We start from the raw sequence: 72,089 nt of genomic DNA on the forward strand, positions 1-72,089 counted from the left end.
AATATTGTGTGTTGCAAAGTAGAATTTTAAAATCTGTTCATACAGTTCATGAAAACGTAATGAGACTGGGGTTATCAAACTTCCTTCATGGTTAGAACTTGGCTTTCTGAACTAGAGACAAGCTATGAAGCCTGAAGTTGTGTATAGTAAATCACATACAAGTAAGTAAAAAACATTGAAGTTCTGTGAGTTTGGGCAGGATATAAGGACTTGGACATGGCAGTCTCTGAGTGTTTTGGCCTTATGTAGTAGGCCTATAGCTTTTAAAAATTCTATTTAAGGAAGCTTATAAAACATGCATCTTTACTTCCCATGTGGAACCAACTTTGCCAGCCTCTATGAAGCTCAAATGTAGAAATATGGATTTGTTTGAGTAAACACAGTTATATCCAGTTGAAAATGAGTTGCTACTAAGATTTTTATCTTTATGGTAATCATCTTAACATTACTTTAATAAACACACCAGCAAAATCCAGTTTTCACTGTAGAGATCTTTGATTTTCTTGGTTAGGTTTATTTCTAGCTATAGTTTGTGTATGTGTGTGTGTGTGTGTGTGTGTGTGTGTGTGTGTGTGTGTGTGTGTGTGTGTGTGGTATGTGCGCCTGTGTGTGTGTTTGTGTATCTCAGTGTGTGTGTATGTGTGTGTCTCTGCGTGTCCCAGGTGTGTGTGTGTGCGTGTGTGTGGTATGTGCGCCTGTGTGTGTGTTTGTGTGTCTCAGTGTGTGTGTATGTGTGTGTGTCTCTGTGTGTCACTGTGTGTCTCAGGTGTGTGTGTATGTGTGTGTGTGTGTGTGTGTGTGTGGTATGTGCGCCTGTTTGTGTGTGTTTGTGTATCTCAGTGTGTGTGTATGTGTGTGTCTCTGTGTGTCCCAGGTGTGTGTGTGTGTGCGTGTGTGTGGTATGTCCACCTGTGTGTGTGTGTTTGTGTGTCTCAGTGTGTGTGTATGTGTGTGTGTCTCTGTGTGTCTCAGGTGTGTGTGTATGTGTGTGTGTGTGTGTGTGTGTGTGTTGTATTGTGAGTGGGATATTTCTTTCCTTTTACAGCATGTTTGTCATTGGTATACAACAGAGCTACTGACTGTTTGATTTTGTATTCAGACACATTGATAAAGGTGTTTACAAGCACAAAGAAGATTCAAGTGTTTGGTATCTATTATGTGTAAAATCATGTCATTTGAAATTGGAATATTTTGACCTTTGTTTTCAGATTTGTATTCTTTCTATGGTGTTACTTATCTAGGTAAGACTTCAAGCACAGTACTGAACAGGACTGGAAGTCGTGGACATCTTTCTCCTGTTCCAATCTTAGTAGGAATGTTTTGAGATTTTATCCATTTAGGATGATCTTGGCTATAGGTTATCATATGTAGAACTTACTGAGATGTGCTGCCTCTATCTTTAGTCCCTCTCCCTGACTTTATCATAAAGGGCTGTTAAATTTTGTCAAGGGTCTTCTCTGCATCTAATGAGACGATCATGTGATTTTTTGTCTTTAAGTCCATTATGATGGATTACATTTATAGATTTACATATGTTGTTCTTGCTCCTTCATGTCTGGAATGGACCAATGTGGTCATGATGAATGGACGTTATGATATCATCTTGAATTCAGTTTGCAAGTATTTTGTTGAAAAGTTTTACCCTTATGTTTATTGGCAGGGTTGATCTATATTCTTGTGTGTGTGTGTGTGTGTGTGTGTGTGTGTGATATTGGTGTTAGGGTGATAAAGGCTTAATAAAGTTAACTTAGAAGTTTTCCTTCCTCTTCTATTTCATAGAATTATTTCAGTAGTATAAGTGTTAGGTTTTCTTTGAAGTATTCATAAAATTCTACAGTGAAGCTATTTTCTGTTATTTATTTTTAAGTTGTGAGATTTTTTTAATTACTACTTCAATCTCATTGATGGTTTAACATCTGCTCCAATTATTGATTTCATCTTGTTTCAATGTTGGTTTTTCAGAAGCATTTGGAAATTCATCCATTTCTTTTAGGTTTTCCAGTTTTGCAATTTACAGAAGTGATAGCCTTATACTTTCCTGAAATTCTTTGATAGCTGATAGAGTATCACACTTTTCGGTTCCAGTCATATTAATTTTGGATTTTTATTTTGTTAATTTTATTATGCTGATGTTTTGAAAGAACTAACTTCCTACTTCAGTGGTTTCCCTTTGTGTTTTTCTCTGGTCTGCATATTTCTTTTCTCTTCTTTACCCTTCCTTTCTTTCTTTTCTTCTTTCCTTTCTCTCTTTCTTCCTTCCTTTCTTTCTTTCTTTCTTTCTTTCTTTCTTTCTTTCTTTCTTCCTTCCTTCCCTTTCTCCCTCCCTCCCTCCCACCCTCCTTTCTTTCTTTCTTTCTTTCTTTCTTTCTCTCTCTCTCTCTCTCTCTCTTTCTTTCTTTCTTCCTTCCTTCCTTCCCTTTCTCCCTCCCTCCCTCCCTCCCACCCTCCTTTCCTTCTTTCTTTCTTTCTTTCTTTCTTTCTTTCTTTCTTTCTTTCTTTCTTTCTGTCTTTCTCTCTCTCTCTCTCTCTCTCTCTTTCTTTCTTTCTTTCTTTTTTGGAATAGTATCAGAAGTTGGGTCTCAAGTTTTGGCAGTCATTGGTTGGCTGTTCCCTCAGTCTCTGCTCCATTTCTTTATTGGATATTTTCTTTATTTACATTTCAAATGTTATCCCCTTTCCAATTTTCCCCCTCTGGAAACCCCTTATCCCATACCCCTCCTGCTGCTTCTATGAGAGTGCTCCCCCACCCAACCACCCACCCACACCCTCCCACCTTCTTGCCTTGGCATTGCCCTACACTTGGGAATGGAGATTTCACAGAACCAAGGGTCTCTCCTCCCATTGGTGCCCAACAAGGCCATCCTCTGCTACATATGCTGCCAGATTGGTGGATTGTTCCATGTGTACTCTTTCATTGGTGTTTTAGTCCCTGGAAGCTCTGGGGTGTCTGGTTTGTTAATATTGTTGTTCTTCCTATGGGGCTGCAAACCCCTTCTGCTCTTTCAGTCCTTTATCTGACTCCTCCATTGGGGACCCTGTTCTCAGTCCAATGATTGGCTGCGAGCATCTGCCTCTCTATTTGTCAGGCTCTGGCAGAGCTTCTCAGGAGACAGCTCTATCAGGCTCCTGTCAGTATGCACTTTTTGGCATCCACAATAGTGTCTGGGTTTGGTGACTGTATGTGGGATGGATCCCCAGGTGTGGCAGATCTTCAAAGAAGACCTAATACCAATACTCTTCAAACTATTCCACAAAATAGAATCAGAAGGAACACTACCCAATTCATTCATTGAAGCCACAATTACGTTTATTCCTAACCACACAAAGACCCTTGATGAAAGAGAACTTCAGACCAATTTCCTTTATGAACATAAATGCAAAAATACTCAATAAAATTCTTGCAAACTGAATCCAAGAACACTTCAAAACGATCATTCACCATGATCAAGTAGGCTTCATCCCAGGGATGCAGTGATGGTTCAATATACAGAAATCTATTAATGTAATCCACCATATAAACAAATTCAAAGAAAGAAACCACAGGATCATCTCATTAGATTAGAGAAAGCATTTGACAAAATTCTTCAATCCTTCATGTTAAATGTCTTGGAAAGATCAGGAATTCAAGGACCATACCTAAACATAGTAAAGGCAATTTAAAGCAAACAAGCAGCCAACATCACACTTAATGGAAAGAAACTTGAAGCAATACCACTAAAATCAGGGACTAGGGAAGGCTGCCCACTCTCTTCTTACCTATTCAATATAGTACTTAAAGTCCTAGCCAGAGCAGTTAGACAATAAAAAGAGGTCAAAGGTATACAAATTGGAAATGAAGAAGCCAAAATGTCACTTTTGCAGATGATATGAGAGTATACTTAACTGACCCCCAAAATTCCACCAGAGAACTCCTAAACCTGATAAACAACTTCAGCAAAGAGGCTGGGTATAAAATTAACTCAGATAAATCAGTAGCCTTCCTCTACTCAAAGGTCTGCATCTTTCACGGTGAGTTGTTAAACTCTCTAAGTCTGGGTAGTTTCTCTAGGTCAGCTTCCAACTCTTTTGTGGTATATTAATTTCATTAAACATAAGAGAACATGAGAAGAAAGACTTGCCTAAGTAAGTTTTAAAATCAGTTATTATTAATTCAACAATTACTATCTTATGCTTACTACTAACGAACACCCAGTGAAGGAACAAATTGCTTACACTGGTTCTCTCAACTGGTTGGGTTTGAAGACAGTGAATATCCAACTTGTTTAGAGTAAGTCTTTGGATTCTAAACGGGTTAAATTCTTGTTTATGGTTGCCTGGAATGACATATACACATTAATGCTGGGACTTTAAATACAAAGTAAAAGATTTAATGATTAAAAGAGACAGGTTGGATCCTTTACATTCTACTGGAAAACTGAGAGAAGTTTCAGGATATCACTGCACTGGCTGGTTTTGTGTGACAACTTAACACAAATTAGAGTCATAAGAGAGGAAGGAGCCCCAGCTGTGAAAATGTTTTCATGAGATCATCTTAAAGGCATTCTCTCAATTATTGATCATTGGGAGAGTTCCCAGCACAGGGTAGGTGGTGGCATCACTGGTCATGCATTCTATAATAAAGCAGGCTAAGCAAGCCAATAATCAGCATCCCTCCACGGCTTCTGCATCAGCTCCTGCCTTCAGGATCCTTCCCTGTTTGAGTTCCTGTTCTGACTTCCTTCAATCATGAAGAAAAATAGTGAAGTGTTAGTCAAAGAAACCTTTTCTCCTCAACTTGCTCTTTGGTCATGGTGCTAAATCACAGCAATAGAATTCCTCACTATGACAATCACTTACTCACTCTTGTCTCAAGTCAGAGGACCTGAAAGGTTTTTAATTTTTTATGACTATGATAATGAGATCTCATCACTTTTCTGTAGTAATACTGGTGTCAATGATCAACTAAAGCCAAAGTTGAGATCTCAAAGGTGGCTAAATTACAATGCTAATAGAAATTCAAATCTTGCGTTATTTCTAACATTGATGTTGGGACAATGATCAAGAACAGGCTTCATCCCTTTCCTATTACATATTTATCTCCAGGAAGAGATAAGGACTAAGAAAACTGAAGCGGCAATAACTGTATTTTGAACAACTACTCATTCTCAAATCATACTTCTTTAAATTTATGTCATCCTGAAAAGCTAGTCATGTTCAATATGGAGGATTCCCACCATTATAATACGTGGAAGGCCATGCTTTATTGCTCTTTGACATGTGCCAATGACTTCTTTGAATTCTCTTACATTTTATAGTCTTTTACTCCACAGAGACCTGAAAATAACAGAAACTAGGTGTATGCTTCTGAATGAATTCTACAAAAGCCTTATATCACACTGTGTATTTCCTTAAAAAGCAAAAGTAGCATAACTTAATTTTTCCTTAATTGACACACATTCAGCAATGGCAATCAAAGGTATTGTGTAGTGAATTTTATTTTCTAAGGAATTACGCAGGGTTTCTGGGCTACTGAAGAAAAACTGCACCAGGATTGTCGTAAAGGTCCTTGAGCAATTGTACAGCATCTGTCTTCAGGTTCCTAATTAAAGAGAGTGAGCGTCAGTGGGGCCATTGGAGGATGACAGTTCAAAGGGTCAGGAGATGTATTAGTATAGTTGCATCACAGTTTGACAAATTCAAAGACAGCAGAAATGAGATTTTTAGATTAAGTGATAATAAAATGTAGAGTATATGTTTGGCTGGATAAACATCTTGGAAAGGCATAGTATTGTTCCTTACATTGGTGTGGCTTTGTTCTGAGTAAAATCTCTCTTTTTTAGTAATTTAATTAATTTATTTGTTTTTATTTACTCACTGTACATTCACTGACCCCTCCTGGTCACCCCTCCCAAAACACTTCTCCATACCTCCTCCCCTTCCCCTATGAGTGGGTGGAGGCTCCCAGGTTCTCCTGCTCCCCCCTACACTTCAAGTATCTGCAGGGCTAGGCACTTCCTCTCTCACTGAGGCCAGATGAGTCAGTTCAGGTACTAGAACATATCCCACAGAAAGGTAACAACTTTTAGGAAAGCCCCTGCTCCAGGTGTTCAGGACCCACATGAAGGTCAAGCTGAGTAAAATCTCTTATTCTCTCATGGGTTATGCACTTTTTTGTCTGTGAATAAGTTAAAATACTTCAAGTCCACAGAACAACATCTTGTTACCTCATACAATCTGTATTCTCTGCTCTAGGACATCTTTATAAATCCCTGTATATAATTAATCACACTTTTATTGGCAAGGGTATTTCTACATTTTCATTGAGATGTAATTTATGAAAAATCTCTATATATGTACATTTTGATGAGTTTGTACATATGTTAGTATGTATATACCAAAATGAGGAACATGTGTATATGTTTATACATATATGTATGTATATATCTATATGATATCACTATATAAATGTGTGTATATGTACTTTTATGTGTATATCTACATATATGATATAACACCAAATTAAAGAACATATGTATGTGTATGAGTTGATTTATACGTACATATATACATATATTCACATATACATATTTATACACATATGATGTTTTTATGTATATATGTGGGTGGGTGTATATGATAAAAACATTGACACAGGAACTGTACTTTTTACATGATTTAAGCATATAACATTACAATGCCTTCCTGATGCATATAGGTGCTTTGTCCTTTAGAAGACCCATAGCACATATTCACTCTAGAAAGCTTAAACTTTATGCTCATTGAACAGAAATTCCCCCTTTCTTTCTATTTCCTAGTTTCTGACAACTACTATTTTTACTCTCTGTTGCTATGAGTAATCATGAAGTGTTTAGTTCTCTAAGTTTTGGCAGCTAAGAATTACTCTCCAGATAGTAGATGGCAAAGTGTACTTTTGAGATCTGATGTGTTCAGACAGAAAGATTTATTTTTTGCAATCATCATGGTCGAGAAGCCATGGTGGATCTGCTCAGTTCATGGCACCTGAAATGTGGGATAGACACTGCACATATTAATGAAGTGAGAAGCTGAAAATGAGGAAGAACCCAAGCAGGACAAAGTATTCAAAAGCCTACCTCTAGTGATCTATATTCTCCTTTTAGGTATACAGTCTCAAAATAACTCCAACAGTCAGTGAATAAACTTTTAAAACAAAAGCCTGTTGAGTAATATTTCAGAAGCAAACCATAGCACAATGGAAACGGAACCATCATCTCACCTTATGGAGAGTGTCTGAGCCAACAAGCCCCAGTCACTTCAATGGTCTAATGATCTCAGGTAAGTCCATTTCTTCCTATGAGTAAACACAGGATCAGACAGAAATATCAGTGCCAAATGAAACACATCCTAAATTAACTGAAAAAATAGACACAAGATAATAATGTCAAGCAAAAGAAGCCTAAAATTTAGAAAATAATGTTATTAAACCCATAGAAATCTAAGAAAATGTGATAAACAAACATACAAAAACCCAGCCCAGATAAATATAAGAATGAGAAATATCAAGGATAAAAATGAACATTTAGAGATTATAATTTTCAATTGTAATGAAAATCTCCATTGAATCTTTAGAGAATAATATGAGAATATTGCACAGTAAGCAAAGGGGCTAGAATAAAAGAGCTGGAACCAAAGAGAATGATAACAGTAAACATGCAGACGAGATAGGAAGAGAAATAGTCAAGAGGTCTAAATCCAAACAAACAAGGTGTATAAAATACAGTTTTCTGTACATGAAAGATGCTATGATCATGAATTCCCAAAAACCATGTCTCTCTGTATCATACCAAGACTTCAGCACAGATGGGAGAAGGTGTCACAAGGTTTTATTCCTAGCTGAAGAGCTACAGACCGTGAATGGATTCTGAGGGAGGGTTAGTTAGTTTTGCTGAGAGGCAATCTCCAGGCTATCTTGTCCTTGTGCAAGAGTCTATACCCCTGTGCATATGGCCAACACTAATTGGACTGTAATTAAATTGTCTGGAACTATTGCTAAATCCAAGTGTCCTAACTTCTGGGTAACTCAGTTATTTTATCGCTATGTATTATTTTGTTATGCTTATTGTAGACTGGGGCATACAGAGTGTTTACTGTTCTTATTGTTTTCCATAGTATTTCTATTATTGAGGTTACAACATTTGAACCGACATATAATGGGAGGAGGACCCATGAGCTTCCAGGTAGGTGATCTCAACTCTAAAATTGGCTTTTGAGGTGTCTAAAGATTAGGGTATGCAAGGACCTTAATATCCTCATCTACCCCAATGTTAAGGAGTTTCTATTACCAAATTTACAATGTCATGACTGCGTATTTATTAGTCAGCAGCACAGGATGATATTGATATGAGTATTTGGTGATAGGTAGATGGACCAAGTAGTTACCATGTCTCCTCATTCGGTAGCGGATATGGAGACAGAACTAGAAGATGAAGCACGATGTAGATTTCCCATACCTGTATAGACTCAAAAGAGAAGTCTTGTATTCAGGCTGTAGTGTTACTTGTTTAGGGTGCTGTGGAGAACTGCTGTGACCCTAGTCACCTTCTTTCCGAGCATTTTCTCAGTATTGCACAATGATTAAACTGCAGAGAGGGAAGAGCGTGAAAGAGGAATTTGTAACTTCTTTGGCCTCAAATAGTCTTTTACTTCAGGAAAAACTGCACCAAGGCTAATGATATTTTACATCAGATGTTTCTCTTATGATCTGGGGGCCTTTCCAAGCTGTAATGAACAATTGTGAGCAACAAAGGAAGCAATTATGGTTCCCACCCTGTCGGATACATTTAAGGAGTGATTTATTGCTGTCGGAAGTCTGCTTAGCTCTGTCTTCTATCCACAAGCAGGTGCCATAAGCATTTCTTAGCCATTCGTCCTCCTGCCAGGTTTTATGTCAGAGCATCATTCATTTTTGGTTCATGTCTGGCACCTGTCCTAAAAGGATTAGGTTGGCCAACTGCAACAAGAACAACGGTTCTAAAAATAACATCATAAACAGATTCAATACCATGAAAGAAAAATTGTGCTTAAGTTGAATACTTCCTTTGTGCAGTTCTCTATGCTTAGTATATTACAAACACCAACTAGTATATTTCTCACACCATCCATAGGATAAATAATATGAATCCCATAGGATGTATACATACTCTAAGCTACAAAGCAACATTTTAACTGATTCATATTTACATAGCTTAAATTTAACCACAAATTAACCATTAACTGTTTTTTAACATGACCATATACTTTTGATCATTTGCTGGAATACTCACTAGAATTGTGTAAAGATTAAACCCTGTTTATTTCTCAGTATTTTTGGCTGTTTTGTCTAACCTCACTGTATATAATGGGGATTAGGAAAGTTTTAATAAATGTAAGATACAGGGCATTGTGACTAGAGAGGCATCTGAATTGTTAAAAGAAGGTACTAGTACTTTTTGGAGAGGATACATGCTTTCATCCCTGCATCCATGGTGGGTGGCTCATAACCATCAGTAATTCCAACTTCTGATATCTGACATCTTTTTCTGCCTCTCATGTGCACCTGTATTGACATACATGTACCAAAAGGCATACATTAATGTATAATTTAAAAATAATAAAAATATATCTTTAAAAGAGATACAGGAATACATATACAGCCACCCAATTAGACAAGATGGATGAAGCAAAGAAGTGCAGACCGACAGGAGCCGGATGTAGATCGCTCCTGAGAGACACAGCCAGAATACAGCAAATACAGAGGCGAATGCCAGCAGCAAACCACTGAACTGAGAATAGGTCCCCTATTGAAGGAATCAGAGAAAGAACTGGAAGAGCTTGAAGGGGCTCGAGACCCCAAAAGTACAACAATGCCAAGCAACCAGAGCTTCCAGGGACTAAGCCACTACCTAAAGACTATACATGGACTGACCCTGGACTCTGACCCCATAGGTAGCAATGAATATCCTAGTAAGAGCACCAGTGGAAGGGGAAGCCCTGGGTCCTGCTAAGACTGAACCCCCAGTGAACTAGTCTATGGGGGGAGGGCGGCAATGGGGGGAGGGTTGGGAGGGGAACACCCATAAGGAAGGGGAGGGGGGAGGGGGATGTTTGCCCGGAAACCGGGAAAGGGAATAACACTCGAAATGTATATAAGAAATACTCAAGTTAATAAAAAAAAAATAAATGAGATGGGAAAAAAACCACCAAAAAAAAAAAAAAGAGAGATACAGGAGGCACAAGAATACTCTTGAGTCTCTGTCTTATGTTTCCCCTCTTCCCTCCTTCTTGTCTTATATTAGTGTGAATAGAGCACTCAATTCACACAAGGCATAAATGTCTATATCTTTATCTATGTCTATATATCTATATCTATATGTCTATCCATCTCTATCTCTATTTATCTATCTATCATATATATATATATGTATATATAGTGTATATAGTGACCAGTGACTACTTGCTCTCCTGAGAAGTCTGTTTCAGGACTTGCAGTAGGGCAGAGAAGTTTTTGTTTGCTATAAACTTGAGCGAATTAGCTTCTTTTTCTTCCTGGAAAGAAAGGACTGCATGCGCCAAAAAGAATACCATTTAAAAAATAGCAGTAGAATATTATGATGTTTGTTCAATCAGCCCTGTTACATAGCACTTTGCTGAACAGGGTGATCTATATTTCCTGAAAACAAATCTGTTGCATACCTTGGATAATATTAGAGGCAGAATTAACATTCAGTATATTAACACATTCTCAAGGAGAAAGCAAATGGAGAAAAAAGTCATTTAAATTAAATTATTCACCTATATTGATGCTCTAAACTTAATCTCAATTATACAATGAGCACATAAGCAGAGTGCTGGGAGTTCATCAAAATTTCAGTAATAAAACATGTGCTTCATGTTGAAACAGTTATTGGTTAGTAGATGAAATTGAGTAAGTAATCTCAAGTAATCTCAAGTAACATCATTAATAGATTTATACAACTACATATATAATAACTACTGTACTGTACTTACTGTGCTGTGCTCTTCAGGAAGTGCTGGCTGTGGGGGTAGCCTACTCTTTCTGAAAAGAAGTCAACTGATCTATGATGTTATGGCTTGTTTCCTGGCCTCAAAAAACCTTCACACTGTAATGTAGTAGATTGCAGTTTCCATCACAGGAGAGCATACTGTGATATAATAAGGGGAAGGCCAATAGCATGAGGGAAACTGCGTGCCTCAGAAATCCAAGGTGTTTCAGCAAAGGGGATGGGGTTGAAGGTAATAATGAGGTCATCCAGCAGGAAGAGACATGAGCTCACTTCCCGTTAGTACAAACCAAGAGGAAGTGACCCAAAGATAACTACTTGTTATGTTGTATTCCTTGCCTCACCTCCATTCCAACAGCAGGAAAATAAACATGTTACTCTTATTGAGTGGTATTCAGGATTAATAAAGAATCTCTTCCATTTCCCCATAAAACCTTCATTTGCCTTATTGGTGGCCTTGATACCTGAAGTACTGTTCACAGAGATGCTGCTTCCTTATAACTTATGCAATAATGTAATCCCCAACCCAGGTATTTATATTTATGGACTATTCTCCTTGCAAACCCATTTTTCAAAAATTTTGCCTTAGGTAGCTGATTTCTTCCATTATTGTGAATTATGTTTATACTATTAAGTTTTAAGTTTAAAGGACAACCTGGGATTCTCTAATACCTGTATGAATACCACACATCATTCTCCCTAAGCCCTACCCCTAAATTTCTAGGTCATGTAACTTTCAATGATATTCATTTAAGTAAAGATTCTCTGAGCTGACTGATGCACAGAATTGTGTTTTGTGAGCTGTCTTCCCACTGTGATCCAGTCTGGCTGTCATTTTCTTTTATATTGCTAATTATGTTATCAAACTATCCACTGAATAATAGAACTTGGCTCCTCTTGAGTTGTTGGACAGAGATAAGGTTTGACATTAGTCTGTTTTCATTTCCCTCTCTAATGTCCTAATTTTTGACTTTTGAAGATCAAATATAGTGCTGCCTGTAAAAGCATGAGATGATCACTAATGAACAAAGTGATTTGCCACATTGCATGCACTGATCATATAAAAAGACTTCAATAGCATCCCTGGTCCCCATCAGGAAATGCAGACTCTATTATTTAAGTCTGATAGTATATCCTGTAACTATGTGTTTCATTTACCAGGCAACCTATTTAGAGTTAAAATCCCTTGAACTTGAACTCTTTCCTCAATTCAACCTGATCACATTTAGACACTTTTTAAGGTGGGTCCCTGGGAGCCACACATCTCACTTGGTGATCCAGAAGAGCAACAGTCACTTACATTTATTTCAGAAGGAAGAAACATTTGTCACTAAAGGATACTATATCAGCCATGACAAAGTTTAGCTTCACATCTGCTTCTTTCATTCAGAACTAAGACTGTGCTGGGTCATAAAAGCAAAGGTTCAAAATAATTTACCTTAAATCCTTAGCACTGGGTCGGCTTTACCGCTCCTTTATGGGTAAAGACAGTTGTGCCATATATCTCAGACACCAGGAACAGCACTCCTCCATCAAACACACAGATAGCCTTGACAGAGTTCATGAATATTTATGAGTGTGATTAATAAAGATTATAAGGAGCCTCCTGCCAAGTGGGATTACGTGTTGCTTCTTAATGGGGTATAGGTCAGTTTAAATTGTCCTATTAACTAGTATTTCCAGAAGCCTTTGTGTTTCTCATAGGAATCCAGATGCATTGGGACTGTATTAGCATTATTGTTGCGATGGATGCTACCTGTTCATTGGCAAATACTTTAGAGACCCACGTTATTCCACGTTATTGCCTCATGAACTGCTGCTGCAGTGCTTTTATTGATAGAACTGTTAAGAATCAAAGAGTGTGAATAAATTCCTCATACTCAAACTAATAGGCATAGCTGCTAAGATTTAAAATCTTGACTGTGATTTCAAAGCTCCTCGCTCCACCATACTTACTAATTCATATTTCTGAGACTTTTGATTTTTAGAGGGTTTTTTCCCCCTAGGGTGGCACATTTTCCTAAGACAAGGCCCAGTTTTTTCAAACGAAAATGTTCCCCATAGGCTATGTGTCTGGATGCTTGGTCCTCAGTTGGTGGCACTGTGGAGGAGGAATTTTCAGAGCCTTTAGGAGGTTGAACCTTGTACCATTTCCTGCTTGCTCTTTCCTTCCTATGTGCAGATAAAAGGTAAACAGTCACCTTTGGCTCCTGTTGCCATGTTCTTATCATCAAGGACTGTATTCTGTTAGCACTAACAACTGAAATATACTCTTCCTTAAGCTACTTATAGCCATGATATGTTCTCTTTCCATTGGAAAAATAATACACACGGGGGAATTGTATGTCTCTTTTTTGATCAACAAAATGAGATAGATTCTTATACAAAGTCCTTATGGAACAATATACACAAGCATGTCAAGATTACAACTCAAAATCTGATAATAAAATCTTGCTTAACCGATTCAGTATCTGTACAAACTATGGAATCTGAGAGGATGCCCTGCTGTGTTTTAAATTCTTGTCTTGTCTACCATTCTGGACACCGATTTATTCAACAATCACGCAACACATGCCAGGTATCATTTGAGATACTGATGGCAGAGCAGACAAAATTCAGGTCTTCATGAAATTACTAGTCTATTGTGAAGATGAGGATAATAATTAAAATGATTACATACCTGAATGACTCCATCATCAGATATTAAATGTGAAACATTAAACTAGAACAGAGCATGGGCATGATTAAAGGCTTTCCATCTTCAATTATTATTCTTAGCAAACATCAGTTATAAAGAGGAAGAAGAATCCTGGAGGAGATAGTAAAGGGATAAGTTTTCCATGGTGTGGCATTGAAAGAAAGCCACTAGACTGAAGAGAATGAGAAGAAAAGTGCCTGAGACAGAAGAATGAAGACTGTAGCACAGAACTATAGAATGTGAAGAAAATGCTTCTAGTCTAAAATAGAAGGCATTAGGATATGTTGAATAAAAATGGGCTTCATGTGTTAAAAATGTTCAAAAATGGGATCATAATTAGCAAAGAAGAATAAGGTACCTCATCCAGGCCTACCTCTAGCTTTTATCTCCCAGTAGATAAGGCATAGAGGGAACTGTCTGGAAGTCTGTGTCTTGAGAAACTTTTGAGATTAGGCAAAGCCAAAGCAGTAGAAGAGGATCAAGCTTAGGACATCACTTAGTCTAGCTCACAGTGTTCACAGCTGAATAACTAATGAGTATTCTCCCCCTAAAGCCCTTTTCTGTATGATGGCATATGACCAGCCAGCCAGAAACTTCTTGGTCAATAGTGGCTTGATTTCCTCATGTTCTGTGAGAAGCAAAGTGATTTTATCAATTTCTAGTGGACAACCAAGAACAATAATAGCAAATGCATATATTACTATGGAATTGCTTTTGGAATCTCTGAGGTACTCCCAATTAACAAGTTGATGGGAGGTATCCTATACCTGATACTGGAAATTTAGTGTGTAACGTGATTTCTGGGAGGGATATTATTTCCTGCTTATAGTAACTCAAATTAAATTCTCTCTCTCTCTCTCTCTCTCTCTCTCTCTCTCTCTCTCTCTCTCTCTCTGTGTGTGTGTGTGTGTGTGTGTGTAGACCATGAAATGATAATTTTCCATTAGGATTTTTTCAAATACTTTTAGTGTCAATTATCCCTATTCTTACCCTCTCAAGGTATACCCTCCCAGTCTCTTCCCCACTTAAACATATCACCCCTTAATTCTTGTTCTTAAGAAATTATTATTTTCCTTAATACTATTCAGCTATCAAAAATGATGACTTTATGAAATTCATAGGCAAATGGATGGAACTGGAAAATATCCTGAGTGAGGTAATCCAATCACAGAAAAACACACATGGTATGCACTCATCGATAAGTGGATATTAGCCCAAATGCCAGAATTACCCAAGATGCACAGAACACATGAAAATCAAGAAGGAAGACCAAAATGCGGATGCTTCACTCCTTCTTCTTCTTCTTCTTCTTCTTCTTCTTCTTCTTCTTCTTCTTCTTCTTCTTCTTCTTCTTCTTCTTCTTCTTCTTCTTCTTCTTCTTCTTCTTTTTGTTGCTGAAGTGTGTTTTTTGTATGCAGCAAAATGATGGATCTTGTTTACCTATACATTCTTTTTTTCATCTTTATTAACTTAAATATTTCTTATTTACATTTTGATTGTTATTCCCCTTCCCTGTTTCCGGCCAACATCCCCCTAACCCCTCCCCCTCCCCTTCTATATGGGTGTTCCCTTCCCATCCTCCCCCCATTACTACCCTCCCCCCAACAATCCCGTTAGCTGGGAGTTCAGTCTTGGCAGGACCAAGGGCTTCCCCTTCCACTGATGCTCTTACTAGGCTATTCATTGCCACCTATGAGGTTGGAGCCCAGGGTCAGTCCATGTATAGTCTTTGGGTAGTGGCTTAGTCCTGGAACTCTGGTTGGTTGGCATTGCTGTTCATATGGGGTCTCAAATCCCTTCAAGCTCTTTCAGTCCTTTCTAAGATTCCTTCAACGGGGGTGCCGTTCTCAGGTCAGTGGTTTGCTGCTGGCATTTCCCTGTGTATTTGCCATATTCTTGCTGTGTCTTTCAGGAGAGATCTACATGCAGTTCTATCGGCCTGCACTTTGCTTCATCCATCTTATCTAATTGGGTGGCTGTATATGTATGGGTCACATGTGTGGCAGGCTCTGAAAGGGCGTTCCTTCTGCCTCTGTTCTAAACTTTGCATCCTTCTTAAACAGGGGAACAAGAATACCCTTAGCAGGGGATAGGGAGGCAAAGTTTAGAACAGAGGCTGAAGGAATCCAAGAAAGGACTGAAAGAGCTGAAGGGGCTTGAGACCCCATATGAACAACAATGCCAACGAACCAGAGCTTCCAGGGACTAAGCCACTATCCAAAGACTATACATAGTCTGACCCTGGGCTCCATATTCATAGGTAGCAATAAATAGCCTAGTAAGAGCACCAGTGGAAGGGAAGCCCATGGTCCTGCCAAGACTGGACCCCCAGTGAGCGCGATTGTTGGGGGAGGTTGGTAATGGGGAGAGGATGGAGAGGGGAACCCACATATAGAAAGGGAGGGGAGGGGTTAGGGGGATGTTGGCCTGGAAACCTGGACAGGGAATAACATTTGAAATGTAAATAAGAAATACCCAATTTAATGAAGATGGGAAAAAAGAAATTATTATTTTCCTTAAGGTAGTCCCATGGGAACAATAGTGGCATGACTTCTATGAGGTCAAACAACTTCTTTTCTGATTGGGTTTAAGGCCTGCTTCACAGAAGGAACTACCCGCCTGGTACCGTAAAGATGAGTAAGAAAAACCCATGATGGAGCAGTTCATAAGTATGAAGGATGAAGTTGATACTATTAGATTATATTAAATGGAAACAGTATCAAACTTTCCTCTGAAGATGTATATCTTTGTCCACATATTTCTGTAGCTATCAGTTCTCATCAGAATGATGTTTTTGTGTAATTGAGGAACGTTTTTTTTGTTTTGTTTTTTGTTTTCTGTTTTTTTTTCAGAAGTCCACACCCATGTTCAGGGGTGTGCCTTTATTTCTTCCTGAACACCTTTTTTTTTTTTCAATATTTTACTCTTACCTTTTTTTCCCTCCATTTTTATTAACTTGGGTATTTCTTTTTTTTCATCTGTATTAACTTGGGTTATTTCTTATTTACATTTCTTTTTTTATTATTAACTTGACTATTTCTTATGTACATTTCAAGTGTTATTCCCTTTCCAGGTTTCCGGGCAAACATCCCCCTAATCCCTCCCCCTCCCCTTCCTTATGGGTGTTCCCCTCCCCATCCTTCCCCCATTGCTGCCCTCCCCTCAACAATCTAGTTCACTGGGGGTTCAGTCTTAGCTGGACCCAGGGCTTCCTCTTCCACTGGTGCTCTTACTAGGATATTCATTGCTACCTATGAGGTCAGAGTCCAGGGTCAGTCCATGTATAGTCTTTAGGTAGTGGCTTAGTCCCTGGAAGCTCTGGTTGCTTGGCATTGTTGTACATATGGGGTCTCAAGCCCCTTCAAGCTCTTCCAGTTCTTTCTCTGATTCCTTCAACGGGGGTCCTATTCTCAGTTCAGTGGTTTGCTGCTGGCATTCGCCTCTGTATTTGCTGTATTCTAGCTGTGTCTCTCAGGAGCGATCTACATCCGGCTCCTGTCGGCCTGCACTTCTTTGCTTAATCCATCTTGTCTAATTAGATGGCTGTATATGTATGGGCCACATGTGGGGCAGGCTCTGAATGGGTGTTCCTTCTGTGTCTGTTTTAATCTTTGCCTCTCTATTCCCTGCCACGGGTATTCTTATTCCCCTTTTAAAGAAGGAGTGAAGCATTCACATTTGATCATCCATCTTGAGTTTCATTTGTTTTAGGCATCTAGGGTAATTCAAGCATTTGGGCTAATAGCCACTTATCAGTGAGTGCATACCATGTGTGTTTTTCTGTGATTGGGTTACCTCACTTAGGATGATATTTTCCAGTTCCAACCACACGAATTTAATAAAGTCATTGTTTTTGATAGTTGAGTAATATTCCATTGTGTAGATGTACCACATTTTCTGTATCCATTCCTCTGTTGAAGGGCATCTGGGTTCTTTCCAGCTTCTGGCTATTATAAATAAGGCTGCGATGAACATAGTGGAGCACGTGTCTTTTTTATATGTTGGGGCATCTTGTGGGTATATGCCCAAGAGAGGTATAGCTGGATCCTCAGGCAGTTCAATGTCCAATTTTCTGAGGAACCTCCAGACTGATTTCCAGAATGGTTGTACCAGTCTGCAATCCCACCAACAATGGAGGAGTGTTATTGAGGAACGTTTTATAGAGAAAGTCACAGATGGTCCAAGTTCAGAGAATGAATGACCATGTTCATGCTCAGTCAAAAATGGAACACCTATATCACACTCTTCTCTCTAGCCTCAGAGGATATCAAGAAAGTGGGGGAGGGTAGCAAGAGTATAAGAACCTGAGGTTGTTGAGAACTAAAGGAAAATAAAGCAATATCTATGGGACATGATATGGTTAGTATACTCATGAAATCACAACAGCTGTGGTTACCTGTTTAAGATAAAGCCCATGAACATTCCAGCAGGGAGAGTGATGTGGATGATTGATAGGTGCTTTCCATAGCTAAGAAAATCATGACAGTTGGTTGCTGTTAGAAAAGAAGTCAATCTTCTATAAGGGTGTGGCCTCTGGTAACTGGAGCATACTGCGGTGCATAGTTCCAGTCCACCAAAGTTGGGGATGGTTTAGAAATAGGAGGAGTAGATCTTAGATGACTTAAGGGAGCTAGGGGGTGGAAAACAAATGGTATTTATTGTATACACATATTAAACTATCAAAGAACAACATTTTATTTATTTATAGGGAAATTACTCAGAATCTGTACCCCAAGTCCTTGTACATAGGAACTCACCTTGTTGTCCACATAACTTCTCCGAGTTGGATGTGAATGATAAAGGACTGCGCAATGAAAAACAATCACTAGTAATGATGGAAACAATTATTTGCCACATTCATTTAGTGAAAGCTCAGGTGTATCTGTGTGAGCTAGAATGTCTTAAATGACCTACAGCAAAGACAATGCTACATCCATGAATTACTAATATGAAGCAAATAGGATAATAAAGACCAACACAGGTCATGAGGTACCAAATGCATCAAGTCTCTCAGTGTGTTACCAGAGCCAAGACGGCTATATTGACCCTTCTTAGATATGACCTGATAATTGTATAGATTTCTGGAGCTACTGGACCTATGGCGTGTGTGTTAGCTAACATTCTTTAGAGAAACAGGACCTACAGGTCATATGTGGAAATAAAGAGAGAATTTATTCAAGGAAGAAGAAGCTCATTTGTTCAATTTAGCCATTGGTTCTTTGAAAGTTGGAATCACATAAAGATCTGTACATCTACAATCTAAATGTAAAGGATAGAAGTCATAGAGAGCCCACAGTGTAAGTACCAACAAGAATATGAAGAACTTACATGAGGTGGCGAAAGTTCTGGGATTAGGAAAGATCCATGTTCTGTTCAATAATCGAAAGCACATCTACCCCTCATGCAGTTTTATTGTAGTTTAGCACTTAGTGGGTTGACAGATGTTCATCTGCATTTGGGATGTTAATGTTTACCAGATCTACTCATCACAATGTGCATCTCCTCTGTAGACTCAGCAATCATCAACAATCTGAAATACCCCTTGTCCCAGTTGAATGAACATAATTAATTAGTCCTTACACTAACTTCCCCATGCTATTTGAGTCTTGATTCTATTATGTTCCAGGGAAATCACTATCTTTGGTATTTTTAAATAGGATATAATAGTGCACTTCATGTAAATCCCATGAGCTACATTCCTGTTTCTCACTGAATGTAATTACTATTATCGATGTGAGCGATTCATCCCAGAAATGTGTTCATTACATGAACAGTAATTACATGAGGACTCCTCCACCCCGTTTTTTGTAAATCTTGGCTAAAACCCTTAAAGCCTAAAGAATGTTACTTTAAATTCTTGTCTTAATACAGCATTATAAATGATTTGACCATGAATATTCACATTTTTATTGTTTCATCCCTGAAAAGCTTAGCTTTCCAATATGTTTAGAAAAAAATTTACTTTCCAGATGGGCTGATCCCTAAGGATCAGACATAAGCTATCTTGTTCTATTAAGGAAGAGACAAAGATGCTTTCTGAGGATCTGTGGCATGTAACAAGGTTCATCCACGTTTCTGCATTTATATTGAACTGCAATATGAAGCATTCCTCAGGCTGTTTCTGAAAAGGGCAACATACAGAAGGCCATACACTTTCTTAATCATGTTATAGTAGCTTCAGGTGAGCTCCAGAGTTTAGATGGTAAAATGGAATTCTGGACATGAATTGCTCAGGATTCTGTTGCTTCCTGGCATGTGAGTCAATCAAATTTCCCATCTGTAGAGTCAGAATGAAAGTACTTACTCAGATAGTTCTGAGGACTAAATTATAATAAATTAGGAATATATGAAGTGGAGTTCTGAAATAGATGGAATTTTGTTCCAAGATGTTATTCTTAAATTAGTTGTGAAAATGCAGACTATTCAGAAGTATTAGAACAAATAGTGAAACATCTAAAATTCCAGATTGGATCAGCAATTCTTATTTCAGACTGGTATAAAATTAGAAGAGGGGCGGAGAGATGCATCAGCACTTAAGAGCATGTACTACTCTTGAAGAGGACCCACGTTCACATCTCAACTACTTTGTTGGTGTCTCACAACATGCTGTAAATCCAGTTTCATGGAAACTTCTGGCCTCAGTGGAGGCCTGCACTCTTTTACACAAACATACACACACACACACACACACACACACACACACACACACACGCACACACACATTTAAAGACATACATTTTTTAAAATATAAAACATTAGAGATTTAAATATTCAAATAAAATCATTAATTATTAGAATTATCTTTTTATTCATTCAACCAATGTTTAATAAATGCATAACATACGTCAGGTAATTGTATGTACTAGAAGTAAAATTGTAATCAGACAAAACAGCTATATTTCTTTCAAATGTTGTGTAGTAGCAAAGTCAGATGATAATTAATAAAGACATATACACTTAATAAAATACAAATAAGTAAGAAAGATAAAGGATTTTAAATGAAGCAGAAAAATACAATATTGAGTGTTTCAGGGTCAAGATCACTCTTGTTTATTTATTTTATGCTTGTGTGTGTGTGTTTGTGTGTGTGTGTGTTTGTGTGTGTGTGTGTTTGTGTGTGTGTGTATATGTGTGTGCATTTAACCTTAGCTATTCTGATGGTTATAAGATAGAATCTCAGAGTCATTTTGATTTCCATTTCTCTGATGACTAAGGATGTTGAACATTTCTATAAGTGCTTCTTGGCCATTAGAGATTCCTCTGTTGAGAATTCTCTGTCTAGATCTGTAACTCATTTTTAAAATTGAGTTATTTGGTTTGTTGATATCTAGTTTCTTGAGTTCTTCATATATTTTGGATATGAGCCCTTTGTCAGATGCAGAGTTGGTGAAAAATTTTTTGCCATTCTGTAGGCTGCTATTTTGTCTTTTTGGTGGTGTCCTTTGCCTTACAGAAGCTTTACAGTTTTGTGAGGTCTCACTTATTAATTGTTGATCTTAGTTCCTGAGCCATTGGTATTCTGTCAGGAAGTTGTCTCCCATGCCAGTGTGTTCATGGTTATTATCCACTTTCTCTTCTATCAGATTTAGTGTAGCCGACTTAATGTATTTATGTTAAGGCCTTTGATCCACTGGGAGTAGAATTTTGTGCTGGGAGGTAGATATGGGTCTATTTGCATTCTTCTACATGCAGACATCCAGTTAGAACAACTCTATTTATTAAAGATGTTCTTTTCCCACTGTATAGTTTGGACTTCTTGGTCAAAAATTGAGCCGAGTGGATGCACTTCTTGTTCTGTAATTTGCTTCTGTTGATCTACCTGTCTGTTTTCATGAAACGACCATGCTGTTTTTATTACTATTGCTGTATTATTGTATTGCTGAAATAGGGCTCGGAATACCTCCAGAAGATCTTTAATTTTTCAGGATTGTTTTAGCTGTCCTGGGTTTTTTGTTTTTTCCATGTGAACATGAGTATTATTCTTTCGATATTTGTAAAGAATTGTGTTGGAATTTTTTTGGGAATTGCGTTAAATCCATAGGGTTCTTTTTTTTTTTTTTGTGGAATGACCATTTTTACAATGTTATTCCTTCTGATCCATGAGCATGGGAGATCATTTCATTTTCTTGTATCTTTTTCAATCTTTTTCTTCAAAGATTTGAATTTCTTTTCATACCGATCTTTTTTATTTTCTTGATTAGAATTACACCAGGATATTTTATATGCATTCTGGCTATTGTGAAGAGTTTGTTTTTCTAATTTCTTTCTCGACCTGTTTATCATTTATATATATAGGATAAATACTGAATTTTTTATTTTGTTTCCAGCTCCTTTGTTTAGGGTGTTTTTTAGCTGTTCAAGTTTCCTAGTAGAAGTTTTAGTGTCACTTATGTGTATTATCATATCATCTACAAAGAGAGATACTTTGAGTTCTTCCTTTTCAATTTGTATCCCAGTTGATCTCCTTTAGTTGCCTTCTTGCTCTAGGTAAAACTTCAAGCACTTTTTTAATAGATATGGAGAAAGTGTACAGCCTTGTGTTGTCCCTGAGTTTGGTGACTATTGACTTGCTGCACATTGCTGCTATTGTATTTAGGTATGTTTTATGTATCTCTGATCTCTCCAAGACTTTTACCAATAAGTAGTGTTTGATTTTTTTCAAAGTGTTTTTTAGTATCTAATGAGATGATCATTTTTTCTTTTACTTTGTTCATATGGTAGATTGTGTTGATGAATTTTTATATATTGAACTATCCCTGTCTCTCTGGGATGAAGCCTACTTGATCATGGTAGATGTTGTTTTTCAAATGTCCTTGGATTTGGTTTGAGAGTATTTTATTGAATATTTTTTGGCATCGAAGTCAATAGAGAGATTGGTCTGAAATTCTCTTTCTTGGTTAAGTCTCAGTGTGGTTTAGCTATCAGTGTGACTGTGCCCTCATAAAACAAGTTTTGCAGTGTTCCTTCTGCTTTTAGCTTATGTAATAATTTGGGGAGTATTCGTAATAGCTCTTCCTTGAAAGTCTGTTAGGATTCAGCACTAAAACCTTCTGACCCTGGACTTTTTCTGCTTTTTTGGTGCGGAGACTCTTAATGATTGCATGTACTTCCTTAGGTGTTATAGGTCTATTTAGAGTCTTTACCTGGTCTTAATTTAGCTTTGGTAAGTGATATCTATCAAGACAATCATCCATTTTATTTAGATTTTCCAAATTTTGTCATGTACATGATTTTGAAGTAAGACCTAATGAATCTTTGGATTTCCCCAGTGTCTGTTGTTATGTCCCCTTTTCATTTCTGATTTTGTTAATTTGGATTTTCTCTCTCTGGCTTTTAGTTAGTTTGGCTAAGGGTTTGTCTATCTTGCTGGCTTTTCTCAAAGTTCCAAAATCTCTATTTCACTAATTCTTTGTATGTTCTCTTGATTTCTGATTTATTGATCTCAGCCCTGAGTTTGATTATTTCCTGCCATCTACTCCTCTTTGGTATGTTTGATTGTTTTTGCTCTAGAGCTTTTAGGTGTGCTGTCAAGTCAATAGCATGAGATTTCACTAATTATTTTATGACTCAAAGAGACCTAACAGACAACTACAGAACATTTCATCCAGACACCAAAGAGTATACCTTCTTCTCAGTACCATGTGGAATCTTCTCCAAAATTGACCATATACTCTATTCAGTCACAAAGCAAGTCTCGACACATACTGGAAACCAGAAATAACACAACCTCATACTAGATTATCAGACAACCATGTATTAAAGTTGGACTTCAAAAACAACAGAAACAACAAAGTGCTTACAAACTTATGGAAACTGAACAGTTTTGTTCTTATGACCACTGTGTCAGGGAAGAGATAAAGAAAGAAATTAGTGACTTTCTAGAATTCAAAGAAAATGAGTCCATACCATACCCAAACTTATAGGACACAGGAAAGCAGGGATAAGAGGAAAGTTCATAGCACTAAGTGCCTTTGTAACAGCACATTTCTCTATATAAAGCACAGTTGGAGAAGCATTGCATTCTGCCTTCTTTCACTGATTTTTTAACAAACTTAATAGATCACTAATTAAACTATATGATTAACTTTAAAGTTCAGCATTCAATTCATATCTGCTATTATAATTATTAATATTAAAATTGATATTAATATTAGATATATCGAGTTCCAGTCTAGCTAGCTGCTTGAAGTGCAGTAAGCCTTCCTCATTATAGAAAACAATCCCATTGCATGAAATTTTAATTTTGAGCACACTTCCTCCTTTAATATCATAGTGACTAAAAACAAACGAACATTTAAAAAGCACTGTGGCTGGAGCTGTGACTCCCCATAAGCAACCATAGTAGCAGTGAGAACAATTTTTTTCTATCTGTTTCTGGAATGAAGAACTGGTTCTGCAAAGAGTTTAACTATTTTCCTCATAGCCACAGTAGAGTAGGGACTAGGGTATGTTTGCCTCCTCTTAGTGACTCCAAGGGCCTTCATGTTCCTTTGACTTCAGAGATATGTCCCATCTTCTACAATGCTAACTAAGCTATGAGCCCACGATAAATACCCTGGTGTAAGATTGTTTCTGTCTTTGTCCTGCTCCAAATAGAAGGCTGAGAGTCAGCCAGCAAGAATTAGAACTGTCATAGCTCTGTGTCACACTACTGCTCATGCCAATTTATTGGTCTTGTCAACCAAGATAGCAGTTTTCATACTTAACAGGGATAGTGTAGAGATTTAGTTTGCCTTCATGAATTAAATGCCACCTGTTGATCTATGTCTTAACTCTGGGCATCATCCTGAATTGGCCAAATGTTTATCAGATCCCTTAGGTCATCCTTCAAATTTTGTTTATGAAACTAAAGTAAATTTTCTTGAAATTTTAACCATGACAACTAGCATCCATGGTAGCATTTTCAAGACTTGGATAGACTAGATGAAATATTAATTTTCAGAGGTAATGGGGAAAATATAATAAAGGAATGAGAAATATAGCTGACCTTGGGGAAATGATGTCAGGGCTAAAAAGAGGTGGAGTGTTTATATATATTTTGTTTGAAGGAGCACATAGAACATGATGAAGGATGTAAGCAGAAGTCAGGGGCAGAAAATTTGGAAAGAGATTAGAAATAAAACAACAAGAGAACCTGATCATTCCATCAGCTTTCTTGATTTTGAACATAGGTTGTATATTGAATGTGATGATATATTATGATTAGCACTGAAGCCTACATCCAAATGTGTTTTTCCTCTAGGTTTGACAATTTCCAATTCACTATTATTAGCTTAAATGTTGATGTCTTATAATGAAGTTTACATAGGTAATAAAAACAAAGGAAGGAAAATCCAAAGGAGTATTCCAGGATATTTGATATCATTGTGAACCCCATATTTGTGTTGTTTACTGGAAAATCCTGTTTCTAATTGTGTTATAACTCAGTCCTTATCACACACCTTTAATCCATCTGGCTGGAATACAGGCACTCCCTTAAATCCCAAACAATTAAGGTAATGTCAGTTTGTAGAAGGAAGTACCCATGGTTGAGAGTGATGTGTAATTAAGAGGCAAAGTAAGAAATCAGAATATGCCCAACTCTCAAAAGAACAATGAGGAAAGAAAGCTGACTTAAGAGAAAACAGAAAAGAAAGGAGAGTGGCAGTTTTACTGGGAAAGTTTTACAGAGATAGGTTGAAGACCAAACAAGTTAGACATAGGTGAAGACAGAATGAATGAGAGACTGAAAAGGAGGCAGATGATTAGAACATATTTTCATAGTTAGTATGGGAAAAAGCAGATCAATTCAGTCACAGGATAAAACAACCAGTTTGAATCAGTCAGTGTGATAAGGAGTTTGAATCAGAACAGCTGAGTTGAATCAGCAAGCCAGAATTCAGAAAGAACTAGAAAGGGTGAACTTTTTTTAGCAGCATGTCTCAGAAGCCTAGATTAGATTGCTTGAAGGCTAGATACTTCCAAGACTAGGCCTAGATAAGCAGACAGAGGAAGTAAACCTCAGAGAGGACAATTACTTCAGGGGACTAAAAGTTACTTTTACAAAGGAGTCATATAAATCTATACATGAGAGTTGAAAGCTATAGAAAATATCACCAGAATGCATGGTAGAGTCCAATACTGAGTGCCACGCTTCCCAGTCCTCTGACTGCACTGTGAGTCAAGGCTTATATTACAATCGGGCTCAAAGCTGTAATGCCAAGGCCAGTTTTCCAACCCTGGAAAGCAGTCCAGTCTACAAGGACAGAACCCAGTAGATAGATATTCATATTCATAGGTGACTTCATATTATATGGCTCATGAATACAGTTGAGGTCAGTTGCCAAATTCATTGTTAGCAGCAAAAGCTTAAGGTGAGGAAATGATCCTACATTAATTTAAGCCTCCATTTCACTTGATTCTCTTCAGGTAGTATTCTAGGCTTTCCTATCTACACAGCCATACCATCAGCTAGCTGCGGCTTCTATCTTTGTTGTCTCCAGTTTCTTTTATGTGCTTCTCTTCCGCTATATGAACATATCCTCCTCATTTGGCCTCATATTGTACTTTTTATACCCAATAATGTTTTTATTCATCTGAGGTTCTGGAAACTGTTATGGTAAGCAGGACAATATCAGCAGTCCTATGGTCAGGGAGAGTGTCCAGTGTCTCTCCTAACTTGCGTGATTACTGATGTTTACATAGTCAAATGGGGTATTGATCTTTTAAAAATCTTCCCAGACTTACAGTATACCTAAAATATAGGTTTTCACTATTTTTCACCCCGTGCTCTTCTCTAAAGCTTCGTTATATTTATAAAGATCTTGAAACTTGTATCACAGAGCAAGCACATAAAAGTCTGAGTTACCACCAGCATCTTATCCTATATCTATCAGTCATAAAGGTTTTATCAGCTTCACTTTAAAAATGTTCACCAAATAAAACAATAGTATAAACTAAAAATAATAAATAATACTAATTAAAAATACATATTAACCTGACATATTTTCTGATTTCAGATTCTTTTACTTCATGATATTCACCTTACTCTGTCTGGAAAGCTGTACTGCCAGACATACACATACAACCCTCCATAATTCTATCCACATTCCTCTCCACCTTTATGCCTAACCAATCTCTTTATTGCTTACAGCATTACAGAGCCACACACCTTGTATCACTCCCTGGAAACAGCATGTGAGCTTTTGGTATTCTTCTTTTGCTTATAATTTTCAGTTATGGATTCAGATACATTAGGCACTGTTTCACTGCTAGGAAACCACTTGATGGTGAGTCCCCCAGGTTGGACTGAGCTCACCTCCAGTGTTTCCCTAAAATAGTGTTATTCTTTGGTTTTTTTTTCATAACTTATTAATGCTCTTTACTCCAAGACCAGGTCTTGTGCTGACAGTGAGGGAATTCACAGGGTTGATCCCTGTGTGTGGTATTTAGTACACATGACACATCCATGGAGGAGACACAAAGACTTAGGCAGGATCTGCAGGTTCAGACTCTCTAGAGCTTTGTTGGACAGAAGAGTAGGTGGTAAGGATTCAAACGCACAGAATTCCTATGGAGGCCCTGACACAGATGGATTCTGCAAGACTCCTCTCTCTTTATGTCATATGTCACAGCAGGTATGTCACCCTTATAGCCAGAACACAGGCAAGGGGGGTGGTCTTAGAGGGCTCAGCTAGTAGCTGGCTGAGCTGGCATTCAAGACTATTGCATCTGATGTCTTTGTTACAGCAAATCTGCTACAATTCTACAACTCAGTAGCCTCGACTTTGTCCTGTTTTCTTTGGCTTTCTTGACCTCCTGGCCTTTACCAAGGCTCTTGCTTCTGGTTATTTCTTTTTAATGTAACAAAGTTGTAATTCACATTGTTTTTCAGATGCAAGGTCTTTGGAGTCCCAAATCTCCAGAAACTTGGGTGGACTCTTGTGGCTTGTACTATACTTATGGTTTCTCTAATGGCTGATAGAACTCAGGAGGTGTATTGTGTTAGATGGAGAGGTAGACTCAGGTATTTAAGTGTGGACTAGAAATGTCCTCCTACTTCTATTACATGTCTGGACAAGACCTGTTTTCTTTTTTTTTTTAAAGCAGTTCCCTCTTTCAGAATCAGACACAGGCAGAGCGAGCATTCCTGGAGCTTAAATGACACCTTAATTGTGATGGGCAATTTAGATCCACTTAGAAGTGACATCACCTCTGTGTTCCACCATGGCTGGGAGGAAAGTGCCATTTATCAAAATGGCTTCCAAACAGCTCTGTTTTGTGTAAGCACCCTGTCAGGTGCTCATCACAGTCCTGCCTGAGTGCACCTCGGAATGTTTTTGAGAGTGGCTGCCGGGGAAAGCATTTGCTTGGCTTTCATCTGAAGCCTTGAAACAATTTTTCTGGTGGTGAATGGAGGCCCTTACGTGCTGTGATCCTCTGGGGCTGAGACTTTTTAATCTCAGCCTCAAGAATGCTTTAGAAACCAACGATTAATTTCCTGATTGCTGTGGGGTAGCATTAGGATGCTTTTGCCTCCCATTTTAATTTTAGTTTAAAACCAGAGAGCTGCAAGCCTCCGTAAACAACGTCATCGATCAGCGGCTATCAGCAATTCTTGTGAGAGGGCAGAATAATTTGATGGATTCTGGACAATAGAAAAAATAGAGCAAGCAAGTTGAATAAATTAATGAATATTATTATCAATGGAAATGGAGTGTCCCTCTGCTGCATTTGCAGGCGCATGCTTGTTCTTACTTCCAGGTTATGGCAGCGAGTGGGCCGGCAGCAACGTGCACCGCTTTCTCATTTCTAGCCTGAAGTTAGCCTCCGTACCTTTCTGCATTGTAATTAGACTTTTTTGCTGGATTACAGGTGGAAGGGATTTCAAAGGGATTCTTGGTATTTTTAATTTTTGCCAATCACCAGAATACTACAGCTGCAAGCAGAGTTTGCCAACTTCTTCCCTTTTCTCTTTGAGGGTTCAGGACTCTGGATCTAAGAGAGGAGGAACGACTGACATCAAGGGAGAGTTACTTGTCGTGGAATCCAGGCTTATGTTCTGGCTTTCGACTCGGACTCAATACTCTTTCTCCTCTACTGTACCGTAGTATGTCGTCTCTGAATACTGCTACATGAGCTTCATAGGACTCCCCTTCTCCTTTATATGTTCTTCTTTTCAGATAGACTCCTGTGCTTTACATTTTTTTCAGTTAAAAATAAAGGTAGCATTTATTTTCAAATGTGATTGTGTTATTACCACATTCACAAAAAGAGCAAGAGATAAATGACCAGATTCCAGGGCATGGAATTCCAAGAACATCTTGCCTTGTGGGAACAATTAACTCTTACTTTAATTCCATCAAATGCTGTATCTTTCCCTAAGGAACACGAGACCCCTAAGGTAGTGTGAAATGTTTGTTATTTGTCAATTGTTCACTATTCAAAATATTTCCAGTCTTCACAATTCCCAGATTTCCTATAGGCTTGCGGCATGCTGGTTTTCTAGTATTCATTGTCTATTTTCTGCACTCTACTCTAAACATTTCCCTCCTATCTAGGTTCATGTTTGTATCTTACTCTTCACATAAGTCTTTAATACCCCTACCCACATTTACTAAAATTCTATCTATTCTGTGAGATGCATATTAGACAATGTTATTTAATAAAGCCATTCTTCAGACCTCTAGCTATGCTATGTGGTTTCTCTTGCTTGTTGGTCTCTGAATGACTTTGAAATCTACACAAAAAAGGTTGTGTGAGCTGAAAGATGAAAACAGGCTAAGTCAGTAGAGCATCGCCTGGAGGAGTGTTTCCTTTTCCAGAAAATACTTTGGAACATATATAAGAAATAGAATTATCCTTTAGCAGTCTCAAGATTTTAGGATTTGTCTTAACCAATATTAAACAATAACAAGTAAGAGATTATAGATATTTCTTTTATTTAAAACAAGAATCTTTAACTATGCTACCCAATCTACATTTGGTTCATCACCATTTTTTAAAATAAAGTTTTATTAAACTACAGCCACCCTCATTTATTTATACATGACTTCTGGATGTTTGTATAATACAGTGCAGAGTAGAGAAGCTGCAGCAGACACAGAATGGGCCCCACAAATCTGAAACAGTTTTGTATTTCTCCCTGTACAGAGAAGCCAAGAAAACCCCTGGTTCGGGGTGCTCTGTCTGTGCAAAAGGACACTAGAAGTAAAGATTGATACTATAAGTATTAGGACCAATTATGGTGATTTGAAAGAGAATGGCCTTCATAAACTTGTATGATTGAATATTTGGTACCCAGTTGGTGAAAAGTGGTACATTACTGACTTTGAGTTTTCAAAAGACTCATACAATTTTTAGTCTCTCTCTCTCTCTCTCTCTCTCTCTCTCTCTCTCTTTCTCTCTCTCTCTCTCAGATCAAGATGTGAGCTGCCAACTACAGGTCTAGTGCAATGCTTCCTTGCCTGTTGCCATGTCATAGATGTAATCCCTCTGAAACTAAAAACCCCCAATAAAGTCTTTCTTCTATAATTTGCTTTGATTATGGTGTCTTCTTTAAGGAACAGAAAAATAACTAAGGCAGAATTTAGTGCCAGGAACTGTGGCTGTTGCCAAGGCAGGTCTCATCTTGCTATGTTTTGAGGGAAGTGGAAGACTTTGAGATGTGGGTGTAGGAAAGTGGTTGAATGAATGAGGTAGGCATCGCTTAGTGAGTCATCCCATTAGGAGTTTAGAAGACAGTGCTGGGAGCAATGTGGATTCTGGAAGCCCCACTCAAAATGTTTTAGAGGGGAACAATAACCGAGATACAGATGGCTCATGATATTTTGACAAAGAAAATGTCTGCTTTCTGGCCTTGTCCTAAGAATTCGCCTGAGGCTAAATTAAAATGTATTGGACTAATTCCTCTGATGGAACAGATTTCAAGACAGTCTAATATTGACTCTGTCACATGGTTATTAGCAACCGTTCTTATGCAGGTCTACAGCAAGAAAGAATAAGTGGAGCCAAGCAAAATGCAAAATGTACAGTTTGAGGAGAAAAAAAGAGTGCCTGGATATGTATTGTGATAGCCATAGCTTGGGTTGATAGGAATTAAAAATTATTTTTCCAAAGAAAGACCTGGGCCACAATGGAACAAAGTGAGAAGTACACTCACGGAAAACATATCAGCTAACTTCTAACTCTTTAAGAAGGGGAGAGGGTAGCATGAGGAATTTTCTGTCCCTAAAAAGCATCAACAGAGGTATGCTTCTGCAAATGTGATGATTTACAGGGAACCAAGCTCCACCCTTAGCAGGTAATCAAACTTCTCAATGCTAACAAATGGTTATGAGTTTAGAGTCATGAAGGTTACATGAGTAGAAAGGTTATGGAATCTTGCTCCACAATTAAGGAGAGCTGCTGAAGCCAGGTGTATGGCAGGGGAGTACTTGAGTTTCACTGCATGATGCTCTGAAAGGGAAACCTGGATTGCACTGGAGACCCAAAATTTTGGAGATGCCAGCGCCCTGAACTATCTGCCAAGGACAGCTGCACGCAAGGATTGGAAGCAGTCTAGGAGACAGAACTATGTTGCAGTTGGTTAAGCTGAATGGGTGGGACCACCTAAGTCCTTTGACATCAGACACAGAGCTACAGGATTAGGATCTGCCCTGTTGGATTTCTGCCTCCCTTGGGTTTAATGTATTTATACTAAATCCCATTTCTCTCTTTGGGGATGATAACGCACATTCTGTGTTATTGTATGTTGAAAGTATGTAATTTATTTTAAAATTTTATAGAGGATTATAATCAAGAACTGCTGTGTGTGTAAGAAGAGATTTTTGGAGTTTTAAATTGTGTTGAGACTGTGAAAGACTGTGATGACTTCTGAAATTAGAAAACTGCATTTTTCATTATGATAAGGGTATGAGCCTAAGGGGGCATATGAATGTTTGAGTGAGAACAGTATCCATATAGTTCATATGTCTGAATAGTAGTAACTAGTTGGTAGGACTGTTTGGGAAGGATTGGGGAGTGTGGCTTTGTTGAAGGATATATGTCATTGGGTGTGGGTTTGAGATTTCAAAATATTTGTGCTATTCTGCTCTCTCTCTCTCTGTGTGTGTGTGTGTGTGTGTGTGTGTCTGTGTGTGTGTGTGTGTCTGTGTGTCTGTGTGTCTGTGTCTGTCTGTCTGTCTCTCTCTTTTTTTGTATATTATGATGTGAGGTCTCAGCAGCTATTGTTCCAGTGTCCCAACTGCCTGTCTGCTGCCATGCTCCCTGCCCTCTCTGTTATGATGGTCGTGGATTCTAACCCTTTGATACCATGAGCTCTAAATATCCTGTCTTCTAAATGTTGTCCTGGTCATAATATTTTGTTTTTTTACTTCAATAGAAAGATAATTAAGAAGCCAATGAAAATAGCAATACCTTCCATTCATGAGGTTTTCTGTGTGTAAGTTAATGCATAGATCATGGTTCAGGTAAGGTCTGTTGTAAGTGTAACTCATGTTGAAACAGAAAGAGGAAAACCAAATAATAGACAGAAGACATGCTCTAAAAATGTAGTCTCTTCAGCTGAGTATTTCGACTAGAGTCTATACAAGGTATGTAGGTATGAAGATGGATGGGGAGGGGGCAGGAGAGGCTGTATATATAGCATTTTAACAACCTATTTATTTCCAAGGTTGTCTCTGAAATTAATTGTTTCCAATCATCTTCTGGATAAACAAACCTAGCTACTCATAATAAAACATTTTGATACTGTCTGGGACATGCTTGACAGCTCTGAGCTCACAGGTTGTTCTCATTACACCTGCATAGCTCTGCTCCCAGGAACAGATTTGATGCTTCTGCAAAGCACTTCTATTTGTGACAGTTCTTGTTGTATTTGTATACTTAATTAATTACTATGCAAATGATAAATGTAAACATGAGGACAAAGAGGGATATTTGTAGGCAAACAAGTGTCAATGCTTCAAGAACCCATGATGAAGCTGAGTGGTTTAAAAATTATGGCTGGATCAGTAAAAGAGATTATCAGAAAAAAAATTATCCACAAGACTGTTTTCCTATAGCTTTCTACGCGTCTTTACATTTTTTACTCTACATTCAAGAACCTCACATAGGAAATCAGAGGCCATACATTATGAGTGTGATTTATGCAAAAAGGACTAGGGGGAATTGTAATCAATCTGAGCTCATCTTCAAACCCAGGCCTTGCCGGCACATCTCAACCTTGGCAAATGAAGACACATTTTTAAATTTTAAGTTAATATAAAATGTTTAAAGTGTAGATGCATCATTTTTATGAACCTCTCTTTAACTGGATCCTTTGATTAATTAACCAACCACAGCAGCCCTATTTTTATCGACTACAAGGATTTGCAGTGAATTTCAAGACTCTTTGAAGCTACAGCTCCACTATGAGTTCTTTCCTAAGCAGGTGTTCTTTCTCTGTGTCCTGATTCCCACCTGGGGACAAATCTAATAGAATTACTCTAACCCCTTTGTCGATACGATCTGAAGACAGGGTGCTATCTTGTAGCTGTGTGTTCCCAATATTCAGTCCTATGTCCAGTGCATTTTAATCTCATCACAGTTGAGGTGTCGAGCTGATGAATCACATACATATGCCTAAAACCTGATCTCCATACAACTCATAATTTAGCTTGTCATAGGTGCAGCTTCCTCAGTCCAAAGATTGGTATCATCCTCAGCTTATATGTTTCTTTTTCCAGTGTTTCAGGTGATGCTGTAAATGCCCCTTTTCTTGGAGAAATTGCTTATTTGGTCACTTCTTGCCACCTAGATGGTATCAAAGTGGTCTGAGACCCCTTTCCTGTCCCATCTGGATCATTTCAATAACCTCCTAACTGTTCCCTCTGCTTTGAGATTTGTCTTTTTATGTCCCTGTTCACAGCATAACTATAAGAATCCTAGTTTTGAAATATAACTTAGATAATATCATCCTTTTCTCAAAGTACTTCATAGCTCCCTAGCTTACAAAGAGCAAGAGTTGCTCAATAAATGTGTTTAAATGAATGAGTGATAGCAACTATTACAACTGTAGCGGTGATTCCCATAGCAATAAGAATAATGGCTACAGTATAGCTACTGTAATTGTCAGAGAAGGTGGCAATGAAGACAATGGGAAAAATCAGATGAGTGGTATGGGTCTGAAATATCTGTGTGATAATCACATATTCACTGGCTGACTAAAAGGGAGCTCTATGTTGTCCTTGTTAGTGTCAAGCACTGTATAGAACAAGAGAAGGGAGAGTCGGCTGGATGAGATCATGTCTGAACACATTATATACAATTTGTGATGTGTGGGTCATATTTTGTGATCCAGTCTGTGGGCTGATAGATGATAAGGATGAGAACCTCACCTGGTGAAGGCCTCTTAGTTATCAGTGAAATCCGGACCCGGTAAGTTGTTTAGATATATGAGTGATTGGATATATGGTCAAAAATGTCATCTGGGCTTGTGATAGGAAGATCCAAGGGTTTGGGTTTGTTTACTGTAGAAGAAAATTTTCTCACCACATTAAGCTCTTAACAATTCATGGAAGAAATAGTTCATTTTGTCTTATAATTTTAGAGGGTGAAAGTCCATTATGGAGGAAGTCTTGGCCGCAAGTGTCAGGCATGGTAGCAAGAGCAGGAAGCTAAAAAGTCACAGGTTCAGGAACAAATACAAAGAGGACAGACTGAGCTGGAAGTGAGGGATGATTGTGGACACTTAAAGCTGCCACCAATGTTATTTGTATTTCAGCAGGGCCGTACCACTTCAGCAAATAGCAATAACTGGGATTACATGTTGAAACACTAAAGCTTGTGTGGAGGATGTTCTCATTCATATTGCCAGGGCCATGGTGCTAGTTTACTTTTGCCCACATAGGCTCTGCTAGATCTTAGCAGGCTTATTTTTATAAATAGGGACATTGAACAGAAAGGACTGAAAATACAGCATGGTTTCATTCGAAAACATGAATTTGGAATTAAATATGTTCAGTTTTCTGTGTACATTTATATCTCTTAGAGAGAGAAAATTCACTGTGTCTCTGTAGAAAGGGTTGTTGTGAGAGTTGCATGGACTATAATAATGTAAATAATTACTAGTGTTAATCATGTGGTAAATGGCTAATGTCGTTACTGTTTTCTAGGTTCACCAAACTAACTTGAGAAGTTTGAGATTTAAAAACAATTTTTATTGTATATTTTCCTTATTTACATTTCAAATATTATCCCCTTTCCCAGTTTCCCCTCTGGAATCCCCTTTCCTATACCCCCAGTCTTGTTTCCTTGAGGGTGCTCCCCCATCCACCTACTCACTCCCTCCCACCCTCATGCCTTGGCATTTCCCTACACTGGGGCATCACCTTCACAGGACCCATGACTCCAGCCACATATGTAGCAAAGGTTGGCCTTGTAGGACATCAATGGGAAGAGAGGCCCTTGGTCCTGTGAAGGCTCGATGCCCCAGTGTAGGGGAATGCCAAGGCAAGGAGGCAGGACGGGGAAGGTGAGTCAGGGAGTACCCTCATAGAAGCAAGAAGAGGGAGGATGGAATAGGGGTTCCCCAGAGAAGAAATTGGGAAAGGGGATAACATTTGAAACGTAAATAAAGAAAATATCCAATAAAAATAAAGAAGAACAATTTTCTCTTTTCAAATTCTGTTTTAGGCTCTGTGATGATGAATATTGTGTGTCAGTTTGAAGATCACTGGAGAACATTGGTGCTTACATCGGTAATCTCCAAGTAAAGCAGGTATTCTGCATAATGTGCATTGGCCTCATCTTACTTGTTAAAGTATGAATAAAGTTAAAGATACTGGTCTCTATGGTGACAGGGGAGTTCTGGAGCAGTCAGACTTCTGACTTCCTTTCCTTTGTGGTGCTTCCAAGTCTCAAGTTTGATAGCCCACAGTGCAGATTTTGGACTTTTCAGCCTTTATAATATATAATATTATATATTATGTCCCTGAATGGTTCTGACCAGTAAGTGTTTTTGTTCCTAATGCTCCACAGATTAAGGTCCCTGGGACTTTTCAAAGTCTTCCAGCCACCAATTTGGCTCGGTCTTTTCTACTACCTATACAGGGCAATCTAAAATCTCCCTAACTAGTTCCTCATTGTTGGCTTTGGAATATTCTCATCCATCTTCTTTTCATGCCAACAAACCAATATTCATTTTTTCGGACCCAACTTTGCTTTTTCTCCATCCCTCCTTCATTCTTATGAACTGATCCTTCTTCCTTTTCCTTCAGTGGTTTCCTATGTGGCACAGGTACCTGTAATTCTTTAAGACTCCTTTCAGCTCTGTTTATCCCATCTGTTAGCATTTCCTCATGGCTCCGCCCACCTGTTACTTAGCAACAGCCAGGTATGAGCCTAGTTTGCTATAAAAAGACTGCTTGGCTCCTTTTTTTTTCTACCTTTCCTCTCTCTTCCTACTCTCCTCCTCTCCCTCTCTTCCCAGGGATCCTCAGCCAACCTCTTCCCTTCTTCCTCTCTTCCTCTCCTTTTCTTTCTGTCCTTCTCTGTCCTCATTCTTTCTCTGCCTCTACTCCCTTCTCCAGGCCCCCTTTCCAGGTCTTAAATCAACTTCCTTTTATACAGGCTTGTCCTGTGGCTGATACCTCAGAGGTATGCTAAGGCACCCCTTCCATTGCTTCAAACACTGTTTTATAAAACACAACACCATCCATGTCTATTCCTATACTGTGAATGCCTAGAGATCAGGGCTGCTCCCATTCACATTCACTGAGCACCAGGCAACTGAATGTGAGGATCTTAATGGCCATAAGAGCTCACGGAACCATGAATAGTAGAAGGACTGTATGGCACATCTGTAAAGGTTACTCTCAGCTGTTGACTTGATGAGATCTAGAATTACTGGGAAATTAAGAATAATTTATGTATGCATGTAGGGGATTAAGTTTCTTACCTTAATAGAGGTGGGGATACCTGCCAACTATGGGCAGATGCAGTTGATGGATAATCCTCTTGGCTCATATGTAAAGGAAGAGGAGACCCGAGCAGCAGAATTCATTGCTCTTTTTGTCCTGACTGAAGTTGCAATGTGCCTAGTGGCCTCTAACTCCTGTTTTCTTGAGTGCTTCCCCATAATGGTCTGTAACCATGAACTGGGAGGTACAATAAAGCCTATCTTCTTTAAGTTGCTTTTGTCAGAGGATTTTTATCACAGCAACAGGAGGAGAAACCATGACTTCATCTCTGTAAACACAGATCATGTGGCTCAGTGATTACTCACCAGCTCTATAGTGCATCCCTAGGCTTCAAATAACAAGCTGCAGATAACATCTTGAGTAATGAACTTCACTCAAAAACATGTTTCTTCTGATAGGAGCGTAATATAGCTGTCTCCTGAGAGGCTCTGCCAGAGCATGACAAATACAAAGGTGAATGTTCATAGCCAACCATTGAACCAAGAATGGGGTCCCCACTGGAGGACTTAGAGAAAGGATTAAAGGAGCTGAAGGGGGTTACAACCCCATAAGAATAACATTACCAACCAACCAGAGCTCCTAGGGACTAAACTGCCATCCAAAGGGGGAAAAATAAAGAATATGGCACCTCATGTACTCAGCTTCTCAGGCCAAAGCATTTCGTGCTTTTCTCTTTGACTGTCACAATCAGCTTGTAGTCTGGAGCAGTAATCTTTTGACTGTATTACCAAATCTATGTCATCTGAAATCTGAGCACATCTTACCAATGTTTTATGTCCTCAAACATGATAGCCTCAGACATGTTCTCTCTATATGATTTGTTTTGTAGTCACTTGGGTCAGTCTAATGACTTTATATAGAAGCCTAACAAGCATGTTCCTTTACCAACTTTTTGCATTCTTTTAAAATATCCCATCAATTTATTTTTAACATTGTTAAATACTTGGTAACTATAAGGTTGTGGGAGAGAGAGAGACATAATACCCAGTGTTACCATAACCAGTATGGTTAGTCCTAAACTCAGGGTAATGGTAACACATAGATGCCCCTAGTTAAATTCTACAGGACATTATACAAAAATAAACTAGTAAATATGGGAAATAATTTGTAAAGAAGAAAAGCTGCAGAGGTGCTAGAAATCTGGATGTATCATATGTACATACATACATATATATCATATATGTATATATATCATATATGTATATATGAAGTTGCAAATGAAAACATTTATTGAAAGTGGAATTCAAATGTTTTATGTTGGTTCAAGAGTTGTCAATTGATCTGTCCTCAGAATTTCTCTATCTCTGGTGCCTTTGCTCCCCATTCCCCAGCATTCTCTAGCTGAACTCCAGCAAGTTCTTCCTCTGGACCATATCCTGTGCTGTTCCTTTGCTTGCCATGGTTTGCTAGTAAGTTTAAACTGGCATGCCACCCCTGCAGCATGGACTTCCATACATCACCCATGCCATAGAAAACTTCCCTTTCCTAATGTACCCTTTAAACTATTAACATTTACCATTAACAGAAACCATTAACCAATAACAAACCATTAACAGCCTTGAACATAATTTGGAATGGGTTACTTACTTGTGGGCCTGTCATTAATTTCAACCCTCCAATCTTTATCATTTTTAGACTGGAAGCTTTATGAGAGTAGAGAGTTAAAAAAATAATAATCCATTCAGTGCCTCGATGAAGCCAAACCCCTAGTAGGCACACAGTGATTATTGGCAGAATGAAGGAATTGGAAAGACAAACAATATTTCTTTGGTTTTAATGTTGTAGATTGAAAGGCTATTTTTTCCTCTGTAAATGTATTCAACATATTCTTGGCCAGAGAACACAGGAGAGTGAATGTAAGTCAGATGATAGATGGGAAAATGAGGAAATAAAATGGAGAAACTGCTGTGGTACTGAATAGTGAACCTTAAGGGGAAACTCTCTTAGTTTCAATATCTTTATTTCCCTGAACAGAAATAGAACATCTTTGATCAGAAGGGAAATCCCAGTGGAACGTGAAAAACATGAAAGAGAAATGTTTTGCCGGGTTTTTTGTAGTTGTAGTTGTTGTTCTTACTGTTGTTGTTTTGTTTTGCCTTGCATATTTCAATGTGTGGAAAGGGTTTTCTGTGCATTTTTAGGAAGTCAATGTTTGCAATAACATTTTCTCAGGACTGTAGGGAGAGAAGAAGGAAGCGTCAGAGAGGGGAACTGAGCACATTAAAGCTCATGATTTTCCAAGCCACCCTACTTAGAGCTTTATAGCAGGAGTGATGGGGCAGACGTGAGTGGGTAATTGATCACTGCTCCGCTACACATGCTCTCTGATGTGCTTGCTTCAATTCTGATGGAATGAAGCTATGTGACCATTACCAACTCATTATTCTACAGATAAGGAAACTGAGGCAAGCAACTTTTCTTTCCCTCCAGCAAGAGCCCTCAAGATGCTGTGTTAGTCATTGCCAATGGGCATGGTCCTCCTGTCTCCTTTCAGGTTCTGTAGTACTTGATCTCTAGCTCCTCCAGTTCTCTTACGACAGTTAACATTCTTCATGTCAGCCCTCATGCTCTCTGATTGCTCAAGACACTCAGCTTTGAGACACATGCCAAGAGTCTCATTTTTGACCTCCCGGTGCCAGTGCAGCACCAAAAGCTTAAGCATCCTGGTTAGTGAAGAACTTTGAGGCACTAAAGGACAAATTTCAGACCATGCACATTCCTATGTTTCTGAAGCTTAACATCAAGACACAAGCATTCTTTAATTAATCTTAATAGTTGCCAAAAATCCTTCCTATATTTCTTGAGGACTTTTGCCTATGACACAAGAGGTCACCCTTAAAAGTGAGCAGTTGATGTGTACTGGGAAGAAAGGTGGCTGTTCTTTCAGCAGGGAGTTTTGTCACTCATAGAAAGGTGATGGTATATCATGTGAGCTTATGTCAGACTACATGCATTCACTTTTGACATTTTTAACCTAATACTTTTGGAGCATTGGTGTGTTACCTGCATGATCTCTGTTTCCCTTATTTCTAAGATGGAGCTAAACAATCACACTTGCTTCACAAGATATTTGTGATTATCCTGTATTATCCCGTGAGTTCATGAACAACAATTAAAAAAATACCTGGAGTGTAATAAACATCCAGTATTAACTAACTTTGTCAAAACTCTTGCAAATATATATATGTATGTGTGTATGGATATGTGTATGTATATATACATGTAAATGATATATCTATATCTGTCATGATATAATAATATACAATGTCCTCAAGACTTGGGGGGTTAAGTACTTGTTCAAGGTCTCACAGTCAAAAAAGGAGAGTCCTGTGTTTGTCCCTGTACCTGTTTGTCTCTACCTCTGTTGTTCTGAGTTGGAAACAGTTTTGTCCCTGAGAAAAACTTTGTGATTTTTAATTTTTATCATTTTATGTTACTTCTAGCATCCAGTATACAGAGATCTACAAGTTTGCCTATCATATATCTTACAAGGCTCAGGACAGTCCTCAGTAATAAATTTTCCACCCAATGTCACTAATGTCCAGTCTAAGAAACCATGCTTGGGACAATGATCAATTGGATTGATTAACTTATATACTATAATTACAAGATAATAATGAATTGACCATTAAGAATGCACCTATGTGAAATACATAAATCCATGGTGACAAGAGATCTATTCTTTCCCAGAAGAATGAACTTTGGTACCATAAGAAACAGTGATCCACTCAAACCAGCTAGGAACAGCACAATCTTTTCCTAGAAAAAGCCACAACCTGTAATATAGTTGGTTCACAACCCATATGTTAATTATGGGTGATTTGTAACAAAACAGCAATTCTTTTGAAATTCTTTTTAGATTAATTTATTTTATGTGTATGAGTATTTTGTTTGCCTGTAGTACATACCCATGGAGGCTAGACAGAGGCTTTGGAACTCTTAGAACTGGAGTTACATGTGTGTGAGCCATCATCTAGGTGCTGAGAATGAAAAATGGGGATCGTCTGTAAGAACAAGTTCTTGTACCAAGTAACCGCCCTGCCAGCCCCATAATTCTGCTTTTAAGTGTTGTAAACTCTGTGCCTACAAGGACACGTGTGCTTATACATTGCTTATCCTTAGCATCTAAGAAGTTGCCTGGATCATGGTATATTGAAAATAAAATCATGCTGTAGATATGCTCAGATGAATAAATAGATAAAGCAAAGTGTCCTGTTAATTCAGAAACATAAACAGTCTAAATCCCAGGAGAATGTAGGGTCTGTAAGTCACACTGCACAATGTTGACTGTTTAAGATAAAGTAATTTAAAATCTAAATTTCATTAATTCAGGTGAAAATGCTTAGACAGATCTGAGCATATAGTCATTGGACTGATTCTAAGTTTTAGATTTGCCACTTCCCAAACACAGTTATCAACCTGATACTCAGATTATAGTATAAAGCAGTATACTAAATTATTATATATTATTATATACTGAATTATACTAATTAATTAATTAATTAATTTTACTTATTCACTTTACATCCCACTCACTGTCCCCTTCTGGTCACCCCCTCCCACAAACCTTCCCCCATATCTTTCTCTTTCTCCTCTGAGTGGGTGTGGTCCCCTCTGGGAATCCCCCCACTCTGGTCCTGGAAGTCTCTATGAAACTAGGTGCATTCTCTCCCACTGAGGCCAAATAAGGCAGCCCAGCTAGAAGAACATACTCCAAAGACCGGCAAGAGCTTTAGGGATAGCTCCTACTTCAGTTGTTCAGGCTCCACATGAAGACCAAGCTGAATATCTGCTACAAATATTCAGGGATGTCTAGGCTTAGCCCCAGTATGCTCTTTGATTGATGGTTCAGTCTCTGAGAGGTTTATGCGTCCAGGTTAGTTGATTCTGTTGGTCTTCCTGTGGAGTTTTTATACCCATAGAGGCCATGATCCTTCCCTGTATTCTTCAATAAAAGTCCCTAAGCTCTAGCCAATGTTTGGCTGTGAATGTCTGCATCAACATGAATCATCTGCTGGGAGGAGCCTCTCAGAAGACAGCCATGTTAGACTCCTGTCTGAAAGCATAACAACACCATTAATAGTGTCAAGATTTTGCTTGCCAATGGGATGAGTCTCAAGTTGGGCTGGTTATTGGTTGGCCATTCCCTCACTCTCGGCTCCATCCCCTGTCCCTGCATTTCTTGTATACAGGATAAATTTGGGTTAAAAGTTTTGTGGGTGAGTTAGTGTCCCTATCACTCCATTGTGGTTCTTGCCTGGATACGGGAGGTGGCCTCTTCTGGTTCCATATCTACAATGCTGAGAGTCACAGCTAAGGCCACCCCCAATGATTCTTTGGCATGTCCCTTATCCCAGGTCTCTGTCTTTTCCTTGAGAGCCCTTAGCTTCCAACTTGTCAGTTACAAGTATTCATTCATTTACATGGCTATCTGGCCCTCTCTTCTGTCCCTCCCCATCCCTGATCCTGAACCCCTCCCCATTCCTCTCCCCATTCTTTCTCCCACCCAGTTCCCTCCATCCATCTGCCTCTTATGACTATTTTATTTCCCCTTCTCAGTGAGATTCAAGCATACCCACAAGTGCCTTCCTTCCTGTTTTGCTTCTTTGGATGTGTAGAGTTTAGCACGGGTATCCTGTATTTTATGGCTAATACCCACTTATAAGTAAGTACATATTATGCATGTCTTTTTGGGACTGGGATATCTCACTCAGAATGATAGTCTCAAGATCCATCAATTTGCATGCAAAATTCATGATGTTTTTAATTCATTTTATTTTTAATAACTGAATACTATCCCATTGGTTAAATGTACCACATATTTACCCATTCTTCAGTTGAGGGACATCTGGGTTATTTCCACTTCCTGGCTATTATGAATAAATCTCCTATGAACATAGTTGATGAGCAGGTGTCTTTGTGAGATGGTGAAACATCTTTAGGGTCTATAGCCAGGAGTGGTACAGTTAGGTCTTGACGTAAAACTATTCCAAGCTTTCTGAGAAACCACCAAATTAATTTCCAAAATGGTTGTACAAGTTTGTATTCCCGCTAGCAATGGAGGACTATTCCCCTTGTTCCACATGTTCACTGGCATAGGCTATCTCTTGAGGTTTGAATGTAGCCTTTCTGATTAATGTAAGATGGGATCTCTAAGTTGTTATGATTTGCATTTCCCTGATGACTAAGGATTTTGAACATTTCTTTAAGTGCTTCTGGGCCATTCAAGATTCCTCTGTTGAGAATTCTCTGTTTTGATCTGTGTTCCATTTTTTAATTGGGTTATATGGGCTGTTGGTGTCTAACTTCTTGAGTTCTTTACAAATTTTGGATATTAGCCCCCTGTCAGATATAGGGTTGGTGAAAATACTTATCCAATTACACTTTAATATTTCACATGATTATCAGTATAGAGAGGGAGACTGAGCAGTGAGTAGAGTAAAGCACTTACTATAAAAGTGTGAGGATCCAATACGGAGGTCAATGCTAGCAGCAAACTACCAAACTGAGAATAGGATCCCTTGGGGGAAATTAGAGGAAGTATTGAATGAGGTGAAGGAGCTTGCAACCCCATAAAAACAACAATACCAACCAACCAGAGCTTCCAGGGTTAAACCACTACCGAAAGACTATACAGGGACTGACCCAGGGCTCCAACTGCATATGTAGCAGAGAATGGCCTTGTTGGGGCACCAGTGGAAGGGGAAGTCCTTGATTCTGCCAAGGTTCAACTCCCCAGTACAGGGGAATATGGGGGGCAATAAGGGCGATGTATAGGGGGAGGGGGAGGAGGAGGGGAGGGAATGGGGGCTTATGGACAGGAAACCTGGAAGGGGAATAACATTTGAAATGTAAGTAAAGAAATATATCTAATAAAAAATTTTAAAAAATCAATAATTATAAAAAATGTGTGAGGACCTGAGTTTGAATCTTGCACACGTTCATAAATGCAGGTAGATGTGTCATCCTACCAGTAGACTCTGGATTTGGGAAGTGGAAACAAATGATCCTTAGAGCAAGCTGGCTAACTAGACAAGCCAAATTGAAGAAGTCTGGATTCAGGAGGAGGCCTTGCTTGCCTCAATATATAAGGTAAAATGCGATCGAAAAATATATTTGTCATTATTAAATATCCTTCATCTGGTATATATACTTGCAGCCACATTCATGAATACCTACAAACATATGTGAATATGAATAAACATATTTCTCCACTCCACAAGCAATGTGCACATGAGTACATGTACTTGTGCAAAAGAAGAGAGAATTATACAGTATGGTACAGTATTTAGATACAGAAAACCATTTAAGACTAGTCAGATATTCAGTGGGTAAAGATGCTTGTTGATAAGCTTGATAATGTGAGACTGATATAGTGGAAGAAGATAACTGACTCCCACAAGTTGTCTTCTGGCTTCTATTTGCATGCCATGGCATCTATGCATGCATAAATACAAAAACAAATAAGTAAGTGTAACAAAAATCCATCTACATGTATGCATAGATGCTAATAGGTTGAATGTTTGTATTATCCAAAATTCATGTAGAAACTTATTCTCATATGAAGCAATATTAGGAGGTGGGGCCTTTAGGAGAAAATCAGAAAACACCTTGAGGTACTCTGCCTTCATGAACTGGTTTCATTCCTTATTAAAGAGTCAGAGTGGTCTGGGGATGTAGCTCAGTGGTACAGTGCTTGTCTGGCATTTATCAGCAGGATCACAGTCATTATAAAATTATTACAGAGGAGGATATGAGTGGGTAAAGCATGTGCTGCAAATTTGTGAAGACATGAGTTTAAATCCCCCATACTTGTGTATAGTGGATGTAACAGGCTCCCCTAATAGTTCTTGCATTTGAGGAGTAAGGACATGATTTCTTGAGCAAGCTAAGAGTAATGCAGAGAGATCTCTAAAATATAAACTAGTGTTAATACCTAAGTTTTAGACATATAATGACATGTGAAAGTCATACAAAAACCATATTCATTTCCATGTTTTACATATATATATGTATATATATGCAAGTAAAAACTTTAAAGTAATTATTATTTATGTTTATGGAAGTGTCCAGTTGTATTTTTAAGATTTTATTTTTAAAATAACTACAAAATGAAAATTAAATGATGTCACATTTTTATAAGAGAAAATATTTTGTAAATGGGTCACCTTAGGTGTCAACTTTTAAGCTTGCCCTACATTCATTCCCACACTCTTTACAAGGGACAGTCCTATGTGTCCTCTTGCCTTGAATCTAGAAAGCTTAAGTGATTTTCAAAATAAACCAAACATGATAGAAGAGAATATACAAAAATTGAAAGGCCACATGGAGCAGAACTGTGGAGCTACTGATATTTTTCTCTGGACACTCACACTTGGAACCATCCTGAGATTATTGTAGAGTTTGAGGAAGAAATAGATATAGATGGAGAGAGAGAGAGAGAGAGAGAGAGAGAGAGAGAGAGAGAGAGAGACAGAGACAGAGACAGAGACAGAGACAGAGAGACAGACAGAGACAGAGAGACAGAGAGACAGAGAGAGACAGAGAGAGACAGAGAGAGACAGAGAGAGACAGAGAGAAGGAGGAGGAGGAGGAAGAAAAGGAGAAGGAGGGAGAGAAGGAGGAGGAGGAGGGAGAGAGAGATGAAGAAAGAAAGAGAGGGGAGGACTGAGGATAGACAAAGAGAGATTTATAACCCATTAAATCTCATATTTGTATACAAAAAAATTACTGCTTTTGGTCAAGGTAGCTGTTGCTGACAAAAGTTGAATAATTCATACACCTATTTCTTGGTCCCAATAATATTCAATGTTTAGATGGAGTTTTTGTATCAGGGATGTTTAAGAATGGCAACAAGAGGTAGTCTGATTTATATGCTGGGGGATATAGCAGACAAGACATTATGGCTACAATACCATAAAGCTCACTAGACAGTGTGCTTTGGGAAGTTAACCAACTAGAAACATTTCATTTAGGGGAAAGATGTTGTAGATCATCAGTCTAGAAGGCTAAATTGAAGTAAAAATTCATGCAAGTATATTTTTGTCATGTTCTGTTAAAAATGACCATTGAATTATGTGTCAAACATGGTGACAATGAAATAGATGCATAAGAAGTCTCGGTGCATCTTGAACAATGCATTTAATACATTGCCATAGAACATCTACAGTCCTGCTTCCAGTTTCCGTCTGTGCCCAGAGCTAGGGCTTCACACAGTGCTCTGGACCCAAAACATGCCCGGGTCTCCCGGGAATGCTTTAACTCCTAAGCCCACAGGTAAAACTCCATGTTCCCTCCACTGACTGTCCAAAGAGATACCCATCAGGAGCACACAAGGAGCAGTAACCACAGAGCACCCTGGGACTGAACCCTTCTGGTCTCCAACAGTACCCAGAGCTGGGACTGTCCCACAACTCTCTGGACTCAATACCTGACCATAGAGAACTGGTCTACCAGGAGTGCTCTCACTCCTAAACCCACAGGTAGGACCCTATTTTCGCTCCATTGACCATCCAAGGAGCGATCTACTAGGAGCACACAGGTATTGGAGCAACGGGAAGGCCTGGGAGAGGAACCTTCTTGTCTCCATTTGTGCCCAGAGCCAAAACCTGCCAGAAGAGAGCTGGTCTTCCAGGAGCGCTTTCACTCCTAAAATCACAGGCCCACAGGAGAAACAAGCACCAGTCAGAAACATCAAGAATAACTAGCATCAGAAATAACAAGATGGTGAGAGGCAAACTCAAAAACCTAAGCAACAGAAGCCAGGACTACCTAGCATCACCAGAACTCAGTTCTCCCACTGCAGCAAGTACTGAGTATCCCAACACACCGGAAAAGTAAGATTTGGATTTAAAATTCGTGTCTCATGATGATGATGGAGGACTTTAAGAAGGTCATAAATAACTCCCTTAAAGACATACAGGAGAAATCAGGTAGACAAGTAGAAGTCCTTAAAGAGGGAACATAAAAACTGTCAATGAATTAAAAGAAAACATAACCAAACAGGTGAAGGACTTGAACAGAACCATCCAGGGTCTAAAAATGGAGATAGAAACAAGAGAGAGAGAGAGAGAGAGAGAGAGAGAGAGAGAGAGAGAGAGAGAGAGAGAGAGAGAGAGAGAACCCTGAAAATAGAAAACATAGGAAAGAGAACAGTATAATAGGTATAAAAGAGAGCAAAGATTCCCGATACCCAACTTAAAGGACCAGTAATACCTTCAACAAAATTATAGAAGAAAACTTCCCTAACCCAAAGAAAGAGATGCCCATGAACATAAAAGAAGCCTACAGATCTCCAAATAGATTGGACCTGAAAAGAAATTCCTCCCAGCACATAATAGTCAAAACACCAAATGTACAAGAGAAAGGAAAGAGAGAAAGAAAGAAAGAAAGAAAGAAAGGAAGAAAGAAAGAAAGAATATTGAAAGCAGTAAGGGAAAAAGGTTAACTAACATAAAGGCAGATGTATCAGAATTATACAAGACTTCTCAACAGAAACTATGAAAGCTACAAGATCCTGGACAGATGTCATACAGACTCTAAGAGAATACAAATAGTCTGGGCTACTATATCCAGCAAAACTCTCAGTTACCATGGGTGGAGAAACCAAGATATTCCATGACAAAACAAAATTTACACAATATATTTCCATAAATCTTGCCCTACAGAGGATAATAGATGGAAAACTCTAACACAAGGATGGAATCACACCCTAGAAAAAGCAAGAAAGTAATCTTCTTGCAACAAACCCAAAAGAAGAGATACACACACACACACACACACACACACACACACACACACACACACACTTCTAACAACACAAATAACAGGAAAAAACAATCATTATTCTTTAATATCTCTTAAAATTAATGGACTCAATTTCCCCATAAAAAGCCATAGACTAACAGACTGGATACTTAAAGTGGACCCAGAATTTTGCTGTACAGGAAACACACCTCAATGACAAAGAAAGACACTATCTCAGAGTAAAAGGATGGGAAAAAATTTCTAAGCAAACGGTCCTAAGAAACAAGCTGGAGTAGCCATTCTAATAGTAAATAAAATGAACTTCCAACCAAAAGTTATCAAAAAAGATAAGGAAGGGCAATTTAATAGTCATCAAAGGAAAAATCTACCAAGACAAACTCTCAGTTCTGAACATTTATACTCCAAATGAACCCACATTCAGAAAAGAAACGTTACAAAGCTTAAAGCATACATTGCACAACACATAATAATAGGGGGAGACTTCAACACCCCATTGTTGTCATCAATGGACAGATCATGGAAACAGAAACTAAACAGAGACACAGTGAAAGTAACAAAAGTTAGGAATAAATATAACATATCTATAAAACATTTCATCCTAAAAACAAAATATATACCTTTTTCTGAGAATCCCATGGTACCTTCTCCAAACTTGACCATATAATAAATCAAAAAACAGGTCTCAATAGATACAAGAAGATTGAAATAATCCCATGCATCCTATCAGATCAGCATGGACTAAGACCGATCTTCACTAACAACAAAAACAACAGAAAACCCACATACACATTTTAAAAGTCTATCAGACTTTCAAAAAAGACCTAATACCAATAATCTTCAAACTATTCCACAAAATTGGAACAGAAGGAACACTACCTAATTTGTTCTTTGAAGCTATGATTATACTTATACCTAAACCACACAAAGACCCAAAAAAGAAAGAGAACTTGAACAATGCTCTCTACTCAATGACAACTTGGTGAAGTAAGAAATAAAGAAAAAAATTAAAGACATTTTAGAATTAAATGAAAATGAAGGCTAAACTCACCCAAATTTATGAGACACAATGAAAGTAGTGCTATGAGGAAGACTCATAGCTTTGAGTGCCTCTAAAAAGAAACTGGAGAGACCATACACTAACAGCTTGAGAGCGCACCTGAAAGCCCTAGAACAAAAAGAAGCAAATACACCCCAAGAAATAAACAGCAGGAAATAATCAAACTCAGAGCTAAAATCAAACCAAGTAGAAACATGAACTCTACAAAGAATCAGTAAAACCGAGAGCTGGTTCTTGGAGAAAATAAGATAGATAAATGCTTAGCCAGACTAACCAGAGGACACAGATACAATATCCAAATTCACCAAATCAGAAGTGAAAAAGTAGACATAACAACAGAAATTGAGGAAATTAAAAAATTTGTGAGATCCTACTACAAATGCCTATACTCAACAAAACTGGAAAATCTGGAGGAAATGGATAGTTTTCTAGACAGATACTAATTACCAAAGTTAAATCAGGATCAGATAAACCATATAAATAGTCCCATAACCCTTAAAGAAATAGAAGCAATCATTAAAATCTCCCAATGGAAAATAAACCCAGGAGCAGATGAGTTTAGTGCAGAATTATATCAGACTTTCAAAAAAGATCTATTACCAATACTGCCCAAACTATTCTACAAAATGGAAACAGAAGGCACTACCCAGTTTGTTCTTTGAAGTCATGATTATGCTTATAACTAAACCATGCAAAGACCCAACAAAGAAAAAGAACTCCGGACCAATTTCCCTCATGAATATCAAAACAAAAATACTCAATAAAATTCTTGCAAACTGAATCCAACAATACATCAAAACAGTCATCCATCATGATCAGGTAGGCTTCCTCCCAGGGAAGCAGGGATGGTTCAATATACAGAAATCTACAAATGTAATCCACTTTATAAACAAACTCAAAGAAAAAAATCACGTGAGCATTTCATTAGATGCTCAGAAAGCATTTTACAAAATCCAATATCCATCATGATAAAGGTCTAAGAAAGATCAAAATTCAAGGCCCATACCTAAACATAGAAAAAGCAACATACAGCCAACCTGGAACCAACATCAAACTAAATGGAGAGATACTTGAAGCAATCCCACTAAAATCAGGGACTAGACAAGGCTGCCCACTCTCTCCCTACCTATTCAATATAGTAGTTGAAGTCCCAGCCAGAGCAATTAGGCAATTAAAAAGAGGTCAAACAGATGCAAATTGGAAAGGAAGAAGTCAAAATATCACTATGTGCAGAGGATGTGATAGTAGACTTAAGTGACCCCAAAGGTTCCACCAGAGAACTCCTAAACCTGATAAACCACTTCTGCAAAGAGGCTGGATATAAAATTAACTCAAAGACATCTGTAGCCTTCCTCTATTCAAGGGATAAAGAAGCTGATAAAAAATAGGGAAGCAACCCCCTTCATAATAGTCACAAATAATATAAAATATTTTGATGTGACTCTAACCAAGCAAGTGAAATGTCTGTCTGACAAGAACTGCAAGTCTCTAAAGAAAGAAATCAAAGCAGATCTCAGAAGATGGAAATATCTCCCATGATCATGGATTGGCAGAATTAATATAGTAAAAATGGCCACACTGCCAAAAGCAATCTACAGATTCAATGCAATCCCCATTGAAATTCCAACTCAATTCTTCATATAGTTAGAAAGAGCAATTTGCAAATTCATTTGGAATAACAAAAAACCCAGGATAGTGAAAACTATTCTCAACAATAAAAGAACTATGGGTATCACCATCGCTGATGTCAAGCTGCATTACAGAGCAATCGTGATAAAAACTGCATGGTGTTAGTACAGAGACAGTCAGGTAGATGAAAGAAATAGAATTGAAGACCCAGAAATTAGCTCACGTACCTATAGTCATTTGATTTTTAACGAAAGAGGTAAAACTATCCAGTGGAAAAAAGACAGCATTTTCAACAAATGGTGCTGTTTCAACTGGAGATCAGCGTGTAGAAGAATGCAAATCGATCCATTCTTATCTCCTTGTACAAAGCTCAAGTTCAAGTGGATCAGCAACCTCCACATAAAACCAGATACACTAAAACTAATAGAAGAGAAATTGGGGAAAAGCATTGAATACATAGGCAAAGGGGAAATTTTTCTGAGCAAAACACCAATGGCTTATGCCCTAAGATCAAGAATCTTAAATGGGACAAATGGGACCTCTTAAAATTGCAAAGCTTTTATAAGGCAAAGGACAATGTCAATAGGACAAAACAGCAACCAACAGATTGGAAAAAGATCTTTACAAATCCTACATTTGATAGAAGGCTAATATCTAATATATACAAATAACTCAAGAAATTAGACTCCAGGGAATCAAATAATATTATTAAAAATGAGGTACATAGCTAGACAAAGAATTCTCAACTGAGGAATATTGAATAGCCAAGAAGCACCTCAAGAAAAGTTCAATATCCTTAGTTGTCAGGGAAATGCAATTCAAAACAAGATTATACCTGCTGAGATTATACCTCACAGCAGTCAGAATGGCTAAGGTAAAAAACTCAGGGGACAGCAGATGATGGCAAGGATGTGGAGAAAGAGGAACACTCCTCCATTGTTAGTGGTACTGGAAGCTGGTACAACCACTCTGGATATCAGTCTGTCAGTTCCGCATAAAACTGGCCTTAGTACTACCTGAGGACCCAGCTATTACACTCCTGGGCATATACCCAAAAGATGTTCCAATATATAACAAGGACACATGCTCCACTATGTTCATAGCAGCCTTATTTATAATAGCCAGAAGCTGGAAGGAACCCAGATGTCCTTCAACAGAGGAATGGATGCAGAAAATGTGGTACATTTTCACAATGGAGTACTACTCATTTATTAAAAACAATGACTACATGACATTTTAGGCAAGTGAATAGAACTAGAAATTATCATCCTGAGTGAGGTAACCCAGTCACAAAAGAACACACATCGTATGCACTCACTGATAAGTGGATATCAGCCCAAAAGTTTGGAATACCCAGGAAACAAATCACTGACCATGTGAAGCTCATGAAGGAGAAAGACAAAAGTGTGGATGCTTCAGTACTTCTTAGAAGGGGGGGAACAAAATGTTCACAAGAGGAAATACAAAGATAAAGTGTCATCCAGAGACTTCCCCACCTGGGGATCCATCCCATATGTGGTCACCAAACCCAGACACTATTGCTGATGCCAGGAAGTGCTTGCTGACAGGAGCCTGATATGGATGTCTCCTGAGAGGATATGCCAGAGCCTTACTGATACAGAGGAGAATGCTTGCAGCTAACCATTGGACTGAACAAGGGGAGCCCAATGGAGGAGTTAGAGAAAGGACTGAAGGAGCTGAAGACATTTGTAACTCCACGGGAAGAACAATATCAACCAACCAGACACCCCCTCCCCCAGAGTTCCCAAGGACTAACCACCGACCAATGTGTACACATGGAGGGACCCATGGCTCCAGCTGCATATGTAGCTGAGGATGGCATTGTCTGGAATCAATAAGAGGAGAAGGCGTGTTTCCCCCGTGTAGTGGAATGCCAGGGTATTGAGTGGGTATGTGGGAGCATCTCCATAGAAACAGATAGAGGGGGTGGGAGTAATTTGGAGAGAGGGGAAAGGGGATAACATTTGATCTGTAAATAAATAAATTATTTAACAACAATAAAAAATAAAAAAGAAAGTTACAGAGAGAAGGCAAAAAGAGAGACAATCTACAGTCCTAAACCTTATAAGGTTGGGAGCATCAATATATAATCTGTGTTGAATGAAGCTGATTGGATGTAGAAAATTGTGCATGTGTGATCGCTCTTTTTTTTAATTATTTAGGATATAGAATATAATTGAAATACCGCTCTTGCTCTTCACATTATCTTCCTCGTGAAAGTTATAAAATGTAATCTGATAACATTCAGACATCCACTCTTTATAAACCACAAGACAGCTATTTTTATCAATGTCCAATGATTAGTTCCCTAAGAAAATGGAAGTGGTTATACATCTCCTCTCTTACAAAAGAAAAATAAGTCAATATTCGAAGCCAAAAATTATCTTCCTAAGGCTGTGATCTTCCCCATAGCAACCAAGTGTTTGGTAGCATATCAGATATCGGGGATAACATTGTTTTCCACATCAGTAAAACAATCTTTTCCCTGGCCATTTGACATTTGGCTCTACCTTCTGACCTTTGTTTAATGATGCTGTGTGCTCTGATGTCATCCACTATTGAGGGTGCTTATTTTTACTTATGACTTACAGTAAAGAAAACGGTATTTCTTGTGTAGACTGTCTGCTCCTGCCTGAAAAGGGAGCAATTGAAACTTTGTGATGACAGTGGGTTAAAGCACTGATTACAGAACACACAATGATTCACAAAACAGCAGATGCTCAGCTTATCCAGATTGAATTATGATGGCAAATTTGGTTCAAGGCTGGTAATGCTTGCTGCTGCGGTGGCTTTTTGATGAATCACTTAGAGAGAGGTACATGGGAGTCATATCTCCATCTTGCTGACAATTTTTAGAGATAAAAGGGAGGATCCTTGTCTCCCATAAACCCTTGGGGTATAAGGTATTTTGCTAATGAACATATGAGAACATATGAAAAATCTACTTATTTGTTCCATCACTCCCTTGGTGTGAATTGAGGCTAGAAGGGGGTTTTTGAATGGAAGATAGAACTGGGCTTCAAACTCAACTGTCTCTGAGGGTTAATGTTACTTGATGGGGAACTTTGGACTTCTTTTGAAAAATGTAATTAGTGAACTATGTGAATATGAAATTGTGTCTGACATACAGACTGATTACAGATGATTATTATTACTAACAATATAATGAGGCACAATAACAAACATGAACTGTGTAATTGCACCTTTGTCCTTAAAGTCATCAATATTCTTCTTCCTGGATTTCTTTTTTATTGTTTATTTTATTTATTTACATTTCAAATGTGGTTCCCCTTCTCTGTCTCCTCTCCACAAATCCCCTATCCCATTTTCCCTCCTCTTTTCCTCTAAGAGGATGCTCCTCCATCCACCCACCCACTCCTGCCTCACCCCTCTAACATTCCCCTATGCTGGGGCAACAAGTCTCAACAGGACCACAGGCTTCCCCTCACACTGATGCCAGATAAAGCAGTCCTCTGCTACATATGTACTTGGAGTCATGGACCCATTCATGTATACTTTTTGGTTGGTGGTTTAGTCCCTGGGAGCTCTGGGAAGGTGTGTGTGCATGTGTGTGTGTGTGTGTGTGTGTGTGTGTGTGTGTGTGTGTGTGTGCATCCATTCCCGCACTATGGATGAGTTCAAAAACCATGCATGCCCTTGTAGTAAACTGCCATGGGGATCCCTACTTGTCTGTCTCCTCATCTTCACAGAGCTGCTCAAAAACCTATAATTTTGGTTATCAGTTCAATAATTGCCTTTGTCACTGGGGTTTGCAATTTTAACATCAGGGCAGTATGGTTTACTTATGTTCCTAGCCTAACTTCACCAGTGCTCTCAGAAAGTAATAAATTTTCCACAAAAGGTTTACAGATGTCATGCAAGGAAGCACCATGGTCTCTGGTAACCTTAATTAGAGCTCTATACCTACCAACTATCTCTAATTGAATCAGAAAGAAAAAGCTGAAAGATGGAGAGAATTCCTCTGAAATGTCACTTGGATGTGTCCTGACTGTTGAAATCATGGACACACAGCAGCAGTGGCTACTGCATACACAGACAAAGATACAGAGATAGGAGGGCAGGCAGAAAGTGTTAGCTGAGGTATAAGAGAGAGCGGGAGTGAACGTGAGCAAAATACATTCTCTGCATGGTTGTAATTGTCAAAACTAATTTTAAAAGAGCAATTTCTCCATAATCCAAAACAAGTGAGAGATGAATGTGATGAATCGTTAAGGTGATAAATTCCATGCTATATGTGTTCTCACAGTTAAAGAATAAAAAAGGCAGGCAAGATCACTTTGCCAAAAGAAATGAACGTATGTGGCAAGGAACCTTACGGATGGATGCCCTTTGAGTACAGGCATATGAACTGCCCAGTGGCTAAGCATGGTGTTGGTTTGCCTCTTCACTTAACTGGCCATCTAATTACTTTCCAATGGTCTGTAGATACGAGGCTCTTGTGTTTTTCCTTCCATCAAGTCAACAACCCCTTTGCTAGTGACATGATTCGTCACTTCTTGTGTCTTAAAAGACCCTTCTCGGATCCTCTTATGATCTTTTCATTTTTATGCTCTGGATTTTTCTAAGGATTTGAAATTAGAAGAGCCATATGTTGGGAACTACACTGTTAAAATCATTATCAATCATCATGTCCTATAAATTCATATCTAAATTCTTTATACCAGAAACAAATACAATAAATAAAGAGGGGCGACTTTGATATATGGATACGTTACCTTCTGTATGTAAACAAAACATCACTCACTTGCAATAGTAAAAATTTTGGAGGCTTTTACATTGGAAAATAGAGTTAACTTAATATAGTCCCAATTTTGAAGAAACAGCATTTTATTCATTTCTTAGGAAACATTTCAAAATGGGATGTGGTAAGCTCAGTGGTCAAGACATCCCTGAGATGTGTGAGGCCCTGGTTGATGACTATAGCCTCTATCCTGTACTTGAATCCAAAACCCTGGCTCAAGAAAATGAACTTACCATCTGTTCCTTTTTTAAAATATTTTTTAAAAATATTATTTGCATGTGTGGGTATGTAGTGGTGAGGGTGAATGTGGGTATCTACAGAGGCCAGAAAGGGGCATCATGTATACTGGAGGTAGAGTTACAGGTGTTTTGAGTCAACCAGTATGGCTGCTCAGAACTGAATTCCAATATTCTGAAGAGCAGGTGTTCTTAACTCCTGAGAAATTTCTCTGGACCTCATCGCCTATCCTAGAAGTCCTTCAGTTTTATATTTTTCTCCTACGTGTGTAGAGGTTTTTAATGGGCACATTGTTATAATATTCATAATGCAATGTGGTCAAGGTGCCATGCTGTTCATCTTTTATAGCTGCGAACTTAACCTCATTCGTCTTTTCATTTGCTCTTTCTGCAGCATAAACTGCATTGTTCCTACCTCTTCATCAGTCATTTTTGCAAACCAAGACTTCTTCTAAAAAGATGTAAGGCTCCAGGCTGGAGAGATGGCTCAATCATTAAAGGCTAGGCTCACAACCAAAAATATAAGACATAGGGCTCTGTATCTGAGGTCTTGCTGCCCAGTGTATGATCTACCCTCAAGTAGGAGAGAGACATGGCAGAGTGCTGGAAGAAATCTCTCCTGGAAACAGCCCCCACCTGACAGTGAGTAGGAGACATTTCCTCCATTTCCATTTTGTCTTTCTCCTGATGGCCTTGCCCATTGATGTACTTTGCACTGCCTTTCCCGTTCTTTCTTTCCTTAGTTGTTCTTCATTCATTCATGGAATCTCAAGGTTCTCCTTTCTCCATATTTAGTTGCAGCGTGTTCTTGCTATGTGCTTCTAGACCATTCCATTGTAGATATCTGTTTCATTCTAGCATTTCTGATCTATGCATATTTTTGAGGACTGGCATATTTGAGTTTTTTGAGCTGAGGTAGGTGAATATCACTGATCTAGTTACCTGTTCCCACCACCAGTATTTGTAAGCATGTTTGTCCAAGCATTGTGACCTTCACTTGTTCATAATGTCCCTCCTCTCCTTTGCAACTATGGCTGATCTTTTTATTTAACTGGAAGATTGTAAACATAATTGAAGTATTACTTGTCATAAACGTGTTAGATCATAAGAGAGAAAGGAGTGTTTCTTGAATATGTACAATGTGTCAGGCATAGTAGCTTGTGTTTGAATTATTAGGGTGGGTACTACTTTGGTTTACAAGTGAATTATCTAAGAGTTGGTGTGCCTCTGTGTTTTCATCTATAAAATGGAATTGATATTGATTTTTTCATTACCATTGTAGTTGTAGGTTCTGAAAACTATTTTTAGAAGTTAGGGTGCCATTAATAAATATCAACCATTTAATTTTTTATCTCCATAAACTAGCTAGCTGATACAGGAGATGGTCAGAAATCCATGATGTTCCTGCTCAGACACAAGCATACTTTATCCTTTATTATAAATATTGTGAAATTCTGAATGTTAAAAGCAGAATATAACTCTCTAAAACAATCAAGCCAGGGAGCACCAAGCTTTATACATATGTTGTTCTAGAGCTGTTTGCTACAGAAGTTCCTTCTATAAAATATAGAAACATTAGTCTTAGAGAATGCTTATAGGTAGTGTGTGTGTGTGTGTGTGTGTGTGTGTGTGTGTGTACAAACATCATAATTACATAATCACAAAACTATACTGTGTGATACAGATAATTGTAAAATAATTTATTATTGTAAGATTTTAATAATAATCTTTTTGCAAAATGAAGTATATAACTATAATAATAATTTAACTATTATACTATAAATACATTATTGTTTAAACCCTTAAAAGTTTTTTTCATGTGTTCACATTCACATTATTTGTATTAGAGGCAAGATGAAACACACAATGGCCTCTATTTGTGCAACATGCTGGCAGAGAGGCTTTTTTAAAGCCTGCCTGCAAACCAGAGCTATATAAGGAATATCCAGGCCGTTGTATGGTTTTGTGTTTTTATTACCAGGAACCATGCATTCTAAAGAAGTCATTTCCTATAGACACAAATATAAATAGGCTTCAGTAGTTCTTAATGTGGTCCTGAGCGATCCTGATACTTATTGCATTTGTGTTCTAAGAGCCTTCTCTATGAAATGACAGGTTTCAGACCATAGAGCCCCACCTGCCTTTCTCAAGAATACCATACAAAATCCGTGTGTCTATCTGTGCTGCGATTAAAGTTGTGTACCATTATACATGGCACAATCTGGCATGGGTTTACTACTTGTCTTGTAAAGCCAGATGTTTGTAGGAAAAAAAAGCAACAAAAATCAAAGTAAAACAAGAACAACAACAAAACCCCAATACACTCTCCACTCATTGTGTTCCCTTTTTCACTTTTAAGTACCTGTGTCACCCGAGACTCCCTATGACAGGATTGAACCCTCCTCAGCCTTTTCCTCCATGTTTCCCCAGGTATACTTTATATGGTTTGTTTGTTTGTTTATTTATTTATTTATTTATTTATTTATTTATTTATTTATTCATTTCTTCAAATTCTAGTGTTGCCTCTTTGGTTTTCATTGCTAGCCATTGAGTTTATTTTCAGCTGCTACAAATAACCAGAAGTAGAACAATTTTTTTTATTCTGATCTACACCTGTATAGCATGTCAACTTTGCTTCTATAGTATATGTGTCAGTTAACAAATGTTAGAGAACTCATTACTCCAAACAGCTGCATCATATTGCAGGTGCCTACAGAATAGTGGATCTGCTTTGGTTGTAGGGCCTGATTTGATTCATCTTACCAAGGTTCTTGGTTGTTGTAAAATTATAAAAAAAAAATCAAAGGCTGTCTTTTACCACCTTTACTGGGTCCCTCACTGCAGTGCCCCAAGATATCTGATATCTTAATGTTAGTCAGCAAAGCCTCTCATCGACTCTGCTCCATCCCATATAACACTGCTGATGGCCTCTCTCTGAGCCTGGGAACAATCTCACTACCCATCTAGTCCCCAAGGCAGTCTGTCACCATGCCAGAAATATACATCTCAATTCCGTGGCGGCTTAGTGTCCCAGCCGCCACACACTCTTTTAAATTTAATTTGTCACAAGGAAGAACACACAATGCAATAACCTCTGAACCAATTGATAATATATAATTGCCCACCTAAACATACAAAGCCCAGTACCATCCATCCCTTAAGAACATTCATAACAACCTGTAAAGGTACAGAGTGGAATCTTAACATCCGCCTCCATGTTCTCTTGGAGGCTTTTTCCTCTAGTCTCCTTCCGTTCCAGTATCCTCCTCTTCCCTCAAACTTTTCTCCCATCCATCCTTCCTTCTCATCCAATGACAGGCTTCATTCTGTCCTGTCCCTGCCCTTGCTTGTATGACACATCCTACCATTCTTCCTTTATTTGTGCTCCCTAGCTTATTGCCTTTGGAGTCATGGACATGAATAACTAGTCTCTCTACATTTCTTATGCCCCTCATGCTAGCTAATGCAAGCATGTTGATGTGGTGGCAAACACACAGATCATCTGGTGAGTCTTTCCCTTCTTGGCCACTGCCAAAGATGTTACCCACAAAGACTAACATTGGTTTTAGTGTAGCTGCAGGAGGATATGAAGATTTGACAGCATTCATGACTTAACTTGCTAATATCTATGTAATTCCTTCTTACTATCTTTGTCAAACTAACCACATTTATAAACTTGATTTTCACAGTTTTTCTTAAGCATGTTCCTTGACTCAGTCCTTGGCCCCTTTATTGGCCAAACTCAACAAGGCAGACACAGTGATTCTATTCAATGCTAATTCATATCCATCCTGCCAGTCTCTGATGAAATTTGTAACCCTCTCCAGCCCATTTCCTGTGTAAGCAAGGATCCTTGTCCTCATTTAGAACTTCAAAATTACATTTCTCACTGCATTCCATATAGTAGTACTTTTGGTTCTGATAGCATCCTAGTTACTATTTCTTGATAGTTCTAAAGGCTCACTCATTTAAGGCTTTACTGTTCATTCTGGGTTGCTTTTTCTCCAGAGAGTACTGGATGATAGTCACTGGCCTAATGAAGATTTCCTCAAGCATGATGTTATAATTACTCTCACCCACCTCTCAGTTCTGTCTTACCCTGGTGTGTTTTTCTGTACATGCAGTATATGACATATAGAAAATAGTCAGACATACATTGTTTTACTTAGGACTATTGGCTTTTCTGTGGTATGAAAATGGTGACTAGACTGAGGTATAGTTTTTCTGGACTGAGATATGGATTATGATCTTCCCTTCCAATTCAGTGCCGTAAAAGTCTGCTTTAGGTTTTAGTCAGTACCCCACTCCAAACTCAGCCATGCTGTGTTTGCTAAGGGTGATGTTTGGTTGGGTAGGTAGACAAAACTCATTTTCAGCTTACAGTATTTTCAGTGTAAGAGTGACCAAACAAGCGGTTCTCTGGTTAAGAAGCATCTGCGTTTGTGTTCATTTCCTTCTTTAGTTTGGGTTCTAAATTACACAGAGTCGTAATAGCATTTGCTTATTGCTTTTTCCTAGTTGACTACCACAGTGCTTGGTATTGGATATGCTTCCAGATCCATTTGTATACTAAGTGAATGGATAAACAAATGAGAAAATTGTAAAAAAAAAAGACATCAGTTTAATTTATTCTGGCTGTACATTGGCTTAATTATGGCATATTTTCACTTTGAGCTTCCCTAAAGCAAGAGACAATATATCAATACAATGTACATTGACAGAGGTGACTTAATTGCATGTGATAGAATAAAAAATAAACTTCAAGGGCACTCTGCGAACAACTAACACAACATTCACATTCTAATAATCATCCCCAGGAACTACAGGTGAACATTTTGCTACTCAATATGCCGTATGGACTCATCCTTCCTTTCCTAGGAAACATGATATTTCATGGCAGATCCACCATGACTACACAGCTCTGCTAGAGACAGAAGTGAGAGAAAAATTCAAGCAATTGACTGAGTAGGTCTGAGTCCTCCCTTTTAGCTCGACACCTGAGATCATGTCAGGAAGCTATCATTTGCACTAAAATTTATCCATGTTCCTGTTTAAGTGGCATGACTTTGATATGATAACTGGTTATTTTTTACTTTTTGGAACGTCCATAAAATTAGCAGATTTTTTTTTTATAGAAAAGGCAGTGTATCAAACCCTTAGGCCAGCACACAACTGCTTGGCTTTGCAAAGTTAGGCAGGTGATGTCTGTATTTCTCTGGGTAAATCATCAGTAAAAAGGAACAATGTCTAATTACTTATTTGGAGAACCACTTTGATAATGATCCACAGTCTGAGTGAGACAAAGTGAGTAGGATAATATCTTCCCCAGACACTGCAGCATCTGCAGTGGATGGTTGGGTCAGAGAGACCTAAGTTAAATTCGTAAGTCTATAATTATAAGTTGCATATCCTTGGACAAATGTGCAGTTGATACTTAAGGCTCAGGGAACTTACAGACGAGGTGGTGGAATGATTATTAGAGCCGGCGTGACTGCCTAAAAGAGAACTGAAAAGCAGTTATGACAAAGTGGGATGGGGCATGAAGCATGGGGTGTAGAAAACCTCAACTCTAAACACATGCACATGTGTACACACATGCACATGTGTACACACATGCATAAATACAACAAACGGAAGACAGCAAATGAACCAAAAAACTGCAATCAACCACAGAATTCTGGGAATTTGAGAGTGGAAGAAATAATCTTCCTAGGGAAGAGAATACCAAATGGTTATCGAGTTCCAAATGATCATTACTAAAACCATAGAAGTAACAGTATATAAACTGAGTAGGTTGTATTTATGTATTAAGGAATCTATCTATCTATCTATCTATCTATCTATCTATCTATCTACCTATCTAATTAATTAAGGCCAAAAAGCCATGAATTTAAAAGAGAAGGAAGGGAGGAAATGAAAGGAGAAATAATATTTTATAATCTCAAAAAATAAATAAAAGAAATTTAAAGGGGAACACTAAGGCTGTGGTTAAAGATGGGGAAGATTTCTGAATTATTCCGAGAACAGTGATGACCATGCCGAGTGCACAGAAAAAGTACCAAGGAAGAGTTTGATGTTTCTATCCTTGGGTTAAAGGGAAGTAGAAGAAAGGTTGTGTCCTGCAGAGGAAAGAGGAGCATGGTGATTTTTATGTAGCAGTATGTACTGGCGGAACTAAAGCATCCAAAGTTCTGAAACCTATGTGAAAGCTACATTGTACCACTGACATAGAAATTCAGTTTTATAATCATATATTAAATTTGTTTGGTATTCACAAAAGTATTCATATGCTATTTTTTTTCTTCTCCAACTGTGTGTGTTTTTATTTTAAAATGTTAGTCCTTGGTGGAACAGGGACAATAAGTGCGTAAATACTGTAACAAACCATGGAAACTTTGACTCAAATGAGTTAACAAGACACTCAGCAATTTAGGAATTTCCCTCTCAAATGCTTATGAAAGAAAGGCCATCCAGCGACTGCCCCACATGGGGCTCCATCCCACATGCAGACACCAAACCCAGACACCGTTGTTGATGCCAAGAAGTACTTGCTGATAGGAGCCTGATATAGTTATCTCCTGAGAGGCTCTGCCAGATCCTGACCAAGACAGATGTGGATGCTTGAAGCCAACCATCAGACTGATCACAAGGACCCCAATGGAGGAGTTAGGGAAAGGACTGAAGGAGCTGAAGGGGCCTTTTCTGGCATCATTGGGAGGGGAGGTTCTTGATCCTGTTAAACTCAATGCCCCAGTGTAGATGAATGCTAGAGCAGTGAGGTGGGAGTCAGTAGGTGGGTGGGGGAGAACCATCACAGAAGCAGAATAAAGGGAGACAGGATAGAGGGTTTACAGAGGGGAAACTGGAAAATGGGATAACATTTGAAATGTAAACAAATAAAATATCCAATTAAAAATGCTTTAGAAAAACTTCTCCTTTCAAGGGGACTTTTCCTTCACAAGTATAGAGGAAAAACAGCTTAAAAAAGCCAGAAGAAAGAAGTTTGACCACACGAAAGAACACTTGGTCATATCTGAGATAAATATCTTACGAAACCACTTAGGGCAGAGGTCCAACAGAAGAAATGTTTGACCCATATCCCACTTACAGCTTGGTAGACATGCTCATCTTTGCTTTAAATAAGCCATGAAAATTAGGGGGCTCTCTGGAGAAATCTGAGTTGTCACATAGTAATTAACACAAATAGCAATCTGCACTTGGATGGATTACGTCTGAAAAATCATCTTTGACAGAGCACATCTCCTCATCCTAGGGAAGTCATGACAAATAAGTGTTTTCTCCCCGTAATGGCTTGAATTGCAAGATATTTCAGAAACAGGATCAGCAGAATACCAATTTGCTTGACAAGGGAAAGAGAATGCAAGGCATGTTTTTCTGACATTTTCCCCCCTTGAGATGCCAGAGATTTAACTTGCATCTGCCACCCTTTGTCTTATTAGCAGTGAGTTCCAGAAGCAGGGTTAGTGCTCCAGGCTCTGATGTGGCTAACATCATGTAAGCACAAAGCACTCTATCAACACACTGATCTCAAGACGGTCTCCTAGTTTCTGTTACAAAACAAATCTTTGCAAAGGAATTGGAAAGCCAAGTCTGGACTAGAAGGAATGTACACATCCCTTGGTCTTCTCTGAGCTTTGAATGTTTTATGTTAAATCAAGACAGAAGTTTCTTTCTAGAGAAAACTGAGATCTCTAGAGATCACATGGGGATGGTGAATGCCCTCTTCCGGTGAGTTTAATAGCCTGCTCTCACCGATCTAGTTTTACATTCTCAGTGTTCTCCAGTTGGGAGGAGACCTGGAGTATACTTTTGTTTAGCAAATGTTGATGACAAATTGTACTGGACCTGTGAAGACTGAACGAGGGGTATGCTGCAAAAGTCAATGTTGTTGAAAGAAGACATAGAATAAACTGTGTCATCATCGTCGTTTTTAATAGAATCTAACAGATGGCAGTGAACTGGAATCTTAGAGACAGACAATGTGTGTGAGCCTAGGTGAATGGGAATAGATGGTAGACGATGGTTTGCCCAGAGAGCGCAAGCATTTCAGACCAAGCAATTCCAGTCCAGAAACTCTCTTTTTCACGTAAGAGCTGTGCTATTTTCAGCAAGCCATTTAAACTCTCTGAGCATGAATCTATCACTGTCTCCATTTCAAATGTAAGTAAAATAATATCAACTTGTGTTTATTCTGAGGCTTAAACAAGAAAACAGAAGTGTTTAGGCTATGGGAGGTGTATATGAAAGAAACAGTTATTCTTATGAGATGGCACCATGGATGTGACAATACAGACTGATGACAATGATGGTGTCAGTGGCTAGAACTAGTATTAATAGGCTAAAGAAGTGCAGACTCCCAAAGTGACTGGAATTTTCAATAACTGTAGCTCAGTGGCAAACAGTTTGGTACAGGAGAATTTAAAAGTTGCATTAGGTGAACATACATCAACTTAGGGACTAGTAAGGTGCTGAATAAAACTGAAAGAAAAAAACTATTCCTTTAGCTGGCAAGCAAAGCAAACATTCTTCTCTTCCCAGCATCATACATTGTATCATTTGCATAGGGAACAGAGATGAGTGCCGCAGACAGAACTCTGCAGCCTGGTGGAATGTGTCCTCTGGGGAGGGAGATGACAACCAGGAAAGTGACAAATCAATACAGGGGATGTATTTAGGTTGTGACACAACATCTCAAAATTAAACTCCAGTCTGTGTAAGGAGAGCAGTGCTGTTTGTTCTCTTTATATCTGAAGATGCCAGAAAGCCTGGAAAGTAGACTTTTTGAACTGAGTCAAAGTGATTAAGATAGAATAATCTAGTTATATAAGGTTGTATACATCAAAATCTGAATTGTTTTTTAAGTGAAAAGGAAACTGCTTAGAGCCTTAAACAGCAGATAACATAATCTGATTATGCTTTAGAAAGATTACTCTGGTCCTTGATGCTTTAGAGAGATTACTCTGGTCCTTGATGGCAGGATATTAAACTGTTGGGAAGGGGTGAGTAAGGGAAAACAGAAATAGCAGCTAAGGAGAACATTGATGAACTCCAGGAAAGATGAGAACCCTGAGCCTTTCTTTGGTCATGAAGAAAGGAATTATCAAAACTGAGGAATAGACTTATTGGGACAGACATTCCTTGCACTTAAACTGAATCTTGAGGTCTAGAACTGATCTTCACATTCCGTGTATATTCTTTCCCTTCCGTGTTAAAGTCATGTGTGTGTGTGTGTGTGTGTGCGTGCGTGCGTGCGTGTGTGTGTGTGTGCGTGTGTGTGTGCATGTGTGTGTGTGTGCGTGCGTGTGTGTGTGTGTGCGTGTGTGTGTGTGTGTGTGTGTGTGCCCGCGCGCACGCACGTATCTTTCTCTCTGTGGTATGCTATCTCAGTTCTCAGTCTAGTATGTGAATGCTAGTGTATATAGTATATTTGGTGTACAAAGTGTATAATATCACAGCAAGTGTGCGGTGTTCAGAAGACAACCTCCACCCTCATCTGAAACAGGATCTTTGCTGCTGTATGTGCCAGACTACGTGGTTCACTCCTTTAAAGTATTTTCTTGTCTCTGCCTTCCCCCTCACTGTAGAGGCTCTGGGATTACAGACATAAACTAACATAACTAACAGACATAACTAAGTCAGCTTTACATGTTGTACTGGATGGTTTGTGTGTCAACCTGACACAAGCTGAAGTGATCACAGAGAAAGGAGCATCAATTGAGGAAATGCCTCCACGAGACCCAGCTGTAAGGCATTTTCTCAACTAGTGATCAAAGGTGGAGGACCCAGGCCATTGTGGGTGGTGCCATTGTCCCTGGGCTGGTGCTCTTGGGTTAAGAAAGAAAGCTGAGCAAGCCAGTAAGTAACATCCCTTCATGACCTCTGCATCAGCTTCTAGTTTCTGACCTGCTTCAGTTCCGGTCCTCACTTCCTTTAATGATGAACAGCATAGAAGTAAGCTGAATAAATTCTCTCCTCCTCAACTTGCTTCTTGGTCCTAATGTTTGTGCAGGAATAGGAACCCTGACTGAGACACATGTGTTCTATGGATTCAAAAGTAAGTTCTCATGTGTGTGCAGTAAACACTTTACAAGTGAGCTTTTTTTCCAGACAACCTGGATATGCATTTCTATCTACCTACTTGTTTGGTGCTGTGTACACTACACACGAGGTTCTTCTTGCTTGGCTGCTCTAAAAGAACCCCAGTCTCCTTTCCCTCTACCTTAACATATAGTCTAACCCTAGAGTTAAATATCATTTTTTTTGACTACGTAGACTAATCCTTCCATCCCATATATACTGTCCTGGAGCTTGAAATGCTTGGTAATAATAAGCAGTGAGTACGTGTGGTCTCACCAGGACTTGCTGCTCAATTTCTACTGCAGTTCACATGAGTGGTATGGCTTACCTTTCACAGCATCATCATACACTTAGAAAGTTACCCTATCCCTATTCTATATACAAGACTCAGAGGCTCAAATTGGATGAGACAACTCATTGGAGTATGGACTGTGCTGATCAAGTACAGCTGATTTCTTTTAAGCTCTAAACCTCTGCAATACTCTGAGAATATGACCTTCATGTTGCTTAGATGATGTTGTTTATGTCTGTTTTCCCTTGGGCTTAAAGGTTCATTAGATTCATAAGTATGCCTGCACACTTGTTTTGAAGTGTTGTGATGGTATCTAAGGACCTAGTACGGACTCTGGGTGGCAAATATTTGTTAATTGTTCATTATTATTTCAAACCAAGGCCATGTGGGAGCCAAGAAAAAATCCCTTGGGCTCTGATGAGCTATTCCTATAATGTTTTACCTGGTTCATACTGTTGATAGCGGTTCGTGAGACACCTAAAGGTCATACTGAGGTCACACCAGATGGAATTCCTCCTCTAGTCATATTCTCTGAGTGACACAGTCAGAACACTCTATAGCAAACTCTACTTCCTTTAGAAGTACTTGAGGAATTGCTAGTCACATTTTAGGTTTATGACTGGGAGGATAGGTTGTGGAGTGTAGGAAGACATAAAACATGCACAGGACAAACAAAGCTACACTCACCTAGATCAGTGGCCAGAGAATGTGCATCTGAAGATTCTTCCTGACTGAGGGTCTACTTCCTGACACCTGCAGGAAGATCTAGACGCCAAAGTTTGCTCAGGACAACTACCTTCTTAATAGACCCTCCTCTTGCATGCAGACTAGTCAGAAATCAGCGCAACCTCGCAGTGGAAGCTGGTAACTTGGACTCTGCCATTCTGCAAGTTGCATGGGTATGGATAGGAATAAGCCTCTTCACTTTTGGGAAACTCAGACTCCTCTTCATCACATGGATAACACATCATCTAGAATCCCAAGTCACTTATATCCATATATTTAAGAGCACTATCTCTCATAAAATAGACTTTCTTTTTGAGTAGCCCCTTTCAAAGTACAAAGCTTACGCCAATCAACTTAGTTATTCTTAACAAGTCAATTGACATTCTCATTTTAAGCTTTGGGCAACCACTAATAAAGCAATTATTTTGGCTTGTTATATTAATAACAATAACACTGACCATGGAGTACTATGCATAATAAAAGCATTAAGAAATTTGGCAATACTACCTAAAGACTATACATGGACTGACCCTGGACTCTGACCCCATAGGTAGCAATGAATATCCTAGTAAGAGCACCAGTGGAAGGGGAAGCCCTGGGTCCTGCTAAGACTGAACCCCCAGTGAACTAGTCTATGGGGGGAGGGCGGCAATGGGGGGAGGGTTGGGAGGGGAACACCCATAAGGAAGGGGAGGTGGGAGGGGGATGTTTGCCCGGAAACCGGGAAAGGGAATAACACTCGAAATGTATATAAGAAATACTCAAGTTAATAAAAAAAAAGAAATTTGGCAACGATAAGCAAAAATATAGGGCCAGAGAGATGACTTAGTGGTTAAGAATATTTGTGGCCAGCGAGCACAAGGCCCTGGGTTCAGTCCCCACCTCCGGAAAAAAAAAAGAAAAAAAAAAGAATATTTGTGGCCAAGACTGATGGTTTGAACTTGACCCAAAGAGCCCAGGTTGATATTTTTTTCTATCAGAATTCTATTCAGCCTCTTTATGTTGAAGCAGAACCTCCATCTCCTTTTTACTTATGACCCTCCCACTTCTCTGCTTTTCCAATCACAGCAATAAGTGATGGGAAAAGCTTATAACTGCCTCCTACTGGGAGTGATTCATTTAAACTTGTTTCCCACTGAGAAGGCAGAACATATTGAAATTCCTGGGGGCTGAAAAAAGAGGAGATGCTCACAGGGATTTGTTGAGTGTGAATGTCCTCTGCTACTCCTGCTCATGTCAAGGAGCTAAGAATAGAATGCAATAAACAAATCATATTTTCTCTGTGGAAAGTTCTACATTAGGTTTTAATGTCATAAAATTGGAATGTTAATTACTATCAATGCCTACATCTCACATCCTGAAGGGAATAAGAAGTTGTCATTGAACTGATGAGGTATATTGTCATCAATGACATTAAAACTGAGGTATGTCCCCAACAAGCAGCTCATATCTTCTTGATCAGAAAGAGATAGGAAAAATACTTAGAATTTTGTTAGTCTATCAATAAGGACTATCATGGGAATATCAAGGTTCAGTGCAAGAACAACTAATCTAGCCCTGGAAAGCTCAGAAAAAACTCAAAGGAAGAGGTGATCTCTGGTATTTAAATAATAAATAGCTATTATCTATGGGAGAAAACTCCACATTTAGTACCAATATATAGGAAATAGCATGACTTATTTATAGAAATTTTAATGTAACTAGAAAATAAATTTGAAGAAAGAGGAGACAAGTTGTTAAAGAAGTTGGGAGAAAATGCAGAATTGGGATCATATTCTATGTTCTGTATTCAAACCTACAGAAATAAATAAAGAAGATGTTTGGTCTTGGACCTGCTTCTTATCATGAATATTGTCTTCAGGAAACATCTGCAGTCATAGAGTCAGACATTTGAAGTACCTTCATAAGGTCACAGAGCACAAGGTAAAAGAGATACCTGTGTGATTTTAACTTCTCCTCTGTGCAGGATGGAAATGGAAACACAGATCAGCAACTTAGGTGTATGTTTGGTACAGTGGCATCAGAATAGGGACTAAAGGAGAGGTTCCAGAGTCTTATCACAAGAGCCAAACAATTCTAATTTAGAGATCCTGAGTTTCTGGACAAGAGCCTTAGTAATTCTGTCAGGGAAATTATTGCACAGTGTAAAAAGTAAGCACCTGGGTATCGATTTATCCTGATGCCTCTGCCAATGACCTTGTGCAACGTGGCCTATACTGCCAGGTAGGAATCAATCCCACAGAGATGACAGCCTACTACTGTGCTTTTCCTAGACAACAACTTTGCTCTCTCATCTCCTTTCCACTCTGCCTTGTTGAGTCACCTACTTCAAACCAGTTTATTTTTCTGCCTGACTCTTCCCAGAACTCTCTGAAGCAGAAGGAATCATCTCAAGAGAGCAGAGTAGGCCAACACTTAGGTCAGAGAGGAAAGTAATACCCAAATAGCACATGCACAGGCTTCACACTCATGCACAGATGTCCTAAAAACTTCTAGAATAAGTTAAACTGTCGCAGACTCATAGCAGAGCCATGCCAGCTCATTAATTTCCTTGTGCAGGTAGATGTCACAAGCTAAGCATGTGTAGATACATTCCATGCTGAGGATCAAATTGTCATATTAGATATTTAGGAATCTGGCAGGAGGAGAGAGAGAGAGAGAGAGAGAGAGAGAGAGAGAGAGAGAGAGAGAGAGAGAGAGAGAGAGAGAGAGACTTAGTATTCAATAGGATTATATTTATCTCTACTCTTTAGAAAAATGCTTGGAAGTCTAGAATGGTATTTTTAATTCTAACATGTTATAACTTTTCCATTCTGTGTTTTAATGTTGTACTTTGAATTATATTTAACTGCATAGGGATATAGTATATCCTTTCAAGGTACCAGGGATTCTCAAGATATAAACCAGGCCTAATCTCAATTATCCTAATGTCCATCAGGCTGCCTGCCTCACCTCTACCCCAGTTTAGTTTCCAAGCACACTGGTGCCCTTTCTTCCAGCACATGCTACTCTCTTGCTTGCTTCATAAACTCATGGGCTCATAGCTCATAAACAAGCCTTTAACAGAATCTTCTTATCCCCTTTACCTGCCACTCTATCTGCACTCTCTATCCTGAAAACCAGGCCAGTCTTCGCCTCTTAGACTGAAGCCTCCCTCTTCTGACCGTTTTTTATATCTTGCTGTAAAATATGCTACTCAGCTTGTTCTGTAATCACTCTATACTATCTTTTGATGGTATTGTCCTTCTCAACTGGTTAATGATAACTCAAAATTCAGGGGGATACATATTCCTTATCTTCATGCTACAGAACATGACAGGATATATGGAAGACTCAATATTCACTGTATAAAAATAACTGAAAACACAAAACCAGGGAGAGATGGGATGAGGAATGGAACCTTGCATCATGAATTGCAAACCTTTAGCAAATGACACCAGTACTAGTGGTCTACCTAAAACCCAGAAAGCCACATTTTGACCCAGAGTCTCCCAAAGAACATATGTGAAGATACAGGGCAGTTTCTATATGCCAGTGACATAGTGCTTCTGATCTAGGGTGAGATTTCAGTGACCAAGTAGAAACAAGCAGGAAGTAAAACTGAATTATGTCCCTGAAGTATGAGGATGCAGGCTTTTTTGTTTGTTTTTGGTGTCTAGGTGATGAATGTCATCTTCTTTTCAAGGGCATTGGCTGAGTCACACATTGCCTGCAAAGGAGTCATGCCTCAGCTCTGGAAAGGTGCCTAATTCCTCATGTCTAGAGTTGTTACTGTTGGACACATCCTGTTGTTTCCTACACAGACCTTGATCTGATGCATAAACAGTTGAATCAGAAAGTCCACTAAAGAAGATATGTGATACCCTGTGAGCCTGACTTCTGAGTGGTAGAAATCCTTCTCCATACTCTTTCTTGAAAACAAGATAGAAAATTGAGGAATATAAATGAACTCTTTCAAAGAGACATATCTGTAGAATGCAAAGTAGGAAATGAAATACAAACTCCGTCAAACTCTGCTTCCAAAGTGTTTGTTGATTCTGTGGATCATAAAAGGATGCTTTCTGTTGATAACTGTCTGGACCATATTAAAAGCTTTGTTAAAAACAATCAGAAAATGTTTTAAAATGTCTCAGAAGAGCCAGTCACCACCTGGAAAAGTTAAGCATGATTTTATTGAGAAATGAAGTTTCTTAACAACTTGCCTTGTAGGATGATGTAATAAGACAAGAGTTCAAATTTTTACCCTTCATCTTTTCTTACATGCCATACTCACAAGTATTTTTCTTCATATTCCCAAGTATCATTCCATTGAATACTTTCAGTAAATTCTATGAGAATTAAGCCTTTCAACTCAGAGAAGAATATAGGCTGGGAAACACTAAGACAAAATGAAGGAAGGCTGAGCTCACCCTGTGTGAAGATAACTCCTGCCACTTTGTTAACATTAATAGGAGAACAAAGTAGGTAACTGAGACTTTTGATTCACGTTTCTAAGTTAGATTGGTACCCACATCCACAAGGCAGTGTACAGAGCCCATATTCTTGAAGTACAAAAATATCTGCCTGATTTTACCAGCTAATATAACACAGGCAGAAAGAAAGTTCCAGAGGGAGAACAAAGAGAAAAGTTATAGGAAAGTCAAGTTCTGAGTTCTTGCACACCTCTCCTCAATGCATGAGGCAAAGCAGAATGAGAAATAGAATTGGCTACCTTTTTCATCAATGTGGCAACATATCCGACAGAAGTAAGTCAAGGAAGAATTTCTTCCCTGATGTGTTCTGGTTCACAGTTTAAGGAGGCAGTCTGTCATGGTGGAGATATCATGACGGAAGGAGCATGAGAACACTTCTCATGTCTGCTTTGAGGAGTCAGAGAGATGACTGCTGGTGCACATGCCAATTTCTTCTGCACATAAGCATTCAAGACTCCAACCTGTGAGATAATACTGCCCACATATGGGTAGATCGTTCCTGTTCAGTTAAATATTTCTGAAAATATGCTTGACAAAGTACCCAGAGGTGTGTTTTCATGATGATTCCAAATCCAGGCAAGTTGACCTTCAAAATTAACCATGACAATACCTAAATGTAAAAATGGAATTTCATTTTTTTGAAGGAAAAAAATTATATCAGATCCACTAGTCTTGCGGAAACTGATGTAGTAAGTTCAATTTTTGGCCTTAACCTCAGTACTTCGGACTTCTCTCTAAGGAACAATGACATTGCAGTATTTCATCAATGTCCTCTGTAAGTTAGTTGCCTTATGACAGCTTCAGCACCCCGTTTCATACATTAACAGCATCTGCAGTACCTCACCTCTCTTTATTTCAGTAATAGGTTTGTTACCATATTTTTCTCCATTTCTTCAAAATCTCTCCTGCATTTTCAGCATCTACCCGACGCCTTTAGCTCCTTACTTCAGTATCTTTTCCCCTACTTATCACAATATACGGTGTTTCAGTATCCTCAATGTGCTATCCCTGGACCTGTTGCTTCCACACCTTTCCTATGGCTCACATTTCCCCCAGCGTTTCAGAATCCTCCTGAGTGGCTGAGCAACCTCTCCAGTGCCTCAGAATTCTTCCCTGTGTTTTACGATCCATTCTTTCCAGGGCTTCAGCGTATTCCCCAATATTACAGCATCTCAATGAAAATATCTCCGAATTCCTCAGTGTCCTGCTCAGTACTCTAGCATTTATGTTCAGTTCTTTTCTGTGTTTAAGAATCTTCTCTGATTCGCTTTGTTTGGTTTGGTTATCTTTCTTTTTGTACTTTTTAGAAGAAAAATAACAAAACTTTTATCATTTAATATATAGACCGTAAAGAAGACAAATATTGAAGTGGA

The 72,089-nt window shown here is 38.6% G+C and overlaps 1 long non-coding RNA gene across 1 annotated transcript; it reads left to right on the forward strand.

Annotated features, from left to right (window-relative positions):
- Positions 1 to 7,118: 7,118 nt before the first annotated feature.
- Positions 7,119 to 35,458, forward strand: LOC134479605 (uncharacterized). The gene is made up of 3 exons (XR_010053148.1): positions 7,119 to 7,293; positions 8,128 to 8,195; positions 35,371 to 35,458. It is a non-coding gene; the product is annotated as an uncharacterized LOC134479605 (long non-coding RNA).
- Positions 35,459 to 72,089: the final 36,631 nt, after the last annotated feature.

Source organism: Rattus norvegicus, chromosome 7, assembly GCF_036323735.1.
Source record: "Rattus norvegicus strain BN/NHsdMcwi chromosome 7, GRCr8, whole genome shotgun sequence".
Lineage (NCBI taxonomy): Eukaryota > Metazoa > Chordata > Mammalia > Rodentia > Muridae > Rattus > Rattus norvegicus.